Source organism: Cenococcum geophilum (assembly GCF_001692895.1).
Source record: "Cenococcum geophilum 1.58 unplaced genomic scaffold K441scaffold_66, whole genome shotgun sequence".
NCBI lineage: Eukaryota > Fungi > Ascomycota > Dothideomycetes > Gloniales > Gloniaceae > Cenococcum > Cenococcum geophilum.
The window spans coordinates 220,005-288,013 of NW_027137624.1; the positions used below are offsets into that span (position 1 = coordinate 220,005).

General features: G+C 43.8%; 14 protein-coding genes across 14 annotated transcripts; 4 read left to right on the forward strand and 10 right to left on the reverse strand.

The window, feature by feature from the left end:
• The first annotated feature begins 8,747 nt into the window (after window positions 1-8,747).
• Window positions 8,748-11,147, forward strand: K441DRAFT_308688 (TPR-like protein). The gene is made up of 2 exons (XM_067641085.1): window positions 8,748-9,054; window positions 9,101-11,147. The coding sequence occupies exons 1-2, from the start codon at window positions 8,838-8,840 to the stop codon at window positions 11,014-11,016; spliced, it is 2,133 nt and encodes a 710-aa protein (XP_067498018.1). The 5' UTR covers window positions 8,748-8,837; the 3' UTR covers window positions 11,017-11,147.
• A 130-nt stretch (window positions 11,148-11,277) lies between these two features.
• On the forward strand, window positions 11,278-11,859 carry K441DRAFT_587908 (TPR-like protein; the record flags this gene model as incomplete). The annotated part of the gene is made up of 1 exon (XM_067644689.1): window positions 11,278-11,859. The coding sequence occupies one exon, from the start codon at window positions 11,278-11,280 to the stop codon at window positions 11,857-11,859; it is 582 nt and encodes a 193-aa protein (XP_067498019.1).
• Window positions 11,860-13,408: 1,549 nt separating this feature from the next.
• K441DRAFT_646477 (uncharacterized protein) lies at window positions 13,409-14,643 on the reverse strand. The gene is made up of 2 exons (XM_067646819.1): window positions 14,551-14,643; window positions 13,409-14,498 (listed from the first exon to the last, which is right to left on the reverse strand). Exons 1-2 carry the CDS (start codon window positions 14,574-14,576, stop codon window positions 13,742-13,744), a joined length of 783 nt encoding a protein of 260 aa, XP_067498020.1. The 5' UTR covers window positions 14,577-14,643; the 3' UTR covers window positions 13,409-13,741.
• Window positions 14,644-16,613: 1,970 nt separating this feature from the next.
• On the reverse strand, window positions 16,614-21,633 carry K441DRAFT_621029 (WD repeat protein-like protein). The gene is made up of 8 exons (XM_067645954.1): window positions 21,399-21,633; window positions 21,146-21,334; window positions 18,757-21,093; window positions 18,268-18,711; window positions 17,966-18,212; window positions 17,646-17,896; window positions 17,334-17,562; window positions 16,614-17,191 (listed from the first exon to the last, which is right to left on the reverse strand). Exons 1-8 carry the CDS (start codon window positions 21,477-21,479, stop codon window positions 16,815-16,817), a joined length of 4,155 nt encoding a protein of 1,384 aa, XP_067498021.1. The 5' UTR covers window positions 21,480-21,633; the 3' UTR covers window positions 16,614-16,814.
• Window positions 21,634-22,017: 384 nt separating this feature from the next.
• Window positions 22,018-24,081, reverse strand: K441DRAFT_646482 (protein arginine methyltransferase RmtB). Its single transcript, XM_067646820.1, has 3 exons — window positions 23,798-24,081; window positions 23,187-23,597; window positions 22,018-23,139 (listed from the first exon to the last, which is right to left on the reverse strand). The coding sequence occupies exons 1-3, from the start codon at window positions 24,006-24,008 to the stop codon at window positions 22,124-22,126; spliced, it is 1,638 nt and encodes a 545-aa protein (XP_067498022.1). The 5' UTR covers window positions 24,009-24,081; the 3' UTR covers window positions 22,018-22,123.
• A 1,862-nt stretch (window positions 24,082-25,943) lies between these two features.
• Window positions 25,944-28,086, reverse strand: K441DRAFT_738172 (uncharacterized protein; the record flags this gene model as incomplete). Its single annotated transcript, XM_067654331.1, has 2 exons — window positions 25,944-27,792; window positions 27,850-28,086. 2 exons carry the CDS (start codon window positions 28,084-28,086, stop codon window positions 26,281-26,283), a joined length of 1,749 nt encoding a protein of 582 aa, XP_067498023.1. The 3' UTR covers window positions 25,944-26,280.
• Window positions 28,087-29,957: 1,871 nt separating this feature from the next.
• K441DRAFT_700441 (uncharacterized protein) lies at window positions 29,958-32,095 on the reverse strand. Its single transcript, XM_067653251.1, has 2 exons — window positions 31,957-32,095; window positions 29,958-31,906 (listed from the first exon to the last, which is right to left on the reverse strand). The coding sequence occupies exons 1-2, from the start codon at window positions 32,086-32,088 to the stop codon at window positions 30,140-30,142; spliced, it is 1,899 nt and encodes a 632-aa protein (XP_067498024.1). The 5' UTR covers window positions 32,089-32,095; the 3' UTR covers window positions 29,958-30,139.
• A 2,244-nt stretch (window positions 32,096-34,339) lies between these two features.
• K441DRAFT_681741 (uncharacterized protein) lies at window positions 34,340-35,602 on the reverse strand (the record flags this gene model as incomplete). Its single annotated transcript, XM_067651501.1, has 2 exons — window positions 34,340-35,330; window positions 35,382-35,602. The coding sequence occupies 2 exons, from the start codon at window positions 35,600-35,602 to the stop codon at window positions 34,340-34,342; spliced, it is 1,212 nt and encodes a 403-aa protein (XP_067498025.1).
• An 876-nt stretch (window positions 35,603-36,478) lies between these two features.
• K441DRAFT_681742 (uncharacterized protein) lies at window positions 36,479-37,228 on the reverse strand (the record flags this gene model as incomplete). The annotated part of the gene is made up of 2 exons (XM_067651502.1): window positions 36,479-36,850; window positions 37,214-37,228. 2 exons carry the CDS (start codon window positions 37,226-37,228, stop codon window positions 36,479-36,481), a joined length of 387 nt encoding a protein of 128 aa, XP_067498026.1.
• Window positions 37,229-38,500: 1,272 nt separating this feature from the next.
• Window positions 38,501-39,559, forward strand: K441DRAFT_681743 (uncharacterized protein; the record flags this gene model as incomplete). The annotated part of the gene is made up of 1 exon (XM_067651503.1): window positions 38,501-39,559. The coding sequence occupies one exon, from the start codon at window positions 38,501-38,503 to the stop codon at window positions 39,557-39,559; it is 1,059 nt and encodes a 352-aa protein (XP_067498027.1).
• A 3,053-nt stretch (window positions 39,560-42,612) lies between these two features.
• K441DRAFT_681744 (uncharacterized protein) lies at window positions 42,613-43,971 on the forward strand (the record flags this gene model as incomplete). Its single annotated transcript, XM_067651504.1, has 3 exons — window positions 42,613-43,095; window positions 43,127-43,603; window positions 43,636-43,971. The coding sequence occupies 3 exons, from the start codon at window positions 42,613-42,615 to the stop codon at window positions 43,969-43,971; spliced, it is 1,296 nt and encodes a 431-aa protein (XP_067498028.1).
• A 238-nt stretch (window positions 43,972-44,209) lies between these two features.
• Window positions 44,210-44,827, reverse strand: K441DRAFT_700445 (uncharacterized protein; the record flags this gene model as incomplete). The annotated part of the gene is made up of 1 exon (XM_067653252.1): window positions 44,210-44,827. One exon carries the CDS (start codon window positions 44,825-44,827, stop codon window positions 44,210-44,212), a length of 618 nt encoding a protein of 205 aa, XP_067498029.1.
• A 1,649-nt stretch (window positions 44,828-46,476) lies between these two features.
• Window positions 46,477-49,061, reverse strand: K441DRAFT_708763 (putative MFS transporter). Its single transcript, XM_067653800.1, has 8 exons — window positions 48,939-49,061; window positions 48,725-48,754; window positions 48,319-48,653; window positions 48,095-48,217; window positions 47,916-48,042; window positions 47,290-47,860; window positions 46,812-47,211; window positions 46,477-46,717 (listed from the first exon to the last, which is right to left on the reverse strand). Exons 1-8 carry the CDS (start codon window positions 49,008-49,010, stop codon window positions 46,591-46,593), a joined length of 1,785 nt encoding a protein of 594 aa, XP_067498030.1. The 5' UTR covers window positions 49,011-49,061; the 3' UTR covers window positions 46,477-46,590.
• A 995-nt stretch (window positions 49,062-50,056) lies between these two features.
• On the reverse strand, window positions 50,057-50,380 carry K441DRAFT_668921 (uncharacterized protein; the record flags this gene model as incomplete). Its single annotated transcript, XM_067650070.1, has 2 exons — window positions 50,208-50,380; window positions 50,057-50,166 (listed from the first exon to the last, which is right to left on the reverse strand). Coding segments are annotated over exons 1-2 (175 nt in total), but the record flags the coding sequence as incomplete, so codon positions are not given.
• Between the last annotated feature and the right edge of the window lie 17,629 nt (window positions 50,381-68,009).

Here is a 68,009-nt window from a genome sequence, read left to right on the forward strand (position 1 = left end):
AATGCGGGCCACACGGCTATATTTATATCGCGGCCTCTTTTAAAAGAAAATTAGTATGTTATACAGCCTTTAAGCTTTATAAACGCGTCTTTAATGCCTTTACTAACTAATAAGAAAGCTTTTACCCTAGCTTACTAAGTCTTGGCGATATTTAAGTAGGTCTAATTTAGAAGATATATTAGTAAATCTTATAGGTATATATTTAGATTATATAAAGGGGTAATAATAAGATTAAATGTCTTAAGCGAGAGTTATCGCTATTTAGATATATTAAGGTTATAATTAAGGTAAGTTATCTTAAGGAAGGATAAAGTGCCAGCTAATAATAGGAATTAGATAGATTTTACTATATAAAACTATTTTCTATAGTACGGCAAGATACTTCTTACTAAATTTAAATAGCATTAATGCTTAGTTATAAAAGGTTAGGTCTAGTAAAAGGTTAAAAATAGAGATAAAAAAGATTATAATATTATAGCGAGTTATATAGTATAGGTTACTCCTTTATATAAAGTTTATAAGATATAGTTAATTAGTTTATGCCCTAATAAGAGGGATAGGATATTCTTATAATATATATATGCCTACTTGTATAGTAATACTAAAAAGCTATAAAGTACGGATTTACTTAATTATCTTAGCCGTATATATAATATTAAATTAGCGAAGATATAACTAAATAGAAGGATACTCCCCTAATAGCTTTTTATAGAAACCCTTCTCTCCTAAAGCTCTATAACTCTATAATAATAGTAATACCTCCTCTTTTACCTCCTTTTACCCGCCAAACTTTAGCGCTAGTTATATATCTAGTAATACTAGTAAAATACCAGTTTTATCCCTATATAATAGCTAAAAGTAGGTAGTTAGAGAGATTCTTCTATAAGCATTTATAGATCTAAAAATAGCAAAACTAATACTAGTTCCTATAAAGAGAGCTAAAGGAATAACTATATATGCTAGTAAGTATTATATAATATAGGCCAACTTATATATAGAATTCTATTAATATCTAATATAATAACGCTAGTATAATACCGGCTTAATAGTTAAATATAAACTTTTTATAAAAAAAATTGTATATTTTTATAAAAAGTTTATTTTTTAATATTATAAATTTACTAATTTTAAAGCTATATTATAATAATTCATTGCTTAACGTCCGATTTGGATCCCTATTGGGCCCACGCGGACTACTCCTTATTTACATATGGGGAGAAAACTCTATTTAAGAAAAATGAGAAAACCCCGTGATCCATCTCCCCGCCTTTTGGGACTCGCCTACTTAGCGCCTACGAGTCGCCTATGGTGCTCTACTACTTTACTATTTGACCTCCTTGGGAACCACTGCTGCCGTAACAAGCCTACGGACGCGCTAGTATCACAAACTATTACTCTACTACTGTAGAGTTACTAGGGGGCACCTGCTGCTTGCCCCCTTGCCTTCTATTACCATTTTTTAAAGCTATATTATAAAACTTCTTATTTTTATTTTTATAAAAAAAATTATAAAATTCTTATTTTAGTATTATTTTATTTAAATTTAAAATTCTATAAAAATAAAATATATAGGTTGGCTTATTATAAAGGGTTAAAGTTAGAAAGTTTTAGTGGGGAAATACGCACCAACTAATTATTTTTTAGAGGTGGTTATATAATAAGCTTATTTTAAAGAGGTCTAATAATAGCGTTCCGTTCCGTTGTAAGTTATTAGCGGTTATCTTAGTAAGCGACTTAGACGGCAAGGGCAAACTAAAGGCGTACTTACTAATACTAAAGTATTACTAGTTTTTGTCACGGCACTTACCTAACGCATACTGTTTTATACTATCTCGTACTGTTTCCTACTATTAGCTGGCCTACTACTAGCGCCTTGGCGACTAGCCCTACTATTTATATATAATACCCCCTTTTACCTTCTTCTCCTCTTTATACTACAATGTAGTTATTTAGTCTACTTTATTGCAGCACTATAACAGTTTGTGGTATCCCTAATTGCGCCCCGTTGCAACCTTTGTTTTTTTTTCCTAGTCTATTATCTCCGTTTTCCTAGTATAATTGCGACCTAGCGTAACTGATAACACCATATTATAGTCCTAGACAACCCTAGCACAGTTATAGATAATCTTAGTACTATAGCTAGCCTTATAGACTTTAATTGCCTTATATAGATCCCTTAAAATGGGCGACTATAATATAGATAATACCCCGTCGGTAAATACACGCGAAGTACTTACCTACCTTTTTAATACCTTCTATACCTATATTACTTGGGCAATTAGGAGTAGCCTAGAGTACCCTAAGGACCTTAACGTGGCAGGAACCTTCTAGCACTTCTCTATATATATAACTTTCCTAACTAGCGTTAAAAGCGGTCTTTAAGCCGTCTATAATAAAGGCCGAACTATAAAGTCCTAACTTAAAGAATCTTAGTATAGAATTAACTCCCTTAAAACGCTTAAACTATATATATAATAATATAAATAGCAAGCCTTTATAAATACTCAGACCATATAAAGTCTAAGCCTTTAGATTACTATACTTACCCAGACTATTGCTAATAAGAATACCGCTACTAGCTCCCCCTTTCTAACTAAGCCCTATAGAAAAAGCGTAAAGCAAAAGATCCAACCCTATTTAATAGTAAGGGATTACTAACTAAAAAGTAAGAAATTTTTAAAATATGGGAAATAAAGATCTAAGGCGTTTTTTAGAGGGATGTAAAGTGCTTTAAAACCCTAATAGATAAAGTCCTCTATATATTAGACATGCTAATAGATAAGGCTTATAACTATATTAAGTATAGCCTTAATATGCTATTTATATACTTAAACGACTTAAGTAAATAGACCTTCTCTAACTAAGAGTCTATATTTATATATAGAAGGAAGCACTATAAGACTATAGATATAACCTAAGCAGCTAAAAATAAGCTAGATACCTTAATCTAGGGTAAGCGTAACTACTAGTCCTAGAAAGTAGAGCTTAATAAGTTAATAATTAAAGTAAATAAGACTAAGGAACAAAAAGTGGATCTACTTAAGAAAAATATTTCCTCTAAGATAAAGGACCTAGCCCTTACCCTTACCTATAAGATTAGTAATGCTAACTATAAAGGCTAGAGCAAGTAGATGGATGTATTTGCTTATAACCTATAGAACTATACCTACTATATTAAGCTAAATACCGCTAAGCTAAGTACCGCTAGCGGCTATTAACCTATATTACTATAGAATGACCTAATAGACCTTAACGCCATTAAGTTCGGTAGTAGTAGTAATAGACTCTATATAGCGTATAGTTAACCTAGCTACTAGAAAGATACTTATAACCCCTAAAAGAACCTAAATCCCCTTCTAATACTACTACGCTAACCCCCTTTTAGCCGCGGCGGATTCTTTAATAGAGGAAATAGTAACTAAGGCGGTAACTATAGATAAAGACGTGGGTTCGGACACAGAGACCCACCCCTATAATTTCCTTCCCTAATGCAGCCTTAGCTAATAGTCCCCGTACGCAAACTATGGATAAGTGCTTTATGTTACTACTAATTATAAAACCGGCTATATTATTAGTAAAGTACCCTCTAGTATATATACACCGTTAAAGACCAACATATTAGGATATATTAGCTAAGACTATAGCTACTAGCTAAGCCCTATAATTTAGCTATTAAAAGGCTAACCCTTAGACTAAGTTACCTTTAAGGGTTAGAACTATACGGGGAGGAGGATAAAAAGATTAAATTTATACTACTAAATTAATTAGACCTTGTTTTAAGCTAGCTACTACTTAACCTTAGAATAATAAATAGCGATAGGAATGCTATCCTTATTTAGACCTACCTCTCCTTACTACGTAACCTACTTCTATAAGTTCTTATTAAAACAGTAAGCCTTATTAACACTAGTAGTATAGCACTAGCGTTTACAGATAAAGACTCGCTTATAAAAAAGCATAATATTATAATAAAAAGACTTCTAGTCCTAAAACTAATCCGCCTTACTAATAGACTTCCATCCAGGTTTATTACCCACTACTTTATAGTAATAATAATAATTGGCTACTATATAGAATCTATACTCTTCTACGTTATAAAGTTATTACCCTCTATATAAGTAATTCTTAGAATGCCCTAGCTTAAAAAGTATAACCTAAGGGCAGACTTCCCCGCCTTAGAGCTTAAGTTTAACTCTAATTACTATACCTATAACTATCTCCTATAGCATATTCCTAACTATAACCGAGTAGTACTATATAGACGCATTATACGGCTAACGCTTAGATACCGTTAGCTAATAGTAAAAAAGGTGCCTAATACTAGTAAGCTAATATACGTAGTAAACTAAGCAGAGATTTTGGAAGACTAGACTACTGCCCTATCCCCTAAAAAATAAACACTACTAGAATTATAAGTCCCCTATATATACCCGCTTAACCTAGGTTAGCTAATAAGACACCTAACCTTAAGTTATTTGCTATATGTATATACGACTATATAATAATTCTTCTTTAATTAACGTCTGATACGGATGCTATCTAGCCCTACGCAGACTACTCCGTACACAAGGGAAAAGTAATATTAACGGGAAAAAACCCTTGCTGCTGGGGGGGAGGAAAAACCCTATGAGCCACCTCAGTAGGATGAAAAACCCCAATTTGCCATGTCCGTCCGTAGCGGCGGCCCTGCGGGCCTACGGCTACGTCCTGTCCTCCTTAGATGTTCGAACTCCTTAGGAACCACTGCTTCCTTCTCTAGCTTATCCAAAGCTAGGGTTCACTACGTCCCAGCTAGGCCTTGCTAATCGATTGCCGTACGGTCGTCTCCCATATCTTAACCACCCCCTGTATGCTATCTCCTATAACCATTGCGTTGCCATATACGCCTTGCCTCCCCCCCCCTAAAGCCACCGAAGGCGTAAGGGGGATTCATCCGTTCTAACCACCGTAATACTAATAAGCGAGCGGGATATGTTATATTTGGGTATCTTTTATACCTAGGCCCCAGCTAGGCCCTTCCTAAGGGTCACCACTCCGTCGAAAGAAGACAATGGGGAAAACCGTGGGTCGCAATCCAGGCTGCTAGGTAGTATTTGGTAGTAAGACGGCGAGTGACCGCATGCTCCGCGGGCGATCGCCCTAGGGGTTAAGAGGGGCCGTATATTTGCTCGTTCGTTCGTTCGTTTATACGCGCGTTCGTTCATCAATATAAGGTTGTCAATACTTTCAGTCGAGGTTTAGGGATGTTTATTGAGTGCTATATATCCACGTTGGATCGTATAGGTGCCCCAGATAGGAGAATAGTGGTAGTCGTCGTATTGTAGAGGGCCAATAGTAGTGGTTTTCAAGATCTTACCATCCGAAAATTTTTCACTACCGCCCTTAACGCCCACAACCACCACCAGGTCCTGTCCGCACGCTATGCGACGTCTCTGCGTTGGCTCTGGGTCTGAACTTCGAAGACCCAGGTTCGTAGCCGTCACCACGTACAGGTGCAGAGTCCGTTTTCGACGGCCATATACGACTATATATATAATAGCTAAGGGCGTTATAGCTAAAACTAAAACTAGAGTAATTAAGACCTCCCCCCTATAACGCCTAACCTTATACCTATCTCCCGCGCGTACTATATAGGGCTACCGCCTTGTTTTCGCCCCCCTAGGCCGACTAAGCTATACTAGTCTAGCCGTAGCACTAGAAAACCAAATACGCCCTAACCTGGACGACATTAGATACACTTATACTGTTAATTTTACCTAGTTTTATAAATAAAAAGACGTAAAGGTAATAAGGATCTATATAGCGGAGCTAGTAGAACTAGTTAAATAAGAAGAGTATTAATAGTTGCTTAAGGAGCTATCTATAGGCCTAATAGAAGTACCGAACCTATTAAAAAGGTCTTTTCGCTGGCTAGTAGAAGGCGACTATATAATAGATAAAGCCCGTAAAGCGCTACCCCCTTATTTTTATAACTTCCTTAAGATAAACCTAAAAATAAAGTCTAAGTTTCTACGCCAAAAGATAGTTAATACTAATATTAAGAAATTTCTAAAAGGCAAACTAGGATTAAGTTATAAAGATATTTTATAATACTTACTAAAAGAGTTTCGCGAATATATTAAATACTTCCTCCCTAAGAATATAAATAAGCTGCCCCCTTACTAACTATAGGACTATAAAATTAAGATTATACCTAGAAAGTAGGCCCCATATTATAAAAATAGACTACTTTTACCCACTAAACTTAGTTGTGTAAAGAAGTGGATTAATAAGATACTAGATAAGGGTTTTATCTATAAATTAACCTCGCTAGCCGCTGTACTACTTCTCCTTACTATAAAACCTAGTGGCGGTATATAAATCTACTATAACTACTAAGGCCTAAACATAGTTACTATTAAGAATTAGTATTTATTACTACTAGTCCGCGAGATACTTAACGCACTCTATAGTGCTAAGTACTTTACTAAGCTTAATATAATTACTATATTTAACTAGATCCGAATCGCGAAAGGCTATAAGTAGCTTATAGTATTTATTACCTAGTTTAGGCTCTATAAAATATTAGTTATACTATTTAGTCTTTATAACGCACCCGCTATATTTTAAAACTATATTAACTATATTCTATATAACGCCCTTAATAACTACTGCACTGCGTATCTTAATAATATCCTTATCTTCTTAAAATTACGCGCTAAGTACATAAAATATATAAATAAAATTATCTAGAGACTTAGCAATACTGGACTCTAGATTAATATTAATAAGTCTAAGTTTTATACTACTAAAATAAAATACCTTAGCTTAATTATCTTAACTAACGGCATGATTATGGACCCTAAAAAGGTGCAGGCCTTATAGGAATAAAAGGACCCAACGTTAGTTAAGGAACTATAGCAATTTTTTAGCTTTACGAACTTCTACTAACGATTTATTTAAGGCTACTCTAAAAGTATTCTAGTAAGGAGTCTCCGTAGGCCTATAGCTCGCGGTAAACACTCTTAAACTTGTCCTTTATATATCCGTTAAGTAGTATATCCTTACCCTTATCTATAAACTACTCCTTTTCCTATTACGCGTCCCTCTATTATAGAACCTTTAGGTAATCTCTAATGTTATCCTCCTATAGGGATTAGTAGCTATTTATCCCTATACCCTTCTATATTTAATAGAGGTTTATTAAGGTAGTAACGTAGCCGTAAACTAATCGCTAGGAGAGCCGCGTTTTATTCTAGGGTATATTATTACTAGCCTTACAGCTTTTTACTTTTAGTAGCTAGCTCATAACCTCCTTAATAAGGAAAAGGAGTAGCTTCTCTTTTATAACAGTATTACTATTATAATACTATTTCCGCTTATAAAAGGCCTAGAAAGACGCACGTTGGTTATAAGTATACTACTCTATAAAGCACCTACCTACCTACCTTAAACTTTTTCTGCTTTGGCTTGTAATTTAGAGACGTGTTTTTAGGCCTCTTAGTACGCATAAGGGTAAGGATACTCTACGCGTTAGCGCGTAGTTCGGCATTATTCGCAACGTTAATCTTTACGCAACTAATTAATGGCATTTTTAAGATAGAACGCTACTAGAGAAGCTGCGCCCTAAGGGGGGGTTCCTATTTTCCTATATACGTAGACATAGACCGGGAGGAGAGGTAGAGAAAGTATATCTACCAGCCGCTTAGCGAGAGCGGATAAGTGACCTTACCGCATAGGGTAAATATACGGGCGGACGGCTGGGCCAATAGGCCAATAGTACGCGCGCATCAGCGACTCGATTAGCGGGGGTAAAGACATTCGAAGATGTCCACGGCTTGGCTGCAGGCTCGGCCGTGGACATCCGCGAATGTCGACGGGGGTTGTATGTGTCACGTGCGGCTCAGCGACTCAGCGGGCGCTCAGCCGAGCCGTGAACACCAATGTCCAACCTCATGCCTTGCTGCGCCACACTTAAGCGCTGGCTTCCATAGCAAGTGCCAATCGAAGGGCTGTGTCGTGAGCCCCGCCTGCCAAGAACAAGAGGCTCCCAACCTCCTCAAGTGCGGAACCCTTATTCTTGTCGGAATTACTCCTCCTGGATAATCTTGTCACTCGATAAATCGTCGCCATCTTTTAACCACCTTACTCCTTCATGCGCATTAATCTAGAAAGATCGCCTAATATCTTCCTCTAACAAGGCGAGTCAATGTGTTCGCATCTGCCTAGTAAACTTCCCTCTTTCATGCGTCTCAAAATCTACGCAAAAAATGCGTCTCTTGAAACTTAAAGCCAATGGCCAATTCAGCCTAACTAACGACATTGTTGGCGATGTTCCTCGCTACGCCATACTTTCGCATACTTGGGGAGCGGATAACGAAGAGGTCACCTTTAAAGATCTGGAGGAGGGTACTGGCGAGAGGAAGGCTGGCTATACTAAGATCCGATTCTGCGGAAAACAAGCTGATAACGACGGCCTAGAATACTTCTGGGTGGACACTTGTTGCATCAATAAACCAAACCACACCGAGTTGTCAGAGGCTATTACCTCCATGTTTCGCTGGTACCGTGACGCAGCTAAATGCTACGTGTACCTACCGGATGTTTCGATTGGCGACCATAATAACGACGACCAGTCCCAGCAGACATGGGAATCGGCTTTTCAGAAATGTAGATAGTTTATCCGGGGCTGGACACTTCAAGAGCTGCTTGCTCCGGCATCAGTTGAATTCTTTTCCCGAGAAGGCGAGCGCCTCGGTGACAAGAAATCACTAGAGCAACAAATTCATAAGATAACGGGAATTCCTCCTGGGGCTCTTCGAGGAAACTCTCTCTCTAATTTCAGCATTAATGAGCGGATGTCATGGGCAGCGAATCGCGAAACTAAACGCAAAGAGGACAAGGCGTATTCTCTACAAGGAATTTTCAATGTCTACATGCCTATCCTGTATGGTGAGGGGAACAATGCGTTCAGTCGACTGATAGAAGAGATTGAAAAGACTTCAAAGCATCAATCGCTCGCTCTACCACCAGCACTCTTCTCAAAGCACAAAGATGAACTCAACCATCAAGAAGGTAGGGCGTCCGCGTCATAATCTTGCCAACACTAATTCCCATGAAGTAATGCACCACGCTCCCTTGATCGTGCCATTCGAAAGAAATCCCCGCTTCACCGGCCGTGAATCCGACCTTATGAAGCTTGAAGAAAGTCTTTTTATAGGAGACCAAACCACAAAGGTCGCTATCATGGGGCTTGGGGGGATCGGTAAGACGCAGTTAGCGCTCGAGCTAGCCTATCGATTAAGGATCAAGGACAAGAATTGCTCAATCATCTGGATACCGGCGATCAACAGGGAGAGCCTTGAACAGGCATACCTAGACGTCGCCAAACAGCTTAAAATAACTGGATGCAGAGAGGACAAGGAAGATGTAAAGAGGCTTGTGCAAGACCACCTAGGTAAGGAAAGCGCAGGCAAGTGGCTTCTAGTTTTCGACAACGCCGACGACATTGATATGTGGATTGGCAAATCTGAGCAGGGATCTAGCCGTTTGATCGAGTACCTCCCAAAAAATAAACGAGGGTCCATTATCTTCACGACACGTGACAGGAAGACGGCTGTTAAGCTGGCGCATCAAAATATAGTGGAAGTGGGGGAGATGAACGAAACTGTAGCTACGGAATTACTACAAAAGTGCTTATTTAACAAGGATCTGGTCAACAACCGGCTTGATACAACAACTCTACTCAACGAACTTACTTACCTCCCGCTAGCTATTGTTCAAGCAGCGGCGTATATTAGCGAGAATGGGTTAGCCCTCGCAGACTATCTATCACTCCTAGCAGAGCAAGAAGAGGATGTTGTCGACCTCCTTAGTGAGGAATTCGAGGACGACTGGAGATATCGCAATGTGAAGAACCCAGTGGCCGTGACATGGCTAATCTCGTTTGATCAGATCCGGCACCGCGATCCTCTTGCAGCCGAATACCTGTCGTTTATGGCCTGTGTAAATCCAAAGAACGTCCCGCAGTCGCTTCTTCCACCAGGTCAGTCGCGGAAGAAGGAGATAGACGCGATCGGGACGCTCAACGCCTACTCATTTATTGCTAAGCGGCCGGGAGAACTAGCTATCGATGTCCATCGGCTGGTGCACTTAGCGACGCGGAACTGGCTTCGAAAAGAAAAGCTGCTTGCTCGTTGGACTAGCGGAGCTATCGCGCGACTAGCGGAAATGTTGGCGGACATTGGCAATGAGAATAAAGTCATATGGAGGACGTACCTGCCGCACGCACGTTACGCACTTGAATTAGATCTCGTTGATGAATATGGAGAGGACAGGATTAATCTGGGGTGGAGATATGGAATATGTCTCGACTATGATGGACGATACAATGAAGCCGACATATCATTTGAGCAAGTGATGAAGACTTGTAGAAGGGTGCTAGGCAAGGAGCATCCTTCCACGTTGACCAGCATGGCCAACCTGGCGTCAACGTACAGTCATCAAGGGCGGTGGAAGGAGGCCGAAGAGCTAGAGGTGCAAGTGATGGAGACGAGAAAGAGGGTGCTTGGGGCGGAGCATCCAGACACGCTGACCAGCATGGCCAACCTGGCGTCAACGTACAGGGATCAAGGGCGGTGGAAGGAGGCCGAAGAGCTTCAAGCCAAAGAACTAGAGATATGCTCAAGGGTGCTTGGGGCGGAGCATCCAGACACGCTTACCAGCATAGCCAACCTAGCATTGACGTACAAAAATCAAGGGCGGTGGAAGGAAGCCGAAGAGCTTCAAGCCAAAGAACTAAAGATATGCTCAAGGGTGCTTGGGGCGGAGCATCCTTCCACGCTGACCAGCATGGCCAACCTGGCGTCAACGTACAGTCATCAAGGGCGGTGGAAGGAGGCCGAAGAGCTGGAGGTGCAAGTGATGGAGACGAGAAATAGGGTTTTTAAGGCGGAGCATCCTTCCATACTGAGCAGCATGGCCAACCTAGCGTCAACGTACAGGATCAAGGGCGGTGGAAGGAGGCTGAAGAGCTAGAGGTGCAAGTGATGGAGATGAGAAAGAGGGTGCTTGGGCGGAGCATCCTTCCACGCTGACCAGCATAGCTAACCTGGCGTCGACGTACAATGATCAAGGGCGGTGGAAGGAGGCCGAAGAGCTAGAGGTGCAAGTGGCGGAGATAAAAAGAGGGTGCTTGGGGCGGAGCATCCTTTCACGCTAACCAGCATATCTAACCTGGCGTCGACGTACAGGGATCAAGGGCGGTGGAAGGAGGCCGAAGAGCTAGAGGTGCAAGTGATGGAGATAAGAAAGAGGGTACTTAGGGCGGAGCATCCAGACACGCTGACCAGCACGGCTAACCTAGCGTCGACGTACAGGAATCAAGGGCGGTGGAAGGAGGCTGAGGAGCTGGAAGTGCAAGTGGTAGAGACAAGAAAGAGAGTACTTAGGGCGGAGCATCCTTCCATGCTGGCCAGCATGGCCAGCCTGGCGTCAACGTTTTGGAATCAAGGGCGGTGGAAGGAGGCCGAAGAGCTAGAGGTGCAAGTGATGGAGATGAGAAAGAGGGTGCTTGGGGCGGAGCATCCAGACACGCTGACCAGCATAGCTAACCTGGCATCGACGTACAGGGATCAAGGGCGGTGGAAAGAGGCCGAAGAGCTTCAAGCCAAAGAACTAAAGATATGCTCGAGGGTACTTGGGGCGAAGCATCCTTCCACACTGACCAGCATGAATAATCTCGCACTTACGTTTAAGGCACAGGGCCGCAACGATGAGGCTATTTTACTAATGGAAAAATGCTTCCAGCTGCAGGAACAGGTCCTCGGCCCTCAGCATCCTTACACAATATCATCGCTTAAAGCTCTAAATAAGTGGTAGTTGGAGAACATGGAGATCGGACTTTAAGGCGACTTTATCTGGTGGGTCACATACTCGCAAGTGTCGTAGGCGTAACCTAGAAGCGGTTATTTAAAAAATAGAGCTAGCAAAGGCCCCAGAAAAAATGTTTTTCCTAGCTTATAGCAACAGACCAAAGCTAGTGCAAATGCAGAACTGATTGAGCTGCGTCAGCATGCTTATAAGTGATATCTAAAGATAATACACATGTATAGAAATTAACTAGATGCACCAACATCTACTACACAGACAAAAACCTCTCCAGATTCTATTGCGCATTCGTCACGGTCGCCTTCCAATGCAATCTCGTCCTCCTCTAGCTCCACCTCAATAATGTCTTCAATCTCACTTTGGAGATACCTCGGCCTGTCATACCTTTCCCACCATGTTTTCTTCGCAAGCGTCATCCCATCAACTTTGTTGCCCGCAAACCATCTACAACGGACCTTGTGATACTGTGCTGCGTATATCTGTTCCAGACTTGCTAATAAGCAAGCAAGCAAGCAAAACACCCCTCTGCTTGCTTGATTGCCCGATTTAGAAGCTCTCTGCTTGCTTGCTTGCTTGTTAATTGCTTGCCAAGACAGTATAGAATTATAAGTTCTATAGAAAATCCGCCATGGCTCCGCCCAACGGCAGTATATTGCCCACGAAGCTTCTCCACCATCAATCGATTGCAGTATAAGCTTGTTTGCGTGGCTCGGAGGTAGTTTATAAGGCAGACGCGGTAAAGGCAGCGCGTATTAGCCACATCCATTGGAAACGGGGAGTCACGAGAAGGTGAGCGACCGTCCCGTATCATATAGGCAGTACGCCTAATATTAGCGTCTTTGTTGAATTTGTAGAGCTCTATCGTCGGGTCCATGATGAGGAACCCCTGCCCTTTGGCGACCCCGCACTCCAGTCCGAGGTTTGCACCGACAATATCTCCTGGGATGATCAGAGCGTTTTTATTGGTGATCCAGTGGGATTTGGTGGCCCGGTCATCTATAATAACGGCGAAAATAGTGTGTGGGAGTGTCGTCGAAACAATGGCTCCATTAGCGGCTGTATCGGCATATTCTTATTTGCGGTCAGCATACCAACCTCCAATGAGGTCTGGTAGAATGACGTGCATTGAAAATTCTGAGGGGTCGTCGAGTTGTATTGGAAGACCCCATCGTGCAAATTTATTGAATGATGCTGCGCGAATGGAGTAGGCAGAGGGTGGGAAGTAGTGTTCCAGCATGGCTTTCGCTAGCTCAAGGGCGAGCAAAAGAGGGCATTCGGGTTCAGGCTAGCCTGGAGATAGTTGGTACAATTGGAAGTACTGCTCGTAGAGACAGCGGGTTTCTGGCACGTCGGCGGCGGATCTCGGGGTCATGCCGCTACCATTGGGATCGTAAGGATCTTTGAGAGCGGGGTTGATGGAAACTGATGGCGAAGACATGTTGTGGTTTGGCGCGCGTGATTATGTGGTTGTGTCTGTCGGTTCTGTTGAAGTAAATGGTTTGGAGTAGGAGTATTTGGTGGAAGACGAGTTGTCTTAGAGAGAAGGTCTTGGATGAACATGAATGCTCACTGATGCCAAGCATTTGGGGTTTGCAGTGAAATTTAGGTGTATGCAACGCATAAAATGAATACATCAAGCGACTATTTTAGCCGGAATTAAAGGTCTAGTGAATTTTCGAGCTGTCTCTTAAGGACCGCTGACGACTTACGACGGAACGGAACGGAACGTTATTATTGGGCCTCTCTGAAGTAAGCTCATTGTACATGATTCGAGGAATGTTCGGGAATAAGACGCATTTGCATTTGTTCTAATAGAAAAAGGATTGGGATGGCAGACTTAAACTATGAGGAAAGATGACTAGATATGCATGAATCATTCAAGAAACACCACATCTACTTCATCGAGATTACCACCAGCATCCAACCCGGCTTTTTTTGCCTTCTCTCTAGCTTTCTTCTTTACCTTCTTTTCTCGATTTCGACGTGTCCTCTTCTCCTTCTCTGCTTCTATCTTCTCCTGCAGAGCCCTCTCCGCTTGTTCTTTTTTCTCTTTTAATTTCCGCGCTTGCTTCCTCAGAGCGACGCGACGCTTCTTCCCTGGTCTTGTCCTCCGGACATGCAATTTCGAAGTGCTATCAATATCGCTAACTGATACCCCTAGCATTAAGCCAGCTGGAGTTATTGTTGTGACCCTCCATGGCAAGGCACAACCGGGCCATGAGGATTGCGCCTGTTGAAGTATGTCTTCTCCCTCTGCTGCAACAGCATTTAATTCCGCTTGTCTGGCTCCCTTGATATCACCGGTGAAATAATAGCCGGACCCTCTACCTGGAATTACAAAGCCTGCGGCCTGATCTTCAACCGAAGGTGAGCGTAAACGAACTCTCTGGATAGGGACTTGATTTTGAGATGCGGCAGATACCGGCGCAGCAAAAAGGCGGAATTCCAACTCATCCTTATTCTCCTCAACAAAGCCCTTATCTACACCACCATTGCCACTGGGACGGCATATAGATATGGAGTCGTAAGAATAGTCTTGCTGTATTCGAGAGTAGAAGAGTTCGATCAGGGAAGGGTCTGGAGAAGAGCGCGGAGACGAGGTCGGAGAGTAAAGCTCCTCTCGGCGAATGCTGATGAATCTGTCAGTACACCATACGGTGGTAGTAGGTGTCTGACTCCTACCGTTTGGCTTGGGGTATCGAGAACATACTAGTTATACAACGTGAGGTTGAAGGTGTGCGGATCAGCCCTACAGACCTCCGACCCCATTCTGCCGAGCCGAAAACCAAATTATATGTTTACCTCAGCGAGCTCAGACGTGATTTTTTTAGCTAGCGTCGGAATAACCTACGCCGTCTTCCGAATTGCAAAATCACGTCTGAGAGGGTTTGGCGAGTTTTGTTAAAAACGTAAGCAAAATCCGTAAAACGGATATTACGGATATCTAATTTATTCATTCACATAACGCGTTATTATTAAACCCCATAGTCACATTTTTTTTAAGACTTAGGGCTTCTAAATGGTATTAATTTTATTATACGGCTATTGCTTAGTCCTGACATTAATTTCGTTAAAGTTAAAAAACGCGTTGTTAAAAGCGTAAGCATATATTATATCTTATTGAATAGTCTACTAATATAGATAAAACTATATAGATATATAGATATCTACTACTTAAAGCTATTGCAACACCTAGTAGGTGCTATAGTTGGGTCCTTCCTTAAAAATATCCTCCCTTGGCCCGGAGTGTCTCTGCTACTACTAGGGGGCAGAGCCTCGTGCAGAGCCTTAGTAGAGCTTCGTGTAGAGCTTAATGCAGGGCTTCGTGTAGAGCTTCGTGCAGAACCTTAGCAGAGCTTCGTGCAGAGCTTCGTGTGGGGCTTCGTGCAGAGCTTCGTGCAGAGCTTCGTGCAAAGCCTCGTGCAGAGCTTCGTGCAAAGCTTCGTGCAGAGCTTCGTGCAGAGCTTCGTGCAGAGCCTCGTGCAGAGCTTCGTGCAGAGCTTCGTGCAGAGCCTCGTGCAGAGCCTTAGTAGAGCTTCGTGTAGAGCTTAATGCAGGGCTTCGTGTAGAGCTTCGTGCAGAACCTTAGCAGAGCTTCGTGCAGAGCTTCGTGTGGGGCTTCGTGCAGAGCTTCGTGCAGAGCTTCGTGCAGAGCTTCGTGCAAAGCCTCGTGCAGAGCTTCGTGCAAAGCTTCGTGCAGAGCTTCGTGCAGAGCTTCGTGCAGAGCTTCGTGCAGAGCTTCGTGCAGAGCTTCGTGCAAAGCCTCGTGCAGAGCTTCGTGCAAAGCCTCGTGCAGAGCTTCGTGCAGAGCTTCGTGCAGAGCTTCGTGCAGAGCTTCGTGCAGAGCTTCGTGCAAAGCCTCGTGCAGAGCTTCGTGCAAAGCTTCGTGCAGAGCTTTTGCAGAGCTCCGTGCAGGTCTCCCCCTGAGCTTCGTTCCGCAGAGCTCTCGCAAAGCTCTACGCAGAGGGCTGGCGGCGTGGGCGTAAGCGTTCAGCGTTGGTGTTTACTGCGCGGCTCGGCGGTGCAGAGGTAGAATTAGGGCCTCTACGGCGACGAATTCCTCTTAACGTCGCGCGCGTATAAGGAGCTGAAGATCTCATAGCTTTATAGAGTAGGCTTTTCTCTATAATTTGGTGTAATTTTTATGTCGACAGGTATTGTGGGAGGGTAGATCAATTTTGTCAAAGTTGATGAGGTCTTCTCATATAAACGATGTTTAGGTTTTCTACAAATCTCGCCAAAGTCCCTCAGACTAAGAAAACGATTGCCGTCCTAAATCAGCTTAGCGGACGGTGCGGATATTCCTATATCCGCACAATCGATTTCTTAGTCTGAGCTTCTGAGGTAAATTATATGTAGGTGTCTGAGCTTGCTGAGGTAAACCCCCCGAAAAGAAAGCGCGATTCCGAAGGAGCAGAACGCCTTAATGAGCTCGAATCTGTAGCGGAGGTTGACACAAACTCAGAAATGAGCACTAACTTCCATTTAATTATGCGGGGCCTCTCACCGGCGACATCTTTAGGAACTGTCAACTCCGCTTTTCTTCTATAAAACATAAGTGCAAGCAACGAGAGTATTTCAAGCATGTGGTCTTTCGCACTGCCAACGATAAGGCTATACGAGGGCGAGAGGTTAACGACTCCGCCCATGGCAACGCCAGGGCTCATTTCACATCATCTTGGTGAGCAAGTTTTTCCATGGATAACTTAAGCATTTTCACCTTCTCTTACACTAACAGTCACACAGATACAGACAGTACAATACCCACACATTTTGCAGACGGCAGCGTCCTCGCGGCTGTACGCGCCCACACGCTCGACAATAATACTCGCAAATAGCGCGGGGACACCACCAACACCACGCCATGAAACTGGCACCATGCCATGCAATCAATCCAATATCTTAGGCATACAAGCAAGAAGGGAGGCAGACTATCATCTACAACCTTAAAACCCAAACGAATCCAATAGACTATTAGCATCCGGCTCCTGGAACTGCGTTGGAGGCGGTTTCTTCTTTTCTTCCTTCGCTTCCCGCTTAGAGGGACCATCCGACTCCTCTTCGCTACCATTCTCTTCCGGCACTGTGCCACTGTTAGCCAGAGAGTTACTGATAAGTTCTCTGGTGGGCAAGTCGGCTACAACGAGCGAGCTACGCCTTCGCAACAACTTTCTGGGATCGAAGTCGAACTCGCCAAGCTGATGGTGACCGGGATGCGATTGCTGGTGTAGCTGGAAGGAGTGTCGCGGGATAGCTGGAGAGAGCGGTGGACCTGAGGGAACAACAGATGGCGCGGGAGGTTTGAGGAACTCCCATGTGCGTACTAGGTGGATAAGTTATCGTCAATCTACCAATGAGCCCTGCTTTTTGGGCGATGGGAAGATCGCAGCATTCATATCGCAATGGGGATATCGAAGAATAAAGAGTGGACAATTGCACAGAAATGAGAGTGAATATGGGCATACCTAGATCAAGAGCAAGCAAGTCACACCCCATTCGCTCATACAGGTTCGCGGTGTGGAGTACAAATTCCCACTCAGCGCGAGGAGACACCATGACTGCGCCTCGCAAAGTCTGCAGTGACTTCTCGCGAAGGTGCTTGTAGAGAACTACGAGCGCTGGGTCATCGGTAAGGAATAGTTTGGACTCGAAGTTTGGTGATTCTGGAGGAGAGAGAAGGGTTGATAGAGGCGTCTATTTGCACGTCAGCTGGTGTTGCATATCGTTGATTGTGAGGTTGGGGATGGTTGGGGGATAGTGATGTGGGTGTGACTTACAACAAGGGCGCGAACAGCGCTGTCTCGTTTTTTTAATAACCAGAAAGCCCATGTGGCTAGCCATCGGTTGCCTTCTCGAGCAGCCTGCGGAAGGACCTTGTCCTTCAAGAATTGTCGAAGCACGGGACCATCGTCACCTTCGTAAACTCGTGCAACAGCTATAGCGAGCTGTACATCATTTAGCTGATTCGAAAGGACACAGACAGCATCCTGGAGGTGATCCGCAAGGAGGAAAAATGCGGCTGCATATTCTATAATTGTGTTAGTTCGGATTTGTAAACACTAAAACAGAACAAAAGGTGGTTCATAGAGTTGCGTACCAAATCTCCGCTTTCCCATCAATGCATATGCATTCTTTAAAGCAGCTGTCTTCCATCTTGCCTCCTGAAAGTTGTTTGCTAGTAAGCGCTGCGTTGCTGACTGCTCTCTGCTCCATGTTGCCATTCGCCAAAGCCCAACGAGCACGGCCTTTTTCTTTAGAGCCATATAGAACAGACTGCAATCTACGGGGTTCTTTTCGTCCGTCTTGGTGTACTCATTTCGTGCGATAACTTCGAATTGTGCTCGCTATTGTGATGTCAGCTGTATTCTGAGAGGAGTGGAGAGGACTATTAAAGCTTACTAGAGCAGTGATATCCGTCATCCACATGAACATGCCGCTCTCTTTGGCATGTTGCCACAGCATTCTACCATTAAAGTGCCTTGACACCAAATCTACTAATATATCTTGGCTATTGCTGTGGAAGGCCCAGGTGATTTCACGCCATGGTAAAGGCGTATGATCGGTGGAGTGCTGGCCAGAGCCAAGAATATGCTGTCGGAAGAAAAGTAGGAATCGGCCAGCATTGTCATCGATAGATCGGCGATGCTTTTCTACTGTGCCAACGCATTCAATAGTGTCCGCTAAATGGAACTGTTCTTTACTTGAGAGTTGAGGTACTTGACAGCGAGTCAGAATTTCATTAAGGGATGCAGCAACTTCCTCGGTGATTGTGTCAGGATCCTCATCATCTGCGAAGTCCGCATAGGAAGAGTGCATCTCTTTCCGTGACGCGGTCATTGAAGCCTGGACAGTTAGCAAGTATGACTTATAAAGTTTAGATTGTCTTACCTCAGGGTCCTCAGAGAAGTCTTCAGGTGTTAGACCTAGGAAGCTATCAAGTTCATCACCCTCAGTGAAGAATTTGAGCTTTTTGTACAAGTTGATAAGAATACGCTGAACTAATAGGAGTTTACCGGACAGAACACACTGGGCCAAGAGCTGTGGGTGAAAGACAGGTAATGGACCGTTCAACCTGCTCACAGCCGTAAAGATATCAACCTGGGGTTTCTTTCTTGATATCAGCCTTAGGCTTGGGAAGAGTCCGCCCGAGACTTCAACATTTTCGTCTTGAACGAAAAGTTGGTTGCCAGCGCCGATCACCAGGTTTCCACTACCCAACCAGACGGAATCTCCGATGGGATGAGGCGTGAGATCTCGGATGCTGATCTCCCTTATTTGTGCCCATGATGGTCCGGCATTCAGATAGTCATAACGTAGCTGAGTGTATATGACTACTCGGTGCGGGAACCCAACTGCTAGAATCGATTGATTATCTGGGGTAGAAGACCAGTCAAGGTCTTGAATAAAGCCATGACCCTCAAAGCATTCTTCATGCTCAAGCTGAGCACTCCTAGTGTTCCAGATTGTAAGCGAATCTTTCTCTGCACTGACTAGTGCTGCTTTACGGATTGATGTACCACTGGCTAGTGACGGATTCTCGATACTAGTCTCCACAGTGGAAGTGAGAAGCCAATCGAGCCTTCGAGCCCTGGAGTTTGCTCTTGCAGTCCATGATTTCAAGATGCCAGACTTCGTATAAGAGATGGCGATATCGCGAGCAAATGTGTCAAGGAAGCCCGAAATTACCGGGGCGGTGCCTGCAGGATCAACGGGCAAGATAAAGGCAAGATCCTCTCCAGAGCCAAGGTCGAAGGCGCCATATTCTTCTAAGGCGATCTCATTTGTTCCGTTGACATGAACCCCATTAGTATATGATGGTGGCCCGAATGTTGTGCTCGAAAATTTTCGTCCAGCTGAATAATCCTTTTCTGGAGGTAGATGTAGTTCCCAAGCAAGACCTTTCATTTCGGAGCTGATTGTAGCAAGGTGCACGCACCCGTGGCCAGGTTGTGTCTCGGGAATAATAATTAAGCATAATGGTTTGCCCTGAATCTGGTATTTACGGCGGACCACTTCAACAGCGGTGGGCCCGCGCGTATCCCAGAGCGATATGCTCTGATGATGTAAGAAGACGACAAAATCTCCTTCATGAAGGAGCCATGTTCTATGAATGTGCTCTGTAATATTGACGGTGCTATGCCGGTGTAGCGTCATGCCCAGCTCGGTCGCCCTCTGGACCCAGACAACGCTTTCATTGTTGATAGTTCTAGAGATTAGGGCCCTGCCGCTTGCTGTACGATTGACTTTCTTAATGGCATGAGAATGACCTGTCCAGACGACCTTACGTTGCAAGCGCCGAGTGTGAGGAGACGGATCGAAAAGATAATCGACTCGACTTTCCAGCCACTCTAACCGGCCATCGAAATGGTGCGATAGGAGGGTGAACACACTGTCTGGTTTGCTGCCACAAACAGCGTAGAACTGCACATTATCTTGAGCCCTGCTGGCGTTCTTGGCGAAGTGTAGATGGAGTCCCTCTACATGGGCGATATTGAATATGTCGGAAGTTTTCCTGACTCTGCTGCCAATACTTTCCATCCCCCAAGCTGACATATTGCCCCTGTCATCTAATACCACGCATATCTCGGGGCTGCGATTCGCAACTTCAATGAGGTGCGCCAAGGCCATCTGCTCCTTGTCATCGCCCGATGCTCTTTGCACGGCCCTTTCAGTTGCGAAAGTGAAATCTCTGCTGTCGATGAAGAATGCATATCTCTTCTGAGATTGTTTATCGAAAGGAATAGAGCGTGGTTGGATAGATTCGAGCAGATCGATCTCGGCCCACAATTGCAGTCCTTCAGTGCCATGAGACTCCCCCGGGACCCACACTCGCACTTTACTATCTGCACATATTGTGTATAGAATGTTTTCGATGGCTTGCTCTCGGTGGAAGGGTTTCCGCCAGTGCAAGCCAGTGACGGCTGTTGGGTGAGGGAGATAGGAATAGTCGAATCGCTCATCAGCAGAACCAGATGCGAACCTCCGCCAAATCTTTAGAAGGCGGTCGTAGGTGCCTGTAGATGCGATAAAAGATGCGTCGGGCGAGAATTGGGCGAATTTGGCAGGGTTAGCCAGCCGCTTTGTCCAGATTTGTCCAGCGCTATTGTGAGTAGAGAAAAGTGTAAGATAGGAACTTCCAACGAGCAGCTCCTCATCTATGCCCCAGGAAAGTGTCGTAATTTTATCATCCGCATCACTCAAATGTAAGGTGCCCTGCAGCGACCACTGTAGCTATGTGTCAGGGATGAGCCGTCAAGGCGTAGGGAGAGCCACCTACTTTAACGGCCCCCTCGTCCTGATCGTAGGGTTTGTATACGTATATATTCGCGTTAGAGCATGCTACTATCTTGCCTGTAGCTTCATCAAATGTGACAGCCTCCAATTCCTCCTCCTTTTCAATGTATGTGGTCTGCAGGACATGGTTTGGTTTATCGAGAATTACTAGCGCGTTGCCGGAGATGTATGCCTGGAATTCGCGGAGTTAGTACGGGGAACTTTGGTTTGTTCTACACTGCTCTCATCTCTCTTACAATAATCTGGTTGGCTTTCCACAGCCCAGTAGTGACAGCTTGAAGCTTTGCCTGGGGCCTGCCGGGGAGAATGCCTCGCATGGGAAAAGGAAAGGTGGGAAGGCGGTTATCGCGTCGACATTGCCTTCCAGTAGCTGTTCCTAACTACTGGAGTATCGAAAGACAGGATATTAGGTGAGTTGAGCGGATGTAAGGAAGTAAAAAGTCGTGTATAGACCTTTGGTGTTGAGTGATGTCGCTTGCAGCATGTGAGAAGCTCAGGTGCACAATCTGATCTTGTGAGGTCAGAGCTCAAGTCGATCGTATCTCCCACCACCAACCTCAAGACCAATAGAACGGCAGCTCGATATCGAGTACTCCCGGCCCAAAGCTACAAGATAGAAAAGGAATAATGATATTATGACCTGATCAATAGCCGGTGATAACACAAAAAAAGTAATTCTCGGATCAGTCTGGGGAACCATGCAGCCCTAATGCACGCCTATCTCCAGGTTATCTCCACCTTCGCATATCGTGGTGGTCTTGGGAGAATTTCTCCCTTGACTAGAATGGGAAAAGCGTTTTTGGGGTTCTCAAATGGCAATGAAGAGTTCATAAATGTAGATTATTTTATTTCAATGCATATCGCTCAAATAGCTCAATATCTATCGCAAATAGGACCTTAAACGCTTTTAGGGTTGAACAGTATCACAAACCTCTCCGACCTACTTAGATGCCTTTACCGCTTATTTACAAGCCCAGACCTGCTCGCCCTGCACTGACGTGCCTTCTGCGTCCCATCTAATGCTCACTTCTAGTGCACGTCCTCCATTACTCTCTAACTTTTTATACCCCACAGAGCCAGCAATCACTTGCCCTTTACTGAGTGCTTTTAGTCGATCTTGTTCCTTCATCAGCATGATCCCAATATGCCAGTGCGTATCTTGGCCGCCAGGGCCAGTGGTGAACGCAATTCCGTCCCGACCTAACTTCGCCCAGTCCTCTGCTTTGACTCCACCTTCTGGAAGGGTTCCGCCCGCATTGGGCAGGAAAAAAGTATCGAACCAGATTAACCAGCCATCTAAACTCTCAATGCCCTTGCTGAGTTCAATTGCGAATGGTTTAGTGAACTGAAGATCTTCAGGTGTAATAGTTGCTAACGGTAGGTCGAGGAAGATGGCTGACTCAGCCGGTACGCTCTCGGGAGGTACCCATTCGACGCCGATATTGGTGTCGTTGTACTCTTCGCTTTCCGTCATTGCACTCATGTCAAAGCCGTAGACATCCCCCCAGAACGAGGTGTCACGCTTGTCGAGTACAAAATCGGGGTCGGACAATGGAGCAAGCCTTAGGGTGCAATGTGACGGAACCATGAGACCACCAGGAGCAAGATAATGGTCCCTTGCATAGACAACTGAGTCGAGCATTGCTTCATAAAGGAGACAGTATCCCATCCACTCAGAGACTATAATATCCACGTGCTGTACTGGCAAAGTGACTTCTTCGATTTTACCACGCACGACAGTAATAACACTGTCGAGCTTATTAGCATATACAATCTCTCTGGCTTTGATAACAATGTCAGAGTTGTCAACGGCAATAACTTTGGCCGCTCCAGCACGAGCGCAGAACATGGATAGGATGCCAGTGCCACAGCCGACATCTAGGACGGTCTTGTTTTTGAAGAGGTGCTTATTTCCATAGATGAAGTCTCGATAAGCGTCGGTGCGGACTGTATCTTTGAGCATTGTCTTATGAATGTCTGATCCGGGATTAGCGTTTGAAGCCGTGCTAGCTAATCAAGCTTACCATTGAATGAGTATGACTTAAAGTAACTATCGTCTCCCTTCTCATGCTCAGTCATTTCGGGCTTTTTGGCCTCGGGGGAGCCTGCGGCCCTCTTATCCCAGGTATCTTCAAGTGTCCTTTTCACAAAGTCGGAATACTGGCTTTGCGTATTTTGAAGGCGCTCCAACGACTCTTCAAGGTTCGCAATCTTAGCAAGATCATCTGCATTGTGGGGAGTGGAATCGTCTGCGTGGTCGGTAGCCGACGGGAGATCATCAAGCGAAAAAAGGAGTGCATCGTCCTCTAAAACCGGCTGAAGATACTTTTCATCTTCGAAAAGCCCTCTGGACGAAACATCTGGCTGAGGGTTGCCTTTCTTGACCTCTGAACGTATGTAGTTGACGAATTTTATGCTAGCATAGAAATCAAGGTCTTGATATATGATTAGTACAAATACTTCATTGAGGATATCCCCGTTGGGATTGGTATGGAAGGGTTTGGAAATATTGATTCTGGAAGGCCTTAAGAAGGCCCGAGATGCGGCAATATGCGTACGACCCTTAGGGATGCGGGTTCCCGTTGGACAAAGTGTAGAGGGTAAAAATATTGGATGAATTTAGAATGAAACGAACCCAATTTCTTCTGGGCACCAACAAAGTCGAAATTGTACCTTTGTTTGCAGTCTTCGATCATAGATTTGGCGTCCGGGAAAGTGTCATTGCTGAAGAAACTGACGACAGGGAGAGTTTTTTCCTCTTCTGGCTCCACATCTTCCCAGCCTTCGTCTGCTCGAGGATCCAGCAAGCTGGAGTTAGATGAGACGTCGGATTCTGAGTGTGCCATGCTTTTCTATAGTACAGTAACTTGATAGAAGTCAGCCCTGCTACTGCAAAATGGATTTTTATTTATCGTGGGCTTTTCATGCGTCCGTGCGTTTGATCAGCGAAGGGGGGAAAGAGCGAGGGCTGTCCTTGCTGCGAGCCTCAACATCATGACTTCTTTACCCGATCTCGTTCTACTGAACAACGGCATACCATTCTTCCTACGACGTAGCGCTGCTCACCAAACTCCTTCATGGACTCTTGGTAGCTCGAAGTGCCAATCAGCCGGTCTCAGTTGCTGCATCCTTTGCTCTACCAGCCAAAACGAATCTTCATTTGCCCATCTTTAGTTCCAATCTCTGTAACACTCACAACCCCCGTTTCTAGCTCTCTTATTAGTACCCGACTTTCATCACCATGGGCTAGAGCTCTTTGCGAACGAGAAATACTGAAAACACAGGGTTGAGGACGGGAACGAGCACAACACTCCCCCTCGAGCTTCCACAATAGGCGCGCGCTCTTCGGTCGCAGTATAAGCCTGCTGTTACTTCCTACATCTTCCTTCGATGATATGCGCTACTCCTCCTCACGCGTTGATCGCCGTCGAAGAACCCCTCGTAAACGCCTCACCTCTCCGGCGTCTTTCCTCGTCACATTCGCTACTCCCTCTTAACAAGCGCGAGGCGCCCGGGAAGACCTAGCCTGGCGAAACTTCAGAACACCATCGATGGATATCAGTCTTGGCTTCCACTTTTGATGGATCTCGTGCCAGGGGCGACGCACATCCGCCTTGTTCCAGTAGACCAAGGAGGAGAGATCCTGTCACCCACTAGGCGAGTGCTACCACGTCGCCTGAGTCCCTGAGAGTTATTACGCTCTTTCGCTTTGCTGGTATAATCTCCTTATCAAACTTCTGACTGCTCATCGTACTAATCTATCGTCGGTAGGTTGCCCCGCCGACAAGGTTCATCTGCCCTTGACGCTTGCAGGGGCTCTGTGCTTGTTCGTCCCGATGGACTTTAAACTCAAGATGTCGATTTTGTGCTCTTAGGGATGCTTCCTATTTGACCATCAATAACTACGCTCATCAACATGTATTGTCCACGTTCCGTTAGCAGCTGAACGCGATGGCCCAAGACCCGCGGGACAGGGTAGTCAATCAACCCCCGCCTCTCTTGACACCTGCGCTACTTACCGTCTATATTGTATGGATGGTTATCCCATAATTGAAGTACACTAAGTCGGAGAGGCCCGTTCACCAACGCCAGAACCATACGCAACGCCTAGCACTTGTCTGTATACCTGATGGCCATTGCATAGTTGTGTAGCCCTTTGCAAGACTTTAATTTCTATTAGGACCTGTATTGGCTAGCTTGGCGCGGTTGACGCAGTTCCTCTCTGATGGCCAATGGTAACACCGGTCCTCAAAAGCAGTAGGCACACTACGGTAGACGCCCGGCCACTAGTTCATTCAACGACCGTGGATGAAATGCTTCCCAGTGCGCCGGAGAAGATATACACTGGCACAGATGCAATGGAGGCTGGACGCTTGTTGGCTCAGATCTCTAGAGCTCCAGAATGCCGGACAGGACGATGTTGGCTGAATGAAAGCCGGAGATGACCTAGATGGAAGTCAAGTTCCGACCAGTATTTCGGAACTGGATTACAGGCCACCGGCGGAATGTGTTGTGTGGTCACTCCCAAAGTGCCTCCGTGTTTAGCACAATTCTTAAATCTCAGCCTGCCCCCTCTTCTCGGTCAGCTCTTCTAAAAAGTTTGAGGGAGTATTAGCCAAGATCCTAAAAAAATGGAACAAGAGGAATAGATCTCACCGTATCTTAAACAGATTATTCCGATAACCCGGGGTCGCCAAATTAGAAACTAGTCACCAGTCTTGTTGACGGCTACTTTCTATCGGCAAGTGGACCACTAATCTCACTATATTAGTGGTTAGCTGAGTGTATGGTACCACGTAGAAGGTACCATTGTGTTCTGTATTGTATGGGGTGCTTTTAGAAGAAACACAACTCCGCATTTGTCTATCTAAACCAACACCGTGTTCAAACCAATAGAAAACCTGACTTCGGAATCATTGAGAAATGGAGAACACTCTTGCACAATCGAAACACAATTCTTCTGCAGCAAAAATATTCGTCCCGGAAAGGAAGACTACACAATGCAAAAGCTCAAACGTTTAATAACAACAAACGAGGTATTTTAGTACCTAGACAATGAACGCTAGAAGTCCGGGCTAAGCTGCGCGTTATGTTACCTGGTTCTTGGTTAGTTTTTCCTCAAGTGAATCGAGTCTTATAGGATTGCTCACAAGCTTTCTCACCCTCAATATCCTCATTCCTAGTTCGTTTCAAAGCTTTCTTGCGAAGCCCCCGCAGTTGTTGGATGTCTGCGTTGCGGTTGCACTCTGAGGATATTGACAAGGGCTTACGGGCTGACCGTGGCTCAGTAAACTCCCCATCGACTTCAATCTGACGACCCTCAAACTCCTTGTTGAAGGCATCGGTGACCTCATCCCAGTGGGGGTGTTTATTAAATGTATCAACACCGCGCTTCACTAGCTGGAGATGGACGTATGTCACCAACCACTCCCGCTCAATCTGGAGGAACCGCCTTCGATCCTTGTAGCTTTCGACTCGATCATTGTCGTCATTGCGGCGGTAGTTCTGCCGAGCCCAAATGTTTATCTTACGGACCCAGTCTTGGTGGTTCCAGTCAACATTGTCAGCGTGAGGGTATTTGACCGCTTTGGTCAGCCCTGTCACTTGGTGTTTCTTGACAATGGTTAACCGCTCTGGCTGAGGAGTACCCTTCTTAACTGGCCCAGGGTATGGATTCGTCGGAAGCCATGAGGATGTCTTCCGGTTGGACTGGGTGTTGGATTGCGTGCCCACATGGAGGGCCAACCTTGGAGTCTCGGTCAATGGTGGTGTATCGAGCTCGCCTAGGGGTGGGATCTCATCATCGGATACCGCAGTCGCCGACCTGGAGCCTTCAACTGCTTCAGCACCCGTTGCCCAATTTGCCCCACTGTCTTTGTCCACCGCGTTGTTCTGGCCTATAATTACAGTTGAGCCAAAGCGAGCCTTGAGTTTGAGCGCCTGTCTGGGTGTGGCAGGCTGCTCTACTACTGGTGCCAGGTCAGATTGTCCACCTGGTCTGCGGTCTTTGTCAGAGATTGTCCCAGGAATCCATCTCGTCCCGAATTCCTCCAATTGTTGTTGTGTAACTCGGGTTCCTTCAGGCGTCGTGAGGGCGTTGTGGAAGCAGACCATTCTCGTCATAGTTGCGTTGTTGTGGTTATCAGTGAAGCGGTAACAACCAACGACAAGGCCGACCTTGCTCACCATGATTCCTTCTCCCAGGAATCGAGTTTGTAGGCCCGTATTGATGATGTTTATTGACTCGGCAACATCAAGAACCATCTGGCCTGGAAGCAGGATCGTGACTTTTTGATGAGGCACGAAGTAAACGCCCTCATTCTCTAAACGGCCATCCATGAGCCAGGCGCGTGTATAGTCCCACCCCATAGGCCCTCCATTCCAGTCGTCTTTAGGGGCTTTGAACGAGAAGGTCATTGCCCGGTCAAAGGCTTCTGGTCCGCTAGCTAGGATCACATTAACCGGGAGCTTGCTTCGCATGATACACCCTTCCATACTGGAGGAGCTTATATTCAAGGCGTCCTGTTGCTCGCCGGGACCGGTACCTTTCATTGGAGGGAAGTCAATTCTGGGCAAGCACCTCGGAAGTCGATTCTTTAGTGCGATCCCAGTCAGTTGGTGAGTGCGATTCTGCACAGTATCAGTGCATATTACTGAGTTTAGAGCTTATAATCAATAGCCAATTACCTTCCTACTACGCGCCATTTGCTCGCACCTAATCCTCATGTTAACTACGTCGTCTGCGATATGGTGTGACGTGCGCGATGGTGTTGGCGGCGTTACAGTGGTGATTATCCGTCCATCGGAGGCGCTGCTTAGAGTAGCCTGAGTAGAGGATGATGTTAAACTCTTTGCTCCTGCTATCGAGGTGGTCATCTGAGCTGGACTTACAGATGGAATTGTTGCGTCCTGAAGACAAGACATAGTATCTGTCAGCCCTGAGTCGATTTTATCTTGTGCGATTGTTGTCACAAGAGCCAGTGTGATCTGTCTAATTAGAGACTTGATTCAAAGACGGATTTTTGAGTTTGTTGGGCGCAATAGCCAGATTCCAGAACAAGTCGTGCTGTGAACAGAAATTGGATGAAGAAAATCTCAACGCGCAGGGTCCTTTGTGTCGGCTCAGAGATGAATGCTTCTCGCCTACGTCCATGCAGTGAAGACGAGATTCACACTACCCCTGACTCCCAACCGCTGTAGCCTTGTGCTCTAAAAGATGCTAGCTTAGCAGAGGAAACAAAAGCATTGTATCGGCACAGCGCGGGAGCAGCTCTTCCCCGAACTTAGGCGGTCTAAAATTTATCTGGGCGATGTTGGAGTTGGTTGACGTCTCACACGCAAACTGCCCCAACGACTCTCCAGGGCCTTCTCTCATCCCGCAAGATACACTGTTTTTACCAGAAGCAGAGAGCAAAAGCCACCTAGCAGAACTCCCGCAGCTGCAACCCATCATATGAGAAAGATAGTATCCAGAGTTGCCTCGATAAATGGCGCAGAGCTGCTAGCGCGCTTGAAGCTCACCTATCTCTGCTTCCCTCAAGTCCGCGAACTTAGGATGTCCACCAGGTCCCCCCTAATAATGCCATTGCGAAAGCTACTTTATGATTGCTTGCATTTGTGATCGACGAATCACTCCATTGACGTCGCCGAGGCATTCTGTCCATGTATTTGAACTCGACCTCTAAATCATATTGCTGCTCTACGCCGCGGTCACGGCCGTATATCGATATGAGATTATTGTATAAACTGTGATTCTGGATTTATATAAGAAATTAAAGTTCCAGACAGACTCAAGTTGGCAGCGTCTCCGTTCAAGCAGAGCCATGGAAACCCCCAACTTCTTCAGTAAATTAGGCTTCATAGGCGGCGCATTGATCTCTTTAAGGATATTGGGAGGTCTCAATCAAGCAAAGAAAGTTAATTTGTCTCGGACGTGAGCAGCGAGCACATGGCGAAAGTGTGGAACTATTATTGTGCAATCGCTGCATCCTTTGATCTCCTGATGAGACCGCAATGAGTTTGAAACTGCCCCCGAAAAGAATTGTAGGCACGGAAACATGTAGTCGATGGAAACATCCACAAACGTCCACAAACTCCGTAGTTTGGATGCCGTTGATTTGAGCAAGCGCGCGATCACTCGTAAAACCATCGACGCAGCAGTTAACTGCACTGGATTTTGGTTCCCGGAGAACTGGCTAAGTATTACATACCTGGCCAGTGAGCTACCTGGCAAATCTTGGTGGAGACGCTTAATGATTTTGTGGGACCATACAAGCGTCCGTCCTGCTTGACATGGAACTGATATATTATGTCAATCATACATTGGCTGCTAAACCAATTGTGAATGAAAGCATTGGTGGCCGGAACTGGCATGCCCTGATTCTAAAACTTCCTCTCATCTTGAGCCTAAGAGGCTAGAACAACGTACCTATAGTGGCCAATGCAACTATTACAATCCATTGACTGGTCTTTGACTTCAGTCTCAAATGTTGAGGGTATGGAGGAAGGTGAATTTGGCTCGTGACTTAGCTACGTTCTTGAGCCTATATATGTCAACATTTCGAGGTGGGAGTTATGCTTCTTCAATGCAACAGCAGAGTTCTGGGCCTCGTCCCAACGTGCTCTTTTTAGGCATGTTAGGTGCATAATGTAGCTGGGACAAAAGCACACACCGGTCACTTAAGGGTGCTTGAGATACAGGATAGGGTATTTGGGGGTGAACGGGGGAAGTCACATGCAGATGGTTGGAGATGTAGATGTCAAACGCTTTTCTATCTGAATGAATTTTGAACAAGGTTGAACAAAGGTTCAATAACAACGCTGCAAGCGTGAAGCTCGCCAAAAATATCTTTACGGTAAGCCATGGAAGGTAAGCAGAAACGGTAGGTAAAACTTTCTTTGACTCCTTTTTCTTTCTTCTCCCTTTACTTTTGCCATTATTTTCCTCACTAATTCTTTAACCTCCTCTTTTCTTTTCTTATTTCCAATTTCCTCCACCAATTCTTCCTCCTCTTCCTCTTCTTTGGCTTTCCTTTCGCCAATGGGGCCTTTCCTTTCGTTGCCATTTCAGCAGGCGCGTCTTCCATTCCGCAGGGGATGGGGCCTCCTGTTCGAGCTCAGAAACTACCTCGATGACGATTTTCCCCTTGCCCTTTCCCTTTGGTGCTGAAGCCTTTATCGAATCAGCTTCTTCTTTCGCATCCTTGATAGCTTGCCTTCTTGTGCACTGGGAGGCAATAGAAGATTCCGCCCTTCTGCCACGGCGCTCCATAGGCTGGCCATCGCTGTCAAAGAGTACTCGCCCTTGGAAGTGTGCGTTGAAGTCAACCGCGGTCTTCTTGTTGGTGGGCATCTTGATACGAGTATCATTTCGTATGCGGGCGAGCAGATCAAGGAAGTATTGGTCTAGCCAGGAGAGTTCTTCATCATGCCATTTGACGGACTCCTTCCTCTTCTTGTGGCCGCCACGGCGGTATATTTGTCGTCTCCACGTCCTGATCAGATCGATATGGACTTTGGACTTCCAGTCAATCTGATCGCGAGCAAGCTTCGTGAAAAACAAGGTCTTGATCTCGCCGGTGATACTGTGCTTCGTTTCAATATCAAGAAGCGTTTCATCCCTGATGCCAATCGAGAGTGTCTTGCTGTCCTTATGCGTTGGAACGCGACGAGGCTCGATTTTCACAACGTCAGAATCCCCGTTGGCTTCGTTCCCGTTGTGTTCCAGGTTCTCAGACTCGCCATCGCAGCCAATTGCGCCCTCTGTCTGAATATTCCCTTGGATGGCCTGCTGCTGGATTTGGTCGAAACCAACGGCGCTTTTCCCTTCTTGTAAAGCCATGATAGGACTGGCTTTCAGCTTGATGATTAGGCTAGGCCGTTTGGTATCCTTATCTTCAGCTGGGGCTTTCGCTAATGGTGCTCGAGGGTTTCTGAGCTTGATCGTTAGGCGCGGCGGGTTGAAGACATTGGTCTCCGCCGGAGCCGTCTTTGGCCGTGATCTAGTGTTTGCTGCGAGGGAAGCTGGCGGCGGAGCAGTGTTGAGCTTCTTCCTAGCTGCCGCCTCTTCTTGGAGCGCAGAGTGGGGGAATGAAATTGGCGAATCGCACAATGCTGGACCACCTTCATTGTCGGAGATGGTATGCGATGACTCGGGGTATACCAAAGGTATGTCTTCCTCAGGTCTAACGTTCAGTCGACCTCGAGCCTTGTCATCACCACTGCCGTAGAGTGAGTCCCTTTCCTCGCTAGCCGGTACAACTAGAGCCTGGAGACCAAGCTTTGGTCTCTTTGCTCGCCGTTCGTCCGCAGCTTTAGACTCCTTGCTCCAAGGCTGTTTGCGCTTTAAGGGTTTCTTGAGGATCAACGTGGCCTTCCCTTTCCCCATAGTCTTTCCCTTAGCTGTTTTGTGCCCTAGGTCATTCTCCTCATCCGTTCTACCTTTTCCTAAGCTCCTAGTATCCTCTTCTGTCTCAGACTCTCCACCGTCTTGCTCAGACCCCTCGCTATTGTCGTCCTCCATGCTCTCTCCAGACGTGTCGGTGTCTGAGTCGTAATTTGCAAGCATTTCTGTCATTGCCGCCTGCATCTCGGCCACAGGTCGCCGTGGCCCACTAGGTTGATGTATGTATTCTGGTGGAGGAGATACAAACCGTTCTTGGTTCGGATGGTGGAGTATGAGCTCGTCAGCACAATATGCCCGCTCACGGACGTGTAGGAGATGGCCCTGGTATGACCTTTTGCTCTGTTTTTATCAGTTAGTGGTGATATATTTGATATGGAATAGAAACATGCCGGAGGTGGCCCAACGTTCTCATCGAATCTAAACTTCTCAAATTTAGAAAGGCGTTTGGGTCTTGGTGCGCCTTCGTCTCCTCCCTTCTTCGCCTCCTTCTCGTCGCCTCGCTTTCCTTCCCTGCGTGGCATGTTTTCGCTATGGCTCGGGTTGAAACTAGCGATTTGTGGTCGAAGTTGGGGCGTTCAAGCTGCTCGTGTAGACGATGCTATGTTGTGCCAGTAGTGCCGCACAACGAGAGATTACCATAGCAGGAACAGTAGTCAGTAGTGCTACCTGTATTTCGAGCTGCGACGTTTGGCAAAAATTGAGAGAAAGAAGTTGGGTGCTATTCTTTTGATATTTTATGGTACCCATGCGTTTGGTGAATCTCCCACAAGGAGCATAGGCCAGTACCCCAACGAGCGACTCTGGGCGCAGTAGCCTAGCAGTGGATGACCTGTGAATTTTGGACGGGGCAAGTCACTCTCCAAGCTCAATTACGCACCTGATTGGTGCTCTGCGATATGACGCATCATCGGACTACCGTTTTCCACTTTTCACGTTGACTTCATGCCCGGGCATCTTCGGTGTCAGCTTTGTGATTTTCACCGCGGTACTAAACCAGACTCGCGATAGAATATTCACATGAGAGTGCTTGAAGAGTGTGATATACTTGGTCAATTGGCCTACATACGGGCATGCCATCCTCAATCCTCAGTTACGGGCTACGTGGGTTCCAATTGACGCATTCTTAAAGCTACTCCGCAGCATTAAGCCTTCAGAAAAGAGCTTCACTCCACTCGGAGGCCATCTAATTAAGTATACCGCATGATCGAGCTGAAGGTCACGCTCGGGAGTTGGGAAATCATGCTATAGGCCTACCGTAGTATTCACGGGATCAGTGATCTATTTGGACTGGCGTGGCGTCAAATCCACAAATCCAATGCACTATACCTAAATAGGAATAATAGTTACCTATATAGGCTAGTCCGCCATTTTGGATCCGGTTTCCGAAATGGCGCTATGCAAGGAATAGTAGCCCAATTTTTGCCAACATTGGGCCACTCTCTTTTGGCATAGCACCATGCACCTCTCTTCATGAGTGAAAAAGCTAGGATCTTAGTCCTCGTGGATCTGCTTGAGGTCTAAACTATCTGTTAATGCTATGTAGTCAATTGCAAAATTGGCTTCCCCTCTAAGGACGCAGCTGAGATTTTGCCCCGCCCTATAAAATGAACTCCTGGCAGCCGCCTTACTAAACTAAGTTAAGCGTTGTATAATAGTCCCAGTAGTCCCAGTAGCTTATATATAATTAAGTGGCGTTCTCTAGATATTAAGCCCCGTTATATGTGGCTCGGTCTTCTAGCGGCCATTAATTCCCATAGTCCGATCTAATTTAGCACATCTCGACAAGGGTGTAACGGGGAGGGTCGGCCACCCTCCCTGCTCGTCATGGCAACATCCAGTGCCACGTCGCTTTGATTACCGTTAGTTATCTCTTGTGAGCATGCTTACGCAGTTCGGCTCGTTCCGCATTTGCATTAGTTTCACTAGGTCACACGCAGTTTCCGGCTCTATATCCGAATCTTCTGCATTTAAAGCATGCTACAGGAGTGCGTCGCTCTTCGGACGGTGACACAACGATCAGTGATCTTTTTGGACTGGAGTGGAGTGGATCTGGCCTTGGATTCACACCATCCATGTTGAACGTAGAATAAGGATGATGACTCTGTCTATTAAAGAGGGCTCTAGAAGCTCTCTATATACATCAGATAGGTGACAAATAGAATGACGACGACGTCATTCAGTAGGTCATAGTTAATGGAAACAGGTAATGAGACGTTCGATGAGACATTCGATGAGACATAGTTCGTATAGACGATCTAGGTCGTCAGACAGTAGTACGATGTGGTAAGGAACTCCGATTCAGGTCGACAATCCAGCTAGTAAATTATTTTACTCCAAGAGCTCCTTGGAGCTCCAGTACATTTATATACTAAAAATAGAAAAGCTTAGCGTTAATACAATACTATAAAAGAATATATTAAGGGTAGTTTTAAAAAGAAATAAGCAGAGAAGGCTAAAAGAGAAGGAATAGAAAGAAGTATATAGAGTTAGAGAAGAAAGAAAGAGGTAAATAGAGGCAGGTAGGCAGAGGTAAATGCAAGAGACGACAACCTTCCTTCCTTATTAAGACTAGATGTTTCCTTATTAGATTAGATTTGGAGCTTTAGAGCTCCACGGCTCCGAATCCACTCCAATCAAACTATGGCTCCACCACGGAGCTCCAGAATTAACCCAGTCCAAAAAGATCACTAACGATCGCGCCTCCACCAAACGACACATTGTTCGATCTCAACAGCTTCTCGGTGTCCTCCTTTATAGGGGTGAAGCCTTCTCTTAAACCCAGGTCCTGCTCCTCGCGCTCTTCTGCAAGATAAGCATCGTGCTTCTCTTAGAAAGATTGGGGCACATCAGCGTCAGGATAGAATGCGCACCCAGATAACCGTGGGACAGGCTGTACGGCTCGTCCACTGGCGTTCGGAATGCCTGATGCATCTTGAATGGGCAGTTTCTGAGGAGGACTTTGGCGGAGATGACGAGCGCGAGGAAAATTGACATGCACGCCGTGATGATTATAGCGATGAGAATGAGGATTATGAGGAGAACCGTAGTGAGTAGTGAGAGCTTAGTGCGAAGGTTGGGTATTGTTGTACTCCCAGTGTCGAGAATTTGTGCCGGTTCCAGTAGTCTGTAGGTATGTTTGTGGGCGGGAGGCTCCAGTACGGTTGGCGAGTTGATGGGATGCTGAAATTCCGCTGGTCCATTGTTGCTGACGTGGGCCGAATCTTGCTCAAGTGCAGTGCAGTGAATAATGTGTTGCATGCAGATAGTAGAGTTTGTGCATATAGAACAGGTTAACTCAGCTCCTGAGTCTTCGAAGCTGATTGATGCTAGCTTAGCATGCTTACAGCAAGCGATTCGAGAGCCCTCTATGGTATCTACCGGTGCAATTAAGAAGATAGCGTGATTACCGTCCGTGTTAGCCTCAATGAAGCAGGCGTGGATGAGTTGTTGGATGAGTCCTGGACGATGGACGATGGTAGGTGGCACACGTATTCGTTCTGAACCTGCTAGATAGGCTCCAGACGTAGAAATTATGAAACTTATAGCAAATATAAGTATAAGTATTTGTATTAGTATGCCAACCTCTTTGAAGTCCGAGGCCGAACTGCCGGAACCGTTAGGACGTTCGTTCTCCACATGCCATGAGTAAGGTGTATGTTGGCGAGAGTGCGAAGTAGTCTCAGAGTTAATCGGCACTGTTAGAGTTCTCCTAGGTGTTCTACACGGATGGGGATCAGGCGGTATGAAGATATTATACACGTTTCTACTTCAAATCAGTGTTGGGAAGTTCTTGCTCTGGACTGTGACTTCTTACCCGTTGTGAACGTTCGAATTATCCAGAGCGTGAACGCTATTGTAGAGCGAAAAGTTTTGTCGACTACTAAGTAATTTTTCAATTTCGGTACTGTCGAGTTTCCTGCAGGTTTCCGAAATTTGGCGACCGGGCGAATACTCGCAGTCAGGCCTGTCGCTTCGGTGTTGGGATGGGCTTCCCATGACGGTTGATGAATGGTTAACGTATTTCTGAGCATCCATGTTAGGTATACAGGGCCAGCTAGGCAGTGCAGCCGTTGGGTTTTATCAGGGACCGGGCAGCTCCATCAGTTCGATCAAGGCTCAAAAGGGCAGTGTGTTGGGATTGATGAATACTGAGATTGTTGTCTATGTATACTCATAGATTTATATGGCTGCCTACTGGGCTAGGATTATTCCGTTCCTGGCTTAGGATGTTCGTGGTGATCCTTGTAGGATGAACTTGGTGGGGGGTTTCCAGTTGGAGGCTGACCGCATATTGCGAGCGCAAAATGTAGCATGNACATAAAACTCTGGCTGTTCGATTTCGATCCTACCAGTCGAGTGACGACTTTCGCATTTCTTTGAAGCACTCCCATTATCGTACGTCTTCTCATGCGGCGCGGTCGAAACCTGGCATCAGGGTTCATGTGAATGTGGCTGAGAAACATCAGGGTCTAACTTATATCAACACATAGCTAGTAGAACTTGCAGCTGAGCCGGGGCGCAGCAGAGTGAGAGCACCGGCAATCGAAGGATAAGTCGACCAATATTCGGGAACTTTCTTCGCTCCCCTAGCAGATTAGAAACAATGTGTATTCGAAAGGCAAAAGAAAGGAAACTTAACAATCCTCAAGAAAATCGTCTTAGATTCGTGGGCCTCCGATGACCGCTTCGGCTCAATACGCGCGCTAAAATTCCTAGGCAAATCTTCGGAACAAATCGACAGAAGGTAAAGAAAACCAAAAAAAAAAATTTACAAAAGAATGCCCTGCGATTGAACCGTCCTCGGGTTGAGAACGGCCATGAAAGCCGCCCGGGAAGCCTCGCTCAGCCACGACCCACATGCATGACCCTGACATTTTGCTAAAATATCATCGTACGAGGCAGCCTAACCCATCAATTCCTCGTGTCCTGCTCTCCACTTTTAGACTCCGAAGGAATTGACACGATTTTAGCACCGTTCTGTTGCTTCACGTGGTCTTGTGCAGTCACCTCCCCATAATACGACTTGAGTCCAGGGACGAAACCATTCTGGTATTCCGGCCCGTTGTGCTGAACCGCGTGTCCTTCTGCCTCAATCTTTTGAAAGCACAAGTCGTAATTAGTCGTAGTAGAGTATTGAGATCTGTTGGCGCCCTCGTCTATCTGAGTGTAGGTACTCGGTGGGGTTTGGTTTTGTGGAGTGGCCAGCGGGGTGTATGGTGGAGGACGATGAGGAGATTTTGGAGGTAGGGTGGGCTTCTGAGGACTGGAGACACAGTTGTTTTGCTGAAATAAAATAGTGAGCAGGGGTACTTGAGAATTTCCCGATCCTTGAGCGCGCCAGGATAAAGTGGCATAAAGGAGGCATTGGCCTTCGTAAGCAGTCCCACATTCTCAACGAATAACTAAGGCGAATAAAACATAAGACTTGCTTCGAAGGAGGCCCGCAGAAAAACATTATGCTCAGGACAAATTAATAAGAGATTTCCAGGGGAGAACGTCTCGTGGCAGGGGTGGCCTGACGAAAGCCCGGGAGGGCACCAAAGGCACAGGAGCGAGCCGCAACCCTGGAGACCACCACAGGCCATGGGCGCACTATTGGCGGGACACAAGCTTACACATTACGAGGAAAGAATTATTTGGGCTTACTTGTGGAGACGACATTGAGGATCCTGACCGAGAGTAATATATACTGACCGGTGATCAGAGTAACGACGGCGTTCTTCAGCCTAAGGATGGGGAGCGGAAGGCTTGATACCTGATGGCCTAGGACAGCGGCCGCGCCGGCGCAATGATATAACGTCTCTCTGCCATATGGAGGACGAGAGCCCTCATTCCAACGGGCGATATGGCCCCCCATTTCATTGGTAAAACAAATGCCATCGCTTGGGTCCCAGGGTCAGGCTGCTGCTGATGTGACGCAGTGCCTCATGTTAGATTGCCTTCTCGCCAGCACCGTCATGCGGCATCGAGTGCAATGAGATGGCGATACACCGGCCGTGAGAGTAGGTTCGCTAGATGCTCCTGTTTGCCTGCTCGCCTTTTTACAGACACCCGATGGATCGTTACGGGCATACCGCTCCTTATCCAACGAATTCTCCACCGAAGGGTGAGCTTATGGGCGTCTTTTTGGTGGTGACGGAGCGTTAAAACACATCAAAAATCACCTTTTTCACTGCCGTATCTCGACACTTTTATAACGTCTAGTTATTATAAAACACTATGAAGTAGGAGCTCTTTAGCCTCTCTATCTATTACATCGATTAACGACGTCGTAGCTACATTATATAAAATATTAGACGTAGGTAGTCGGTCGCATTTAATCAAATTTTGTCTAAAAGTCGCCTATATCTCCCCCTTTAATATTATAACTATAGGACTATAATATATCTAAAGATAAAATCTTAAAGATTCTATTACATTTATAAAAAAATTATAGCCTATATATTTAAGTTATGGTATATAAAAAGAGATATAGAAGAAAAATTAATTTTTAAAATAATAAGTTACCACATAAGCTCTCAGACACTAGAGAATTCGTTGGTGATGGGGAGCAGGATTCCCGCACGTGCGCGTAGTGCACCTACCGGGGTCTGGTTTATGAGATGGTTTTTACCTGGTTGCCTCTCGGGCCGCGTCGGGGCACGGCGCTTCATCTCTGCGTGTCACGAGTACCGCATACCGCTGCCATCAAATTATTTCCTGCCACAACAGGGCACAGTATGCAAGCGACTACTCTTGCTACAGTCATGAGAGCGAGCGACATCCATCCTGCGCAAGGCTGGGCCCAAGGTTGCACAAGAAGGCAGAAAGCCATGTCATCGACCGAATATCAGACGGCATTTTCCCTCATCTCCAAAACGGACTTAGCCGACACGCTCATCTCTTCGCGGTTTCTTCGTTTGCCTTTTCTGGCATCCCTATCCTCCGAACAGCATGAGTGGCCTTGAGGCGTTTGGAGTACTGGCCAGCGCTATCCAGCTCGTCGATTCCAGCTTCAAAATCTTGGAGGCGCTGCGACATGTACACAAACTCGTCAACGGGGATCCGAACCTATTTCAGCAGCAACTCGACCAGATCAACCAGCTCGTCTATACTGCCAAACTCATCGAAACCTCGGACATTTTCCAGCATGAAGATATCACCATCCCGCTCAACGCTGTGATTGTCGAGACCCAGCAGCTACGAGGGATTTTGGAAGACATAATTTCCACGGCCTCGCGGAGAACAGGGATGTCGTACTTGAGGGCCATCATGAACAGTAACCGGGAAAGCCGAATCAGGAGGGCTTTCATAACTTTGGAGGAGAAGAAGAGCACATTGATTCTCTGTACGCTTAGTACTTGTAGCAAGCTGATACTCCAAGTCCGGGACGAAATCAGTGACCACGTGCCTTTTATTCGCAAATCTATTGGCGACATTGAATCGTCTTTCCAGCAATATCCAGGAATCCTCTCTGAAATTCGTAAAGTCCAGAACCAATTGCTGCAATGTAGATGCATGGCTGCGTCGGAAATTTCTTCCCCAGAGGAAAAGCGAACATCTCATCCCTCATCCGGAAGCGCTTCGGACCTATTTGACTCTGGCGAATCGACAGATCGTGGTCTTATCTTAAGCTCCCAGGGCACCTCTGTGGGAAAGAAGGTGCTCTATCCACCTACGGACCATAACCCTCTACGAATCGGTGTCGTTTCCCTCACAGAGCCAATCATTTCGACAGAACGCCCAATTCAATGCAATGTCCCTTACCCCAAACCTGCCTTCAGCAGTGCGCATACAAGAAGCGTGGGAACACCACATTCCCAGTCCGCTCACCGGTACTATGAAGTATGCGCCACTGAGTCTGCCAGGCAGATCAATGGGGACATTGGCTGCGGTCATGCATTGTCTGATCCAAATCTTCACTACGGGCGAATCATCGCGACCGGCAACAGCAGACAAGTGAACGGCAACGTTTTTGATCCTTCTTTCGCGATGGCATTTTTCTCAAACTAAAACAAATCCCATATCCCTTGCAAATTCAAGCCTTCAGAGCGAACTGCTGCACCCTTCATCTGGAAAGCCACCTATATTTGCCGAGAAAATGGCGCCTCGGGGTTGCGCTCCTGTGTGTGAGAGAGGCGTCGGGAGGATTTACTGGATTACAGGCAGCCATGAGATTATCGAAGTTTGTTGACATCCGAGAGTCTACAGAATCATGCAAAGTCTCCGCCCCCTCCACACATCGGAACGCATCTGTTTCTCACTCTAGGTCGTCAGTTTTATTGGTTTCCACACCGTTGGGTGAGGAAGAAGGCAGCTAAACTAGTCCCTCGTTTTCCGCGCCCGATTATGGCTACCATTTACATTAACATGTCCAATATCACGCTGCATCATATCTGCGAATCATCTGTGGAGTTCACGCTGTATTTGACAGGTTTCACCTTATGCACATCACGATTCACTTCACCGGCCTTCGTATGCCGCTCAAGCTCTTCGCATAGTTAGGTTTGCCCTTTGCCTCCCCATGACTCACCGTCGACCACTGTCCTAAGCAAAATACCGGCTTTTTCTTCGGCCAATTTCAATTGCCAATTACTCACGGCCATCCCGGGGTTCGTAGGCTCTATGGTAACGTCATGGGCGGGTGCCTCCGACCATTTTGAAATGTTCATTCTTCAGAGCTTTATAATCGGGAGAAGTATAGACTGTAACCCAGCGCGAATCCCCTCACCCCGTTCGGCAAGTTTTAAGCTGTGGCTATATATCTTTATCAGTGACCAAAGCGGCCAAAGTACGGCAGCTCTTATCCTGCAAGGTCATCATAAGCGCATTTGTTACCATCTGATCCTCAATTGAACTTGTCCGGATAGTCCCCTTCATCTAGAGCCCCTCATACGGGAGGTGCAACAGGTTCACACCCTAGTTTTATGAGTGCAGGGTCAGGGGCAGTTTTTAACATACCAGCCATCGCATAATCTCCGCGGTTTGTATTGCGGTGCGTAAATGCCAGGCGATTGAGGATTCTCAAACATATAAACGTAGCTATAGTAACCAACGACGAGACAGGTTCTGATTTGCTAGGTGAGCGGTATAACCAAGTGGTCTTTTTGGACTGGAGTGGGGTGGATCTGGTCTTAAATCTACTCTATCTAGCTAGTAAATTATTTTACTCCAAGAGCTCCTTAAAGCTCTAGTATATTTATATACTAAAAATAGAAAAGCTTAGTATTAATATAATACTATAAAAGAATATAATAAAGGTAGTTTTAAGAAGAAATAAGTAAAGAAGGTGTAAGGCATATTGCCCAGGTGTACGGTAGGGAGCAGGCAAGCCGAGCATGAGTCACAAGGAGAGTCGGTGGAAGAGGACGATATGGTAAAGAGTATGGCAATAGCCTCGTACGGAGACGAACCGATGGGGAGGGAAAGGGCTGCAAGCCTGAGGTGCTTATAAGGAGGGCTAGCCGAAGGCTAGCCTTGGCAGCCCCTAAGAGCTCCTGGGCGTGCACCTGAGTAAGGGATAAATACCCCTTACAGAAGGCTAAAAGAGAAGAAATAAAAAGAAGTATATAGAGTTAAAGAAGGAAGAGATAAATAGGTATTGTTGAACGGAAGATCAGGAATGAGAACTCTGTCTATTAAATGTGGCTCTAGGCCTCTATTGTTACGGACCTTATATCGGCAGTAGTACGACTACTCAGGGAGGGCGTGAACAGACTAGTGGTGGAAGCGCGGGAGGCGCTGGAACCAGTCGAAGCATGGGACGAAGGGTCACCGAGTCACATAATGAGTCACGGGACTTACGTACTTGACGTACTGAGTGTACCGACGTACCCAACGCACTGACGTACTAAACACCTTTCTTAGGAGTCAGGTTATATATTTAAAGGACCACAGTCCCTACCTTAGATCTCTCTTTATAGTAAATCTTAGAATATAATTAGAGTTAATCTATTAGGTAACCACTCTACTAGTTATATTTTGTCGATCGGAAGTCCGTACGTCAGGAAAACTCGTGTATTGATTGATCTATGAAGAAAAGAGACTATATATATATGAGGAAGGTGGAGGAAATTAAGGGTAGGTACGTAATAGGCTAATAGGGTAATAGGCTAAATCCAACCTAAATCGACATATTTATATTATTAGCTTCTTATTTACCTATATACCTAACTATAAGGTGAGGATGTGGATAGGGAGTCCAATTGATAGAACAATAGGGTATATTGTATAGACGGACAAATCCTTAAGGGAAAGGAGGAGTCTATATGTAAGGTAAGGAAGGGTTTTCCCTAGGCACGTGCAGCGCACGTGCCTCACAGGCGAGTCACCCCTAGGTCGCCCCTAGGTCGCCCGTACCTTACGGCTATATAACTATCTACTCAGGTTTTACCTAACAATACCCCCCCCCTTTAAAATGATTGTCCCCAATCCTTTATATATTTTAAGCCTTAATAAAGCTGGTCCAAATAGATCACTGGTAGGCAGCAAGGAAGGCAACAGGATTGGAAACTTACGATGGATTCAAATATAGCTTGACATAGTCAAGCCACTAGGCAGATGTGCTCCAGGTCGACAATGTCATATGCCGAAGGTACTGTGTACGCAGTCCCAATCGAGTGGTGCGGGATGTTCCATCACAAGCCTCTCTTTTTCTGTCTGACCGATACCCTTCAGGAAAGTCGAATGCGTCTGAACAATGAAGGGTGTCGGAATTGTGGGTGGATTTGGGCTGATAGCGTGAACCATGGTTCTACTAGTCGAAATACGTTTCTTGAAGGCACGAATCAGTTTATCCTGTGGGCCAATTGGCTCTTGATACTCATTATCAGTAGCCATCTCGGACAAAGAGCTTGTACTGTCAATTTCGTTATCATTTGTTGATTGTCGCAGTGATTCTGCAGGTGTTTCGATATCAGCACCCACGCCAAAAAAATTGACTCTCAAAATCACTGCACCTAAACCTAAAGAAGATCAAGCTGGTTCTTAAAAACACTGCACCCAATCCTGACAAGACCCAGCGCCCTCTTCTAACAGCCTCCTTTACTTTACAGAAAGCCGCCGATATGGAGCGCCGAATATCAGAACCAACGATTATCTGCAACGGGCCCACTGAAGGATGCTCTGCTGCTGCGTCATCGGGCCAAAAGCGGAAGCGCGCCTCCTCGGCCGTACCGTCAGACCGCAGATCTGTCGCATCCCTATCAGCAGCTGCTGCTCAATGTTTCCTGAAGAGCGCTCCGAAGGTTGCAGCAAAGGACCTCTTCCTTACTATCGATCATAACAATAACAAGGCTGCCCCAGGACCCAACGACGATTGGGGCACTCACCCCAGGGCAATCCCGCATGATCATGTGTGCTCGCCTCCCGCGCGTTCGTCCGATGCAGCCGTCATACCCGCCTTATTCGGGAACCGCAGTCCCCGTTTTGTAGCCGGCCAATCTCAAAAAATCGACGGCAAGATTGTCAACCAAGCCGGCAACCTTACCATTCCTCTCGCCGACATGCGGATTGACAAAAACACTGGTTTGCCCAGGCGAACAACCCACGTACTGGACATATCCAGAACCGAAAACTTAGAACGACAAGTGCTCTACGAAAATTCGGAACGACCGCCGCCGCAAAGCCATTAATCGTGTGACTTATGATGTTCCTTGGGAGCAAAAGGAGCGTGAGTACATCGTTGAGCTACTTCAGGGCAAACCAGACACCTCGATGAGAGAAATAGCCGAAAGATTCAATTACCGTTTCTGGAGTGACTTCATCGGTGGTGGGTTCTGCGGTCATCCCTTAGTAGAAGTTCAAGTCGATAGGGTGGGCCTCGATGAGCTGAGGTGCGGACGGACATTGGAGTGCATTCGTGCCGAATATCTTGAGCACAAAGTGGAGTATGATGCAGGCATCGTACCTGGAATGAAGAAGGCCAATATAAAGGAGGGTGTGAAGAGGGAAATCTCAGATAAGCAGAATCAGGCCAAACCAGAGAAAACTTCTGACGTCAAAGAGGGCTCTGACGTGCCTCAAACTCTTAAGGCTCCCAAGCTTATGAAGCTAAAGGTTGCCAGAAGCCAAAGGCCAAGACACCCTAGACGACAAATTTCTTGACATCTTTCACGCCTGAAGAGCACGGCCGGATTGCGGAGATCGTCACGGGCATGCCAAATTCAACTATGGCTGATCTCTCAAAGCAATTCGACGAGAAATGCAAGGAAATAGATGATACTAACAGCGTGAAAAGGCGTAAGAATCGAAGAGTGCCTCAAATCAAAGAGGATTTTAACCATTTTGAAGGACTGTACCGAAAGGGGATTACTCCAGGCAGCTCTGGATTCGAAGCCTTTGTGAAGGACCCGTCTGAGTCCAAACTGTGGTACGAGTTGAGCGAGGATGAAGACATGTATGCGGATGAAGACGAAGAACTGTGATTCAAACAATCAAAAGCTAGTAAGCCACTCGTTATAGATACTTTTCAGCATTATAAAATTCCAAATTCGGTTTGGGAACTCCCTATACATTCGCACACGTAAAACCTTTGAAAGTCCTTCAATCTCCTTTCTCAAATGCAGTCTTGGTCTTTGCAATTTCCAACTCCCTAAATATTCATACACGAGAGTCTACTCTAACAGCTTTTGTAACTCTTTCCCAAACGGATGAGAACTGTAATTAATCCGCAACTTCATCCCCAATCTTGTCTCTAGATAATAAACCCCTCCACCCATCCCTCTTATACTCCTCCAACCTCTCATTCCTCGCCCTAATTGTATCACTCGCCTCCAGCGCTACCAGTATCTTCATCAGCAGAGTTGGCCCCTGCCAACTCCTGACCGTGCTTTCAGGCACCTGGCGTATATAATTAATCCGCGTCTTGGGTCCGTTCTCCTTTTCCCACGGGCATTTCACACGGTGGGTATACAGAGTCGACCAGCGCAGATCCGACTCTGCGTCCAGCCTTCTCCTGTTAGCTTCACAAGCTTCGGCCGTTAACCGCCTGTTCTCAGCAATCAGCCCATCGATGTGGGCACCGGCGACAAAAAGGTAGAAATTCTGGAGCAGGTGCGAGCGCTCGGGCAGATAGGGTGAAAGTAGCGCAGGCCAAGGGGCAGCGTCGACTTTTGGGCCTGAAAGTCTGTCGGTGAGTTTGGTGGGACAGGGATGGTCGACTAATTCACCGCTGGGTTTTGGGGATGCGGTTGGACTGTTCTGGCCGGATGGATTGACATCCGTGCAGTCTAGCTCATCAATTTCCACAGGTTCTGGCTTATTCTGGCTTGGTTTACGCATGGCTTTGAGTTGAGGTATGAATTTTCAATGAGTAGACATGAATTGGTTCTGGAGAGTCGATTTGGATAGAAATGGTACCGATGTGGTGGTAGAAAATGTGTTAGATGGGTACAAAAATTATTTTCAGATGGCTCCCAGTGAAGAAGAATTTAGTGAATCAGCCATTCTGTTGTAAATACACAATGAAAATGGACTTCCCTGAGACATTACAGCGCTATATAGTGAAAGATAGGACAAGGAACAAGACAGAAAATTTTTCTTAGGGGAAGAGTGACGAAGTGAAAAACTATCTTTCACTCAAAGGGCTAAAATCTTTAGACAAATGCTGGACAAAGTACTATCATTCCCGTGGCAATACCATTGCTTTCTGTTCCCCCAATATCCACCATCACCATCATAATTCCTCGGATCCCTCGCCCATTGAAGAACTGCTTCCGAAAGATACTCTAATCTGCTTCAAGTCAGTGTCCCCAGCATCCAGGAACTTGATGCAAATCGACTCAGTTCTCACGAAAAATACTCAAGCCCACTGTCCCTGCCCAGCCTATATGCAGATTGAATCCCTTCGCATCCCGCATTACCCATCTAAACTACAGTAAGATCCCATCTAAATTCTCCGAAGTGCTCTCAGTTCGAAGGCAAGAAACCCTAATTTTCTAGAATATCCCAAATCAGGACCTTAAAAACGAAGATTTGGAGTAATATAACCACATTGATGATTGAGATACACAAAGCCTTGAAATCAACGATAAGCAGCGGTTGAGTATAGCGCGTCGGGGGCGGTTGGTCAGCTTGCACTCTCATTCCCCCCATTCCTTCAAAAATAAGTGCAGCCTAATCAAAATTAGTATTTCCAACCTGCTATAATCAAGGGAAGCCAACGCACTCTCACCTAGAAAGTAAACAGCCCAATCCGCCTGCAGCAAGCACAGCCCCCAAATCCTCTCCACTCCTCTCGGCCAACTCTCGCACCACACAATCATCTAAATCAACCCACTGGCCCCATTCCACCTCAAAGATCCCGTCCCCGGCTCTGCTCGTACCCCCGTCTGCCACGCCCGCCCCGTCTGCGTCACCCAGCGACCTCTGTCCTTCTCCCGTCCCGTCATGACGCCCTAGCTGCTCTCCCCCGTCCGGCTGGGCAGCGGCGGCGTGCAGTCTCTCACGCATTCGCCCGACATCTTGTGGCAGGCCGCCTCTTGGCACTCATCGAGCCAGCGGGTTGGTATGATTGAGGGTGAGTGGGCAAGAAGGTGAGTGGAGGGGTTGTGGGGGAGGGATGGTGGTGCGGGTGTGTGTTTTGGGGGGGGCGGGAGGTGAGGGTATGGGTGAATGTGTGGGGGAGAGGGTGGAAGTCATGGGATGAGAGGGCTAGGAGGGGGGATAGGAATAAGCCGATATAAAGAAGGAACATTGTTAACCGGAAGTGCGGTAGGTGCATTAGCGGATTATATATTTGCGGAAGGAAATGTTAAAACAAGAGGCTAGGAAGACGAGAGGATAGCAGCCGCTAGAGCCCCTTAACTGGCTAGACATCTGTTGGCTCGTGAAATCTCGTGAGGTGGAGTTTCAGAAGCCTAAGCTGGGGAACTTGACGGAGGGTTCAGAGCACGTTGACACGATTAGTGATACCTCGACAATGTATGGAGCTGATTCGCGCAGCCAATCTGGTGCATTGAAACTTTACGCGGTGACGAACACTTTACACCACCATCCACGAGCAACCATTCGAGCAGATATAAACAAAGCAGTCTCCGCCTACCCTACATCCTATGCACTGAGCTGTTTTTACTCCACTTCCGGAACGTCTTGCCCTTATAGTAGAACAGAATTCCGAAAAGGCACCAGAGCGTAATCAGCGACGCATTCGTCATGATAGGCGGCACGAACCTAAAGCTTCATTAGCACCCACACCAGACAACCTCAACTCGCCCACAGCCCTCCACCTCAGGACAGAGCGGAACAGAAGAGACGGAAAACTCACCCATCCGCAATCGCCCACGGCGTAATAAACTTACTAAACCCATAACCCCACAGATTCTTGTTAATCGTAATACTCACAAACAAGCTACCCGCCACAGGCTTATAGCTGTCGACCGCATACGTGCTCGCAATGCTCGGTAGAGCCGCGACCTGAATCCCGGCACACGTGAACCCGATAATTACGATCGCCTGCCACGGCCAGTGGTTTTGATATCCGACAGACACCACCACGTTGCCGAGCATCATAATGATCACGTAGGGAATCATAGCCGGCAAGCGCATCTCGGGCTCGCGGATGCCGCGGTTCTTCACAGTGGCACGCGCAGACACCCAGTCGGAGAGCGGGCCAGCGGTGGCGAGGCCGATGAGCGCACCAACGAGGATGGCGAAGTTCATGAAACCTATCACGTCTCCATCAGGAAACCAAACTTTTTACATACATGATATACAGGGGGTTAGGGAGGGTCGGCCCGACTCACCAATCGACTGGCTGCTGAAATTGTACGGCGGCGCCGCAAACGCCTGGCTCTGCGTGAGGTTGATGGTCAAGAACGAGCTGCAACTCCACGACACGACGAAGCTCGCAAACTCGACGATCGGGAACGCGAACAGCTTCCACGGGATCCACAAGTCCAGTAGGATGCTCCTGAGCGGGTGCGCGTTCGGCTGGAACAGTCGCCACTGCTGCTTGCTCGGCGTGCCCTTGCCCAGGTACGGGTCGCGCGCCGCGGTTTCCCGCTCGCTGAGGCCGAGCTCCGGCAGCACGGCCGAGATTGAGGTTGGAGCCTGCTGAACCGCGGCTTCGTCGACATTTATGTCCAACGCCTTTTCGAGGGCTGTGGTGGCCATTTTCTCGGTCGACGAGGCTGGCGAGTCCTGGTTTGGGGTGGGTGAGGACGCAATCTCGTCGGGGTGCTTGCGGTGCCATTTGGTTTCCGGGAACATGAAAATTACCATCAGGAGTGAGGCGCCTATCAGCGCGGTGTTGAGCCACCAGAAGCTGCGCCAGCCTCTGTGGTCCGCCATGGCGCCGGAAATGATGGGGGCGACCTGTGTCAGGGACGTTAGAAACGAGTAGATAGGAAAAAAAAGCTAGCCGTCTTACCATCAATGAGCCCATGTAGAACACCCAGTACATCGTATTCCATTTCCCTCTGGCGTGCAGGAAGAAGATGTCGGCAATGACAGCGGGTTCGATTGTTTCCGATGGCCCTGCACCGATACCGTTCAATCTAGAAACCGATCAGTTTCCAGGTCTCTTGAGAAACTCGTGACGGAACGTACACGCAGGCGCCCATGAAGCTTCCATATGACTTAGCTCTTGCGCGCCAGATACTGGAACCGAAGCAGATGAGCTGGGAGAAAATGTAGACGGGACGACGACCAAAGGAAGTGCTGATTGGGACCCTATCAATTGACGCGGTATTAGCTGCCAAGATTCAAAATTACCGTCTCGTGGAGCTTCAATTGACAATCGAGAGCTCTCTCATCTCTCAATGACAACCTACCAGAGAAAATTACTAAATCCCAGCACCAGGATAAGGACACCGATAAACTGTACCGCCTGCGCCAGCGTACAATTAAAATCTTTAATATAATATGGAAACATAGGCGCCAGGGATAGCGGTCCAAAGCCTTGGGTGAAGGTGACAGACGTCGAAGCCGCAATTGCCGCAATCTTCCATCCGATAGACCAGTTGAGAGGGTCGTGGGGGTCGTCACTGGGCTGGGGGACGAGCACCTGCTTCGCGCTCTTGACAAAGTGGTGGCTGCCGATATCCGCCATGATTTCGGTGCCAGGGATAATATCGGTATGCAACTCCTCTTCAATTTGGCGAAGCGCCTGGGATGTGGTTAAATATGGTAGGTTAAGGTACCTTGGAGGTGCAGGATTGAAATAACCGGTCAGCTTACCTTATCATTATAATTCATCTCCATAATGGGCTGTTGACTGTTAGAACTGCTTTGGAGTAGCTCTAGATGGCTGATGCCACAGTGAAGAGACAAATGGTAGAATTTGACAAGGAGAGGACGGAAAGAATAGTATAGCAAATATACCACTCGCAGAAGGAGTCTTGGCTCGGAGCAACAACAGCACAAATCTCAGGACAAAAAATCGGCCGCTCACCCTCGATCTGCCCATGGACGAAGGCAAAGCTTTAACTAGAGCCCCCCATCCCCCCGGCTGCCAGGTTCTCATGCCGTGCGCATTCTTCGGAACAAAAGACGCAGGCCACCCTGATCCTAAGCGGGAAGGCGGGGCCTCAGCCACTGGTCCATACTAACGAAGTGGCGATTCATACGAGTCAGCCTCTCATACGAGTCAGCGTTCCATTCGAGTCAGCTCCCGAACCGTGCGATTGGGCGCACAGACACTCACCCAAATTACAACTTAACTCTATTTAATCTATCTAAACACACCTTAATCCATTAGAAGCACCTTCAATACCTTCTCTATAAAGCTAATAACGCCGTAGAAGTTCGGGCCACATCTTGTATAGTGTAAGGGTGCGAAGAAGCTTCGGGGCAGATTCGAAGGAACCAAATGGATTCCACCCAAATCTAAGGTACTATGGTATCTGACGAAAGTACCGCACATTGCCAGTGCGTTGCAGGGAGTTGGGTGGCTTGTAGCCTGTTTTTAATACACTTTGACGGCAAATAAAAAAGGAGGAAAATTAAGAAGGTTCATTTCTATACAATCCGGCTTTGTTATTGGTGCAAAATGCTCTGCAAGGAACTCCTGCAACGCACCGACAATGTAGAATACTTTTGCTTGATACCATAGTATATAGCTCTTGCTGAGAACAAGACGTTGCGTAGAGAGGAGAAAGGAATAATGCGAGGATCTTATAATTAATTCATTCTTGATTAATGTCTGATGCGGTCATCTGGGTCCATGCAGACGAATACCGATAAGTTAGCACGCGGGTGACAAAAAAACTGGCACTGCAAAGTAGTCATCTTCTTTACAGCTTAATAATATAACAACCATAGGAAGATATAAAATAATAAAAATATAGGTTTAATATTTTAAGGTACCTTAACACCTTTATCTATTTAAAAATGAAAAAACCTACGTTATTGTGGCTTAATAAATCCGTAGAGTTGATCGACTTTTGGCGTTCCCCGTGATTTGTATAGTTTGCAGTGCCAGTTTTTTTGTCACCCGCGTGGTTAGGTACAAAAACCTCCAAGGGAGACGTGAGAGGTAATACAGCCTATACCCCACCAGGTAGCACGTCGTACTACATCAACGGGAGGAAAAATACCGTTAGGTCGCTGCTCTGAGACTCCTGTACGGGAGTGTCCTGATTGCCTATCTTGCCCTGTCTGCCATTCGTACCATGCTTCCACTCGATTGTAGATTGCCGTAATTGCCGTAAGGTCTTGTGTGCCTGCCCTTGCTCCCATTTGAATGCCCTACGCGTGTGTGTGTATACGCCTGCGGTCCTCCTGCTTGCAGCATGATTTCCACCCCAAAGGAACAGCGGGACGGATTTGAACTAAAATAGGACTAGGTGTCTTGTCCTAGGGCCCCAACCTAGGTCCCCTATGCACATCCCCGGCCAAAAATGTAGAGAAAGACGAAATACCGCGGGTAAGTCCAGGCTGTCGGGTAGGATGGGGAATAAGAGGCTCATCATAGACTTCCCGGGGCGTATACGGTTCGGTTGCTGTGCCGTGTATGAGTGCCGTGCAGTGTAAGGGTATGCCGTACAGGAGGAAGGGGGGACGCTGGAGGTAGATGCTGTTAATTCGAATAAACCGACGCGTACATAAAAGAAGTGTATAACTGTGCCTTGAGCCTTTTTGCTGGGGCTCACCCTCCCAGCCAAAAAATTTCGCACCTCCACCAGGTCGCAACGCCAGTCGCTGCGCAGCCATACGCACCTCTCTGCGTTTGCTCTAGCAGTCTATTAGCACGATCCTGATGGAACGCCAATAGTACTGCTAGGTTCCCGGGCTCCACCGCGTGGAGGTGCAGAGGCCGATTTTCATGGAGCCCTCTTATAATTAAATAGTCGAGGGTCTTAGCGGTAGATGCGTAGGCACGTGCACACGTATTCGACGGACTTCGGCAGAATTCGATTAAAGCGTCGGTTTTTTTTTTTACCTCAGCAAGCTCAGACCGTACAGCTATGTGCATGACCAGCTTCACCCCCCCTCTGGAGAAATTTAAATTCGCTACGCGCATCCAATTTCGCTTGATTGCCACCAACTATACATAGTAATCGTAGCGAACGCCTATGCTTGGCTGTAAGAACCTTGCTTTTAAAGGACTTAGAGCTTCTAACGAACTTAAAGCTATTCGCGATTGGCCTTCTTCCGCAGTGCCATGATCTTTGTTAAATACCGTGAGGTTTCCACCCGTACTATATTCGTAATATAGCTCCGCAAATAGGCCCATATTAGTATACCCTAATTAAGGATCTTCTTTAACTTGGAGTAACTTAAGCAGAGTATGCCTCCGCCGCTAGCTATATAATTCGCTTAATTGCCTTAATTAGAAGGAACTTATGGGTGTTTAGATTAACTCGGGCGCCTATAAACGGTAAGGGTAGCCAGTTTTTACTAAGTAACCAGATAATTGTAGTAATACTAATACAGCTAAAGGAAAAGCCAACTCTCTTTAGTAATAAGTTATAGTGGTTAATTTTTAATATATTTAATGTCGTAGTAAGCCGCTATGCAATATTCTAAGAGCTCTATTTGGCTGGCTGAACGAGGAAGCGTATAAGCCAATTAGATCCTCTAGTAGAGCTTAGAGTAGCTTATGTTACGGCACTGGCAGAACCTGGCAGAACTTGGCAGAACTTCGCGGTCACGTGACTAGAAGACCGCATAAAAAGAACCCTACTTCGACCAGCGCTGCTCTTCTTCTTCTTTCCTTTCTCTAGCTTTAGATCCTCGTTTATAGACTACCAATTGTATAGGCTTACGCGTCCCTTTTGCCGTACTTATGCCTTAATTAACTAAGTCGCTAATATTATCTAAAGCTTAACTACCCTTTCTTTTTAAGAAGGAACTTAAATATATTTATAGACTATGAACTAGAATAGAATATAGAATTAGACCTAAAGAATATTACTAGAACTAGAAGAATAGAAAAGAATAATAAGACCTATAGAATATATATAGACTAGAACCCCTATAGAATTCTACTAAAGGTTACCCTAATAACTATACCACAATGCTAAGAAATATAGCAGCCGGCAAAGCAGCCGCAGGACCCTTAAATACCTCCGATAGTAAAACAGCAACTAACTTAAACTCTTAAGTGGAGCTTATAGCAGCTAATGCCGAAATTAAATGACTTTAAGAGCTACTTAAAGCTAGAGAACCCCCTACGCCTAGTAAGGAATTATTAGACACCTAAAGACTTGCTATAGTCCTTAAGGCTCTAGCCTAACGTATAGCATTAGCATTATCGCGGTCCGTAAAGGTCGCGGACCCCTTATTACTTATAGACGGAACTAACCCTATATTTAATAATTAGAAGCTTTAATTATAGGATAAGCTTAAAATTAATGCGGACTATTTCCCTACTACTTAGGCTAAAATAGCCTATGTCTTCGGCCGTACCGGCGGGGACGTATAGACGCACCTACGTCCGCAATACGCATAGGACTTGGCAGAGCCCTTCCTCTCTAAAAAAGAGATAATTATCTACCTGTCTTCTATTTATAAGGACCCCTTTAAAGTATAAAACGCCCGACTTAATTATAAAAGCCTAAATATAAAAATGATAGAGACCTTTTTGGCCTTTTAGACCCGCTTTTTGTACCTAGCTAGCTAGGCTCGAATTCCCTAGGAAGATCTAATGCTAAACCTATTTAATAAGCTTACCCTAGACCTGCAGCGAGCTATACTGCTAGTTTTTACTACTATATAGACGCTAAAGGAACTTACGGACTAGTGCTTGGCTATTAACTAAGGCCTTCGCTGAATTAAGGTATACACCAAACGGTATAAAGCTAGAAACCCTTTAAATTAGACTATAAGCAATATAAAAACGGCCCACAATACCCCAGCACAATCGGCAACCCCTATAGTACTACCTATACAGCCCACCGCCAATTTAGCAGCTAGCTATACGGCTAGCCCTATTATAGGTCTAGCGAATGCTCGGCCTATATACAGCAACCCCCGTATATAGGCCCTTAGTAATTAAGGAGCTTACTTTTCTTATAGATAGAAAGGTTACTATATAAGGGATTACCTAATAAACGCGAAAGCGGATAAGGTTCTATTAATCTAGAAGGATAGCGCAGAGTTAGAAAAAGAGGAACCCTAAAGGAAGACTCCTCTTTAGGGTTAAAAGGGATTAATATATTAGATATTAATCTAGGTTGGCTAGTTAGTAGAAAAAGCTACACTATCCCTTATACTTTATTCCGTAATAGATACTAAGTTTTAACCTCTGCTTTAGCTAACTCTAGAGTAAATACCTTTACCTTAATAGACACCTAGTATGCCGTAAAGCTAGCTAACTTTCTAAATGCACCTATTAAAGAACTGCCTAAACTAATTTTTATTTGTGGGTATAATGGGTGGATAGGACTACCTATTACAACTATCTTATGGATTTACCTCTGTGTTAACGGACGAAGGTAGTATAACGCCCCCTTCCTTATTACGGACCTAGGTAGCTATAATATAATCTTAGGGTAAAAATAGCTAGCCTATTTAGGCTTATAGCTTAATGTATAGAGTAAACAGCTTACTTGGCCTAAAACTCTACCCCTAACCCCTTCCTTTATAAAAGAAATTAGCATTATAATAGAAAACCTCATACAGCCTTAGATTAATACTATTTACTAGGCTGATGCTGTGCGTAGGGATTAGGCCTTTAAGAAAGATATATAGCTTAATTTGCAACGGATCTGTATACTATGTTGCCCCTAAACTACCTATATTACGCTACCCGTATTAAAGACCTAGGAAGTTAGTAGTGACCTAAAAAAGCCCCCTATAGAGAGCTTAGGCCCTATATAGCTATAAAGAATAGTAAGGGATGTTAGACGTTATACTAAACTAATAGATTGGAGGGATAACCTACGGAAGATAGAATAGGAGCTAAGAAAGATTATAAACCCTAGACCGCAAAATATGGTCCGGAAAACGGCTATAAGAAAACTAGCGGACCTCCCACCAGTTAATATCTGCTATATTAGTGCCGTAGGATTTTACTAGAACTTAGTTTAGCCTAATACCATCGCCTTTATAATAAGCTTATATGAAATTAATTAAATAATTAAGGAAAAGGGAAATAAGCTTAGCGGATAAAAAAGCGAGCTTATAAATAAGGAACTAGTAGAACAAAAGCTGCCCTATTAATACTAGAAATTTAAGAATGTATTCTCTAAAGCAGCGTCTAATATACTTTTACCTTACCAACTATATAACTATAAGATTAAGATTAAGCAGGGCAAAGAAAACACCCTTAGCTTTAGCCCCCTCTATAAGCAATCTATTACTGAATTATAGGCTATAAAGTAGTATTTTATTAATAACCTAAATAAGGGCTTTATTAAGCCTAGCTAAGCCCCTTTTACCTTGCCTATTCTCTTTATTAAAAAGCTAAATAGAGGACTCTGCTTCTATATTAACTACTATAAGCTAAATAATATAACCCGCAAAGATCGCTATCCGCTGCCCCTACTTAATAAGACTCTAGCCTAAATAAGTAGAGCTAAGGTCTTTATAAAGCTTAATATCCGCTAGGCCTTCTATTAAATTAGGATAAACCCTAGGTCTAAAGATCTTACTATATTTTAGACCTATTACGGAACATATAAATATAAAGTGCTCCCTTTTAAACTAACTAATGGACTAGCTATATACTAGCGGTATATAAATAATATACTCTTTAACTACCTTAACAATTTCTATACGGCCTATTTGGATAATATTATAATTTACTTTAAGAATAAGCTAGAACACAAGGAGCACGTCTATAAAGTCCTATAATGGCTCCGCGAGGCTAGCCTCTAGGTTAATATTAAGAAGTTAGAGTTTAGTGTTAAGCGTATAAAGTACCTAGGTTTTATTATTAGTATAGACGGAATTAAAACTGACCTAGAGAAAACGGCCGTAATTAATTAGTAGGCACCCCTACGGACCGTAAAGGGGGTATAATTCTTTTTAGGGTTTTGTAACTTCTACTAACGCTTTATTAAAAACTATAGTAGAATTGCCCGGCCTCTTAACCATCTTACTAGAAAAAACTAGCCCTTCTACTTTAACGCTATATATAGGCAGGCCTTTAATAAGCTTAAGAAACGGCTAGTATCGGCTCCCCTACTTGCCTATTTTAACCCAGAATGGCCCTTAATGCTAGAAACTAATACCTTAAACGGCGCGATAGCTAGTGTTTTTTCCTAAAAGTAACTGGACGGAGAGTGGCACCCTATTATATACTATTTAAAGACTATAATAGATGCTGAGCTAAATTACCATATCTATAATAAAGAAATGCTGGCTATTATCTCTAGCTTTTAGCACTAGCGTATATAGCTAGAGGGGACCCCTAAGCCGATTAAGGTAGTTTTAGATTATAAGGCCCTAGAATACTTTATAATAACTAAGGCCCTTACGGCCTAGTAGGTACGCTAGGCGGATACCCTATCTTAGTTTAACTTCTTAATTATATATAGACCAGGCGCTACGAACCGTGTAAACGCTCTTATAAGGCGTAAATAAGACCTAAATAACCAGACGGCTATAAAGATCTTACTACAGACCCAGACGCTACTATAACTAGAATACCTTAACCCCTAGATACAGGCAGAACTAAGCATAGACTCCTTAGGCGCCGAGATATATCCTATTAACTCCTCTAAACTTAACCTTATTAATAAATTACTACAGGCTAACCGAACAACCCCCTCTCTATAGGAATACTGTAAAAAGGTAAAAAATGTTACTAGCCTATAGTCCCTTAAAAACGGACTACTTAAGTACTAGAAATAGCTAGTAGTAGCTAAGGAACAGAACTTACGGACCTGGCTTATTACCGAAGCTTATACCCAGGTCTCTACGGCCTACCGTAGAAAAAATAAAACCTATAAGATTATTAGTAACCGCTACTACTAGCCCGGAATAATTATAGATATTAACCGTTATATACGGAACTATAACAGCTGCCGTAGATCTACAATTCTATAAGATAAAACCCTAGGACTATTAAAACCTCTTCCGATACCTAACCGCCCCTAGTAGTATATCTCTATAGACTTCTATAAGCTACTAATAGACCGTGACGGATATAATATAGTTATAATTCTAGTTAACCGCTTTAGCAAGCGCCTGTTTTTAATTCCCTATTATAAGAATATTAATGCTAAGGAGGTGGCCTAATTATATATCTATTATGTCTACCGCATTTACGGACTACTAGATACTATTATATCTAATTACAGCCTATAATTTATATCGGCCTTCTGGAACGAGTTTACCTGGATCCTAGATATTAGGCTAAAGCTCTTTATAGTATACTACCCCTAGACAGACGGCTAGACGGAGATTATAAATTAATATTTGGATTAGAGACTCCGGCCTTTTATTAACTACTTTTAGGATAACTAGGGCGAACTACTACCCCTAATAGACTATGCCCAGGCAACCTTACCCTATAACTCTATGGGATTTACACCTATCTAACTAGAAATGGGGTATTTACCCTAAATAAGCTTTAACTAGGATAGACTAGAAGGACTATAGACCGTACGCGAGAAACTATCTTATAAGGAAGCCCAGTAGTACGCCAAGCGCTTAGAGGAAGCCTGGACGGTAGCCTATATAAATCTAGAAAAGGCCTAGAAATTAATAGAACAGCAGGTAAATAAGTATAGGCGTGAACCTGACTTTACCGTAGGTAATATGGTCTAGGTTATAATAAAGAACTAGAAGACGGAACGGCCTAGCCGTAAGCTAGACTATTAAATAGCGGGACCGTATAAGGTTCTTAAAAAGATAGGTAACTCGTATAAAGTAAAGCTCCCGGATTTAATTAAGGTTTACCCTATTTTCTCGCCAGATAAGCTATAGAAAGCTATAAATAACTTATTGCCTAGACAAAAGAACGAACCTCCCCTACTAATTTAAGTTAATGGCGACAATAAATGGGAAATTAAAGAAGTACTAGCCTATAAACTAGTAAGGAAAACGCTAAAGTACCGTATTAGTTAGAAAGGCTATAACCTAAATCCTACCTAGTACCCTATATAGAACTTTATTAGCAGTCCCTATAAGCTTTAAGAATTCTATAACCGCTACCTTAATAAACTAGGACCCCCAAAGTACCTAGACGAGTAGATGGAGTGCTAGTATAGTAAAGACAATAAGCTACCGGAAGAACATAAAGATAAGAACGCCCTATAAGTATAATACGGACTATAAAGCCTAAGGGCAGGCTTTTGCGGAGGGGGGGGTAATATTATAGCACTGGCAGAACCTGGCAGAACTTGGTAGAACTTTGCGGTCACGTAACTAGAAGACCGCATAAAAAGAACCCTACTTTGACTAGCGCTGCTCTTCTTCTCCTTTCCTTTCTCTAGCTTTAGATCCTTGTTTATAGACTACCAATCGTATAGGCTTGCGCGTCCCTCTTGCCGTGCTCGTGCCTCGATTGACTGAGTCGCTAACAGCTTATACGAAGTAGTATCACCAGGTAGCCCTTAAGCGCAGCGCTTACAATCGCGACATATATTTCGCCATTTTATTACAATACACCGCTGACTAACTAGTGTTTATAGATAAGTTAGGTGTGGATTTAAAGACGGGCGTGTGGAAGACTGGCTAGGCTCCCTCTAGTGTTATACTAATTTTGTATACACTATATAATTGGGGTAAGACGACGCTTAATATACTGCCTGTATATACAGTCGACGGTATACTAGCAGCTTTAGTATATAAAGGCTCGATAAACGGCGAAGGCTTTAAGTTCTAGGTGGTAAATATTCTTCTGCTACGGTGTAATCGCTTTCCTACTAAGCAATTAGTAGTAGTTATAAATAACACTAGCTTCTATTACTTAGAGAGAATATAGACTCTCTTTAACGCCTTCGGCGTTAAGCTAGTATATTTACCTGCGTACTTACCTAATTTAAATCCAATTAAAGAGTTTTTTAGAGAGCTAAAAGCTTTTATTCGGCGGCAGTGGTTTTCTTAAGTAGAAAACCCGCAATTCTTTAGCTATAGCTTTAAAGCGTTTCTTCTTTGGAGTATAGATAAGGTTAGCAGCAAAAGTAAGACATTTCCGACATAGTGGGTACAAGTATTAAGGTTTTAGTGTAAGAGTTAAGATTAATCTTTAGTGGCGTTCTTAATTGTATATATAGCATTTATAAAAATACTAAGAGGCTTTAATCTCTTATATGTATGGGGCGTCTCTGCCACTGTAGGCGCGCTAGCAGTAACGAAGACACCCAATATTACGACTTTGGCAGATTAGGTAAGTTCTGCATAGCTTTAAATCAATCGTCCCTAGCAACCAGAACGGTCTTTACGTGCAGCCATAGGCGTTCACTACGATTACTATGTACAGTTGGTGGCAATCAAGCGAAATTGGATGCGCGTAGCGAATTTAAATTTCTCCAGAGGGGGGGGTGAAGCTAGTCATGCACATAGCTGTACAGCCTGTTGCACGACCAGCTTCCCCCCCCCCTAAAAAAAAAAAAGTTGATTTCGCTTCGGTACGCGGGCTCGCCAAATCGCCACCAACTGTATATAGTAATCGAAGCGAAGCCAAGTGCCTATACGCAAGTGCTGGTTGCTAGGGGCAATTAAATTAAAGCTATATATTTAGAACTTGCCTAGCTTACCAAAGTCTTAATTAATTTAAAATCGTGTCCTAAAATCGTTAATTTGCCTTTAATATAAATCCTCCTTTAAAACGCGTAGCGGCTCAATTAACGGGTAAAGTAGGTCACCGGGTTATGACAGTCTACCCAGTTATAACGGAATCTAACCGCATTTAGTTATGACGGAATACCAAAATACTGCCAAATGCCGATTTGCAGGCAAATCGCTAGTAAAAACCATCGCAAAGCATTATTTTATTATTAAACCCAAATAAAGCCTTAAATATATATAGGAGAGAGTCTATATCGACTTTTTACAGTATACTAGGCATCTGATTGCTTAGATAACCGCGAGTTGGCGGATTAAAGTCGTTATCTGAGGCCTCTTCGTCGCTTAAGGCGATATTTTCCGGCAGAATACCGAAATAGGAAACCGCTTTTCCTAATTAGACAGGCGGTCAGATTTCCGTTATAACTAGGTAGACCGTCATAACCCGGTGACCTACGTTATGTCTTCTTACCCTTAACGAAATCAATAAAGCCTTCTTCCTCCCTTATTACGTATGTCTCTACCTTTATTAAGTTACTATAGTGTTCTATAACAGCCGCCAAGATGTATATACAACGCTATTTAGCTAAACTTTATATTAAAGGAGCTTAAGGAAATAGAAAACAATCTAAAAGCTATAAATAAGGATAATAAGGAAGATATAGAGGCTTAGCTTAACTATATATAGAGTTAGCAGACTTCTTATATATAGAGCTAATAGGCTTCTTAAAATCAGATTGGCTAATTAACTTAATTAAGGCCGTATAAGTTACTGTATTTAATATAGAATCCTACCTACCTATAGTTAAATATAATAATACTATAATATCAAGCTATAGCCTTTTAGGCAGCTACTTAAGCTTATTTAGCTCCTTGGTCTCTTTTATAAAATATAATTAAAAATAAAGAAGAAATAACTCCGCCGCCTTACCTACGCGTAGAGAGTAAGATTAGTAATATAGGAAGAGCTAGCGGCGGCATATTGATTACTTATAATTATAATATATTAATTTAATATCTAAAGGAGCCGGCGTTTATTAAAACTCTTATTAATATAAGCCTTTAATATTATAATTTTTTGCGACTTTAAGTCTTTCCTATTTATAAGAGGGAGCTATATTGTTAAGAGTAAGGTATTTGCATTAAGCTCTAGCTAATTAAGGTAAAGGTTAATACTTAGTATATAGGCGTTTATAACGTTAGGTTTAATATAAATTCTAAAGTTATAGATTAGTAGTAGAAGGTTAATACGTAACTTATTATATAGGCTTAATATACTAATAAATATAGTAAGATTAAGGCTTTAACCGTTAACCTCTTAATTATATATACTCCAGATAGAAATTAGCTAGTAGGTAGCTCTTAACCGTTAATAATTAATTAACTCTAACACTAAAGAAAGCTTATAATACCTATATAGAATAGGCAAGACAATATAGAGTCTAATTCTTACCAGAGAAATACCAGCTAATTTATTTTATAAGAAAACGTAACCAATCTATAGATCTCTAGTATATAATTTATATTTAAGGCTTTAAGGGTTAACCAGTTTAGGGCCTAAGAGTATTAGGAGTATAGGTAGATAGTAAGCTTTGGTGGAGCGTATATGCGGCGCAAGCGGCCTATAAGGGCTAAGTATAGTATATCGTATTATCTAGGATTATTAACTCTATATAGGGTCCATGCTTCTAGAGGTCACGCCTACTATATACAGCAGTTGTTCGGCTAACTATAACGTATAGGTCTAGTATTTAGGCCATTAAAGAATCTGAGAAAGGCCCCCCTAAATCGCTCCTTAAACCACTTTAAAAGGTCTAAATAGCCTACCTCTAGAGTATAATAGACGGATATAAGCAAACAGCCACAGCACTGCTTAAGAAGGAAGCTAATATTCCCCCCCTATAACTATATATTAAAGCCGCTGTAATATAAAGGGCGTAAAAGGAACGTAACTCTAATGTTATAAAGTATATTAAGATACGCCTAAATAAACTATGGAGGGACCCTAGGGCGCCTTATAGGAGAATAAACTAATAACCCTAAAGTAGGGAAGATATATTAGAGAAATAGGTAAAGAAAGCAGAAGAAAAATAGTGCTGCTTTAGGGCCCAGGCCTATATAGAGGAGAAAAGGAAATGCGTAAGAGGCTAGTAAAGACAATAGTAAGAGAGAAAAAGGAGCTAAAGTAAAGCATAAAAGAATGCTAGGAAACCATCTACCATAATATAATACTGGCTAGACTAACGCTAGAGAGGTATATATGAGTTAAAGGTATAGAGGCTAACTAAGGCAAGAGGAACCTAAGCCGTAGTATAGTTAACGCTATAGGGGTAAATACTTTAGGGCTCTAAGAAGGCCTAATAAAGGCAGAAAATATAATAGCAATACTCTTAAGAACAGGAATAATAGGACTAAAAGACTAGCTCTACTGGGTGGGTATTCTAGTAGGTAGCCTAAGATGCGAATATAGCTAGCTAAGACAGATACTAAAATATATAATACTGTTATGCCCCTTACGCACTAACTAAAAAGTAATACTCTTAGTAGCTGGCACAGAAAACTATAAGACACTACTCTTAATATAAAAAGGCCTTAAGGCGGTTACCTAGTGGCTTATTAGCTAAAATATACTAAACTAGTTCCAGGTTATAAAGGAAATGGTAATAAAGGGCGGGGGGGCGAGCAACGGGCGCCCCCTAATAACTCTATAGTAGTAGAGTAAAGTTTGCAATACTAGCGCGTCCGTAGGCTTATTACGGCAGCAGTGGTTCCTAAAGAGGTCAAAAAGTAAAGTAGTAGGAGCACTATAGGTGACTCGCAGGCGCCTTATAGGCGAGTCCTAAAAGGCGGGGAGATGGATTACAGGGTTTTCTTAAATAGAGTTTTCTCCCTATATGTATATAAGGAGTAGTCCGCGTAGGCCCAATAGGGATCTAAATCGGACGTTAAGCAATGAATTATTATTATTAATTAACTCTATAATAAACTTCTAATGCCCTTATAGAGCTTAGAGCTTAATATAACGCCTTATATACCTACTAATAGTATTGCAAATTTAATAGGCTTGCGAGTTAAGCTTACTAGGTATTAGCGCTATAAAAAGCACTATCTTAACGCTAATTAGTATTATATACTTAGCCAGGTAGATATTAAATTAATAGATAAGGACTTATAGAAGTAAGTAACTGGTATTTAGCAAGGCATCGCAAATATTAAAAATCTACCTTATAAGCTTGCTACTTAGCTTACTAAGAGAGCAGTAATAAGAGGAAAAAGTGGTAAAAAAGTATACTAATCTGCCTTAAGCAAGAGCTCTATAGTTAATAGCCCAGGCGTTATTAATTACTTTTATATTAGCTCTATAGGCTTAATATTAGATTAGTAAATTACTTCTATACCAGTAAGCCAACTGCCTTTATTATCCTTACCTATATTACTAATATACTGCCTATAAGGTATTAACTGCATAAAAGATCTAGAGGAGTTCTTTACGTATTAGAGGCAGAGTATAGCTGGCGATTTTAACTAAGAGGCTAATTTTAAAGCTACGCACGAGGTTATTTATAATTTAAGGTAGGACTTAAAGCTTCTACGTAATAAATCTAATAGCGCTAATCCTATTAAGGAGCTTATTAAGGCTAGTGTTAAATTAGGTGTCGTAAGACGGCTATAGTAGGACTTAAAAAAGTAGGTAAATAAGCGTTATACGTAGCTTAAGGGGAATTTTTAAGATATAGATAATTAGCAAAATATAAGGTGTCTCTACCACTACTAGCGCCCCTATAGTAGCAGAGACGCCCTATATCTGGGTTCTTTAAGATATAGATTATCGTAATTAACAAAATATAAAATCTCTTTATTACTACTAGCTCCCCTATAATAATAAAGACACCCTATATATATAATAGATTAAAGCCTTTTAGTAAGTTATATACGGTTAAAAACGCCACTAAAGATTAATTACAACTCTTACCTTAAAAACCTTAATAATTATACCCACTATGTTGGAAATGGCCTCTTATACTCTCGCTCTTGCTATTAACCTTATCTATATACTAAAGGAGGAATGCTTTAAAGCTATAGCTAAAGTTTTTTAAGTACTTTAGCTAAGAGAACCACTGCCGCTAAATAAAGTCCTTTAGCTCTCTAAAAAAACTCTTTAATTAGATTTAGATTAGGTAGGTATAGTAGTAAATATACTAGCTTAACTCTAAAGGCGTTAAAAAGAGACTATATCCTTTCTAAATAATAGAAGCTGGCGTTATCTATAACTACTATTAATTACTTAGCAGGAAAGCAATTATATTATAGTAGAAGAGTATATACCACCTAGAACTTAAAGCCTTTACTATTTATTAAGCCTTTATATACTAAAGCTGCCAGTACGCCGTTAATTGTATACGCAGGTAGTATATTAAGCCTCCTTTTACCCTAATTATATGGCGTCTATAATGTAACGGCGCTATTGCACGTTACCTACTAAATTCTACTAACCTATAATTGGCTCGCCTAAAGCTAGCGCCTTAATGGCTTACCCTATATATTTGTTTACATCGGTCCTAGTAACCCCTTTTCCTTCTCTTTAGCTTAGTATCTTTGTAATATAGTATTCGTTTAAGCTTCGGTTTAGAGGCATTTGTTTAAGCCGTGACATTATACTAAGCTTACCCTACCCTGCCTAGGAAGGCCTTAATAATATCCTACCCCAAAAGAAACTTCGTCTATAACGACGTATTAATGCGCTATACTTAGACACCAAAACAACTCTATATTGCCTGGGAAGGCCTAAATAATATCCCACCTTATAAGCTAGATAAGACTAGACTTATACCCCTATAATTAAAACCAAAGCATATAATACCGACAAACCCTAGGAAGCTAATAATAGCACCTAAAGCTAGCTTATTTAAGAGAGCTGCCTTTACCTAAGAGGAACCTAAGATCTAATTAGGATTAGAAATTAAAGATAATAATAATGTTATAAATATACGCGAGCAGATCTGCGCCCTTGTAGCTAACTAGGAAGCCGATTATCTAAAGGTAAGAAATATATAAGAGACCTTATAAGAGATCCTAAAAAGCCTTACAGCCCTATAAAATAGCCCGGCTTCCCCTTCTTAAAGCCCTAGCCGACCTATTTACTCTACTAAATGCGATATACTAGGGAGTACAGATATAATAACGAAGTAATTAAAGTCCGTTAAGCTCCCTAACCCCCTACCACTATCTAATAGGATAGACCCTACCTTTAAGAATTAGAGGATTTAAGTATAAGGAAAGCTCCGCGTTAATTATAACTATTTCCTTTCTAAAAAAGCTAAAATACTCTACCTCTTTAGTTAAACCACTAGGGACGCCTAATAGCACCTTTAAGCTAAGTTTAAGGATAAGTCCCCTATCTAATTTATATTTATTAATAAGATAATACGGCACCTAGCGGCTATTTATATTAACCCGAACAAAGTACGGGATGCCTATTATAACTATAATCGCCTAATAATAAAACCGAACTAACTCTTTACTAAATTCTAAACTTAATTCCTATACCTTACGGAAGAAGGCTAGGTTCCCCTTAAGAACTACTAATTAGACCTATACGATAAGCTAATAATTCGGCTATAAAAGAAGATCGCTATAACCTTAAATAACCTACTAACTTACGACAGACTTGTAGCTTATTATCTATTATTAAACTTAGAACTAAAGCGGATTAAAGCCTATCTTAATTAGTAGAAGTAACTTTATAGCAATTAGAACTCGCTAGCTATACCTATAGGAGCTAGAGTAGGAAGATAAGCTATAACTACTCTTATACTAAGAGCGGTTATAACTACGCACTAGTAAGCGACGCCTAACTAGCTACGTACTACGCCATTAACTAATATTTACCGTAATACTCTAATTAACCCTGCCTCGGCTATATACTATAACTGCAATAAGGAGGGTTACTTTATCTTATCTTACCCGGAGCTAAAGGATATAGGCAATATTAAGGAAATAGAGGAAGAAGAAACGTCTAATAAGTTAGAAAAAAAAGAACCCTAAGGAAAAACTCCCCCCTAGGGTACCCGATTAATCTTAATTAGTTAATAGGTAGAAAGCATTTTACAGTTCTATATATAGTATTTTAAAATAAATATAGAGTTAATATAACCGCCCTTATTAATACTAGAGTAAATAGCTTTACTTTTATAAATACTGCCTATATAAATAATATTGCTAAGTTTCTAAATGCAGAAGCTATCTAATTAGAGAAGCCTATTTAGGTAAAAGGCTATAACAGCTAAGCTAGTTAGCCCGTTACCTATATCTTAAAGTTATATATTACTCTTAATAGACAACGCTAATATGGTATCCCCTTTTATATCTTAGACCTAGGGTCCTATAATATAATCCTTAGACGAAAATAGATATCCTATTTTAATATTTGGTTAAATATATAATAAAGACAGTTTGTCTAACCGGAGGATAGACTAAGGTTGCTCTCCTTTATTAAGGAGATCTAAACTAACTGTAAGACACTAGCCGTAAGGGCTAATTTTACCTACTAGCAGGATATCCTGGCCTATAATTTAGCCTTTATCTAAAAAGACGCCCGCCATAAAGCTAGAAAGAACTCTATACTAATAAAGATACTCTCCTAAAGCGCTACGTTTAAAGAGGACTCTATATACGGAAGTATAATAGATAATAACATAAACAACGTCCAAATTGCGTAGATCTGGCCGATATAGAAAAGAATACATTAATAGGATATAAGGGATAACCTCTAAAAGATATAATAGGAGTTAAAAGGAGTAATAATAACGCTAGTGCCCTAGAAGTCCATAAAGTTATATACGCCCCTATTATTATACAACCCCCCCACTATAGATATTGCTATAATTAGCGCTATAGCGTTCTACTTTAATATATACCGGAAGAATAATAAGGTCTTTATAATAAGCCTATATAAAATTAACCGAATTATTAATAATATAGAGGAAGAGCTAGCTAAGAAAACTAATAAGGAACTAGTTAAACGCCTCCTTTTTACTATTTATATAAATTATAAGGATATATTCTTAAAGGCGGCTTTAAATAAGTTACCCCCTTACCAGACGTACGATTATAAGATTTAATTAAAAGCTAATAACTCGCTAAGTTATAGCCCCCTCTACTAATAATTAACGGATAAGCTAAAAGTAATAAAGTAGTACTTAATTAATAACCTAGATAAAGGGTTTATCAAGCTAAGTTAAGCCCCTTTTACTTCCCCTATTTTATTTATAGAAGAGCCTAATAAAGGCCTCCGCTTTTGCATTAACTATTAAAAGCTAAACGCTATTACTTAAAAGAATTGGTATCCTATTTCTTTAATTAATAAGACCCTTATACGTTTAAGCTGGGTAAAGATCTTTACTAAACTTAATATCCGTTAAGCTTTCTACTGAATTAGGATAGACCCTATATTTAAAGATTTAACTATATTCTATACCCGTTATAGCTCCTATAAATATAAAGTTCTTCCCTTTAAACTAATAAATGGACTAGCTACGTACCAAAGGTATATAAATAATATTCTTTTTAATTACCTAGACGAATTCTACACAGTATACCTAGACGATATTCTTATATACTTAGACGACAAACTTAAGTATTAAGTTTATATTAAGAAGGTCTTAGAGAGACTACGAAACGCAGGCTTATATAGTAAAAGGGATCCAGTTCTTCCTTAGCTTTTATAACTTCTACCGCTAGTTTATTTATAACTACAGAATTATAGTAAAACCTCTTATTTAACTAACTAGGAAGGATATACCTTTTATCTTTAATAATCACTATATAAAGGCCTTTAAAGAGATAAAAGATCGGCTTATCTCTTCCCTAATTCTTTATTACTATAACCTAGACCTTAAATTAATGCTAGAAACGGACGCTTCTAATAGGGTTATAGTGGGAATCCTGTTACAGTTATATCTAGACGGCGAATAGTACCCTATTACCTTCTTCTTAAAAATAATAAACTTAGCTAAGTATAACTACAAAGTACATAACAAAGAAATGCTAGCTATTATTTAATTACTATCCTAATAGCGCGCAGAGCTTAAAGGTATAAACTTTAAGATTAAGATATATATAGATTATAAAGCCCTAGAGTACTTTATAACTATAAAGCAGCTTACTAAACAGTAAGCCTAGTAGGCCAAAATACTCTTATAATTCTTCTTTATAATTATATATTGTTTTAGTAAGTAAAACTCTAAGGCTAATGCCCTAACCTAAAGAGAATAAGATATAGGACCCTAGGATAAGCTAAAGACCCTATACTAAACGCGCGCCCTTTTTTACCCTAAATAGCTTAACCTATAGATCCTTAGGGAGCTAGACTCCTAGTAAAACTATTTAGCACTAATAGAGGAGTCCTTAGATAAACTAATAAGGCTAATTAACCGCATGGCTGACGCCCTAAAGGCCCTCTGCGACTAAGCCGTAAAAAGAAACCCCAATTTTAAAATAGAGGAAGGATTGCTCCTATACTAGGAGTAGCTTATAGTCCCTAACGTTAACAACCTATAAACTAAACTAATCCGCGAAGCTTATTGCTAAGTTTCTATAGCATACTCTGGCAAGAATAAGATACATAAAATTATTAACTGCCGCTACTACTGGCTAAGAATAGTTATAAATATTAACCAATATATATAGAACTGCGGGGACTGCTAAGGAGCTATAATCCCATAGGATAAAACCCTAGGACTACTTAAGCCACTCCCAATACTAGAGCGCCCTTAGTAGTATATCTCTATAGACTTTTATAAGCTACCTATAGACCGTAACGGATACAATATAGTTATAGTTATAGTTAACCGCTTTAGCAAACGCCCGCTCTCCCTTTTCTGTTATAAGAATATTAATATTAAAGAAGCAGCCCGGCTATATATCTACTACATTTACCAAATTTATAAACTATTAGATACTATTATGTCTAATTATAGGCCATAGTTTATATCAGCCTTTTAGAACAAGTTTACCTAGATCCTAGACATTAAGCTAAAGCTTTTTACAGCTTACTACCCCTAGACAGATGGTTAGATAGAGATTATAAATTAGTACCTAGACCAGAGGCTTAGGCCCTTTATTAACTACTTCTAGAATAACTGGTCTAAACTACTACCTTTAATAGACTACGCCTAAGCAACTCTACCCCATAACTCTATAGGGTTTGCCCCGATTTAGCTAGAAATAGGATACTTACCCTATATAAGCTTTAACTAAAAAAGGCTAGAAGAACCCCAGACTATATAAGAGAAGCTATCCTATAGTAAGGCCCAATAGTACGTTAAACGCTTAGAAGAAGCCT

Excerpts from the sequence above, each read along its gene's own strand:
- K441DRAFT_700441 (XM_067653251.1), bottom strand. The coding sequence starts at position 32,088 with ATGCCACGCAGGGAAGGAAAGCGAGGCGACGAGAAGGAGGCGAAGAAG. Across the intron at positions 31,907-31,956 it reads AGAACGTTGGGCCACCTCCG|AGCAAAAGGTCATACCAGGG; the intron begins GCATGTTTCTAT and ends TGATAAAAACAG.
- K441DRAFT_646477 (XM_067646819.1), bottom strand. The coding sequence starts at position 14,576 with ATGTTCTCGATACCCCAAGCCAAACG. Across the intron at positions 14,499-14,550 it reads TCGATACCCCAAGCCAAACG|CATTCGCCGAGAGGAGCTTT; the intron begins GTAGGAGTCAGA and ends CAGATTCATCAG.
- K441DRAFT_621029 (XM_067645954.1), bottom strand. The coding sequence starts at position 21,479 with ATGCGAGGCATTCTCCCCGGCAGGCCCCAGGCAAAGCTTCAAGCTGTC. Across the intron at positions 18,712-18,756 it reads ACTTCTCTGAGGACCCTGAG|GCTTCAATGACCGCGTCACG; the intron begins GTAAGACAATCT and ends CTAACTGTCCAG. Across the intron at positions 17,192-17,333 it reads CTTGCTTGCTCTTGATCTAG|TACGCACATGGGAGTTCCTC; the intron begins GTATGCCCATAT and ends TTATCCACCTAG.
- K441DRAFT_646482 (XM_067646820.1), bottom strand. The coding sequence starts at position 24,008 with ATGGCACACTCAGAATCCGACGTCTCATCTAACTCCAGCTTGCTGGAT. Across the intron at positions 23,598-23,797 it reads TGGTGCCCAGAAGAAATTGG|ACCTTGATTTCTATGCTAGC; the intron begins GTTCGTTTCATT and ends TCATATATCAAG. Across the intron at positions 23,140-23,186 it reads TAAGTCATACTCATTCAATG|ACATTCATAAGACAATGCTC; the intron begins GTAAGCTTGATT and ends ATCCCGGATCAG.
- K441DRAFT_708763 (XM_067653800.1), bottom strand. The coding sequence starts at position 49,010 with ATGAGAACCTGGCAGCCGGGGGGATGGGGGGCTCTAGTTAAAGCTTTG. Across the intron at positions 48,218-48,318 it reads GGATTTAGTAATTTTCTCTG|GGTCCCAATCAGCACTTCCT; the intron begins GTAGGTTGTCAT and ends GTCAATTGATAG. Across the intron at positions 48,043-48,094 it reads AGCTTCATGGGCGCCTGCGT|ATTGAACGGTATCGGTGCAG; the intron begins GTACGTTCCGTC and ends ATCGGTTTCTAG.
- K441DRAFT_308688 (XM_067641085.1), top strand. The coding sequence starts at position 8,838 with ATGTCATGGGCAGCGAATCGCGAAACTAAACGCAAAGAGGACAAGGCG. Across the intron at positions 9,055-9,100 it reads TGAACTCAACCATCAAGAAG|TAATGCACCACGCTCCCTTG; the intron begins GTAGGGCGTCCG and ends ATTCCCATGAAG.